The sequence below is a fragment of the Cupressus sempervirens genome, chromosome 3, assembly GCF_028749045.1.
Source record: "Cupressus sempervirens isolate cs-2001-9-10 chromosome 3, ASM2874904v1, whole genome shotgun sequence".
Taxonomy (NCBI): domain Eukaryota; kingdom Viridiplantae; phylum Streptophyta; class Pinopsida; order Cupressales; family Cupressaceae; genus Cupressus; species Cupressus sempervirens.
In genome coordinates, this window is record NC_143120.1 from 297,807,610 (window position 1) to 297,879,698 (window position 72,089).

A 72,089-nucleotide genomic window follows, 5' to 3' on the forward strand; every position below is an offset into this window, starting at 1 on the left:
TATCAAGAATTAAATCTAATTTCCATTGAGAATCTGTAAGGTTAGATGAGGTCAATTTTATCATGTAATATACCACATACACTTCAATTCTATCTTTCATAATCTAGATAGGTCTTTTTTCCAAAAAACATTGTAAATAAATTAGAGTCCTTCCCATGATTCATCTTGAAATAAAGCTCCTTCCCCATTCCCTAGACTCCATGATGGATAATTGATGATTAATGGCATGCATTTTGCAAAAAATTTCCAAATGGAAGATCCTTTAGTAGGCTAAACATGCCTAAAGATATTTTTTGGGTGTATTCCCTCCAAATATTTATTTCTTAAAATCCTACCCTATTTTAGATCAAGTTCTACAATTATCCTCTAGACAAGATTAGTGCCTAGAGCCTTGATTTTTTCCTCTAATATCTTTACACTAGCCCCTCCATCCTTTTTAGATCTTTGGATCTTATCACAAAATAGAAGGGGAAATTTTCTTTCATCACTATACCATTTACAAAAATGATCTAAATTTCTTTGTAAATGTATTGATGGAATCTCCTTGAAGGTCTAAACATGTCATCTAGCATATAGAAATGGGTGCTAGTACTAATTTAAGCATAGTAGCTCTGCTAGCTAATGAAATTCATTTACCATTCCAAGAAGGAATCCTAAGATCCACCTTCTTAACCATATCATTACAAAAACCATGCTTCCTAGATCTAGAATTAAGAGAGATGCCTAGATATTTATTTGGAAGGTGGCTTTTATTACATCCCAAGACATTAAGGATCTCCAATTCTAGGCTAGCGAGGGTATTGAAGAAATAAACCTCTAGTTTTTCCTTATTAATAAGTTGGCCCAATAATTATGCATGATTCGACATAATTCTATCAAACTATCTATCTTATTCAATTGATTCTTCCCCATACATCATGGTGTCATCTATAAATTATTCGTGAGTAGTGGGGTCCTCTTCAATAGTGATCCTAATGATTTTAATGTTGTCCTCAAGTCTGGCTTCATGGATAGATTTTCCTAATGTTTCTCCCATGATGATAAAAGGAAAGGGTGAAAGGGGATCACCAAAGAAGAGTCCTCTTGAAATATAAAACAATCTTTATGGCCTACCATTTACTAGAATCAAAATTCTAGGTGTTGATATGCATTCAAAAACTAGATAAATCCACTGCTTTGTGAAGCTAAAGGCATGAAGACACTTACTTATAAAGGACCATCTAATGTTGTCAAAATATTTTTTAACATTGAGTTTTATTAACATAGATTTTCTATTATTATGTTAGACCAATTAAATGGCTTCTTTAGCTATAATAACTCCACCTAAAATAGATATACCTAAAGAAAATCTTGTCTACTCTTTTGAGATCAGATTGGGTAGTAGGGATTTTAGCTTGTTCACTAAATTTTTTAAAAATAATTTATAATAGTATTAAAAAGATATATTGGTCTAAAATCATCTAAAACTAAGGTGTTCTTGTTTTTTTGAGATAATCATCAAAAAAGTGTAGTTTAATTATCTAAACAATTTCCTAGAGTTCTAAATATTATCTAGAACATCTACTATTTTATCTTGCAAGAGCTGCTGACATTTTTGGTAGAAGAGGAAAGGAAATGCATCCGAGCCTAGTATTTAATAAGGTTTAAATTGAATTAAAGCCTTAGTAACCTCTTCCTTTGATATTTTCTTCAATAAACCTTTTTTTTGATTAAAAAGAAAAGATAATTTTTTGCATGCTATTCAAAATGCTATTATTGATAGAACAGGGATCCCTATCATTGTTTAGTAGGTTTTAATAAAAGAGTATGAATTCTGAGGCTATATCCTCAGGATTATTAATTACTAATTTTTTGGCACTAGAGTTTGATCTAATCCTATATAATTATCTTCTTATTCTTGTATTGTTATGAAAAAAATCGTATTCCTATCTCCTTCATCCAACCAAAGTTCCCAAAAGATTTGCTTCCAGAAAATTTCATCATTTTAAAGTGCCACTAAATATTTTCTCAAAAGATATTTTTCTTTGAAAAAACTATCTTGGTTTAGACCATTAGCAATAGCTCCTTGCTTGAACTATCCAAATCTTACTCTGTTTCAATTTTTTCTTCAAAAATGTTCCCTCATAAATTAATATTGCACTCCTTAAGTCTCCTTTTAATAACTCTAAGTTTAATAATAAATATAAAACCATTGTATTCTTTGAAGAATACTTCTTCCCACCAATTTTTTATTAGATCAGCTAATGTTGGATTTGTGAACTACATTTTTTCAAAATGGAAGGGAGTTCTATTAGGAGTAAGATTTCTAACAAATTCCAAAATGATAAGGTAATGATCCAAACTAGGGAATGACATGATTTGGAATTTTAACAAACTTGAAATTTTAGAAATTACCTCCCTAGAAGCACCTACGTAATTTCTCCTTACTATTATTGAAAACTATCCTTTGATTAGTCAATATAAAAGTGTTGTTGGAAGTGGGAATTTCTAAAGGATTTCTTCTTTGAACCCATTCATTGAAAGAAATCATTATTTGGGAGGTTCTACCTATGCCTCCTCCCTTTTCCTCACATCAAACAATCTCTTTGAAATTCTCCCTTATTATAAAATTATAGGAGGCCAAGAAGCCATCAATTTTTGCCCAAACTTTAATCTTATAATGTAGAATGGAGGATCCATAGATGTTAAAAATACCCATGATTAGATCACTATTGAAGTTGAAAAGACTTCTTCCTAGCCAAAAATTATCGTTACCAAGAAATTACAAATGAACTTTATGAGGGTTCCATAAAAAGCCTACCCCTTATGAGGCTCCACTAGACATGTTTTCCCACAATATGCCAACACTATAATTTCTTCTACCAACCTTCCAAACTTTCCTAATCTAACTTAGTTTCTTGAATAATAAAAAATTTGTCCAGATTTTTCCTAAGAGTATTTTCTTGATATGATATACTTTGTGAGGGGCATTCATACCTCTAACATTTTAGGATAAGAACTTCATGTCTCCTTGGGAAGGCTCTACCCTTTTATAGCATATACAGATAAAATTTTGACCTATCATGAGGCTTAAACTTCATTTTTCCTTAATTCTAATAAGGGATTCCTCCCCCTTTCATTTGTTCTTTTAGTACAGTCCATCCATTTTCCCCTCGGTTATAAGATGTGATTCCTACTTCCAAGGGCTCAATCCTATCCTTACCTTTTTCCAAATCCCTTGTTCTTAGAAATGGGCCCATTTCAAATATTGAATCCAAGTTGGTAACATATTCCAAAATTGAACTTGAATACATGACACTAAATTTTGGAGAAACCAAATCTAAACCTATAAGCTCCTTAATTTCTTCCAATTCCAACCAATTTCTAGCTTCCATTTGAGTTTGATCTAGTATTGGTGCAACAGGAAGATCTCCCCATTTTGTAAGAGGGACATTGTTATCAATCAACAATAGTTCCTTTTCAACAACTTCCTTTACTAGCTCCATTTGACTATGAATAACTAGAAGTGAGTCTTTATATTCTTCTATATATAAATATTAATTACTAATAATAATATTATTCCTAAGTAGGAAATAATATCCACAACAAGTCAAATTGTGATATTGCTATCAAGATTTAATTGTGTGATTTTGAGTCAAACTCATTGACCCATGTTTCATGAGTAGTGATTCAACATGAATCCATCTCTCATGAGAATAAATGGACAATTTGTCTTGCTGTGGAAATTATCTCCTACTTATCAATTGATGAGCTTAAGGGGCTTTCTAATGAATGGTTCATAAAGCACAACACTTGGTGAAGGTTTTGCAAATGGGGTTGCAAGCTTTGGGTTTAACCATGGAGGAAACTCCGTACTTAAGCACGCTCAAGTTGGAGTAGTACTAGGATGGGTGACCTCTTGGGAAGTCCCGGTGCTTCACCCCTATGAGCATCACCTAGATCCAATGAGTGCTAAGTGTTCCATTTATTCTCATGAGAGATGGATTCATGTTGAATCACTACTCATGAAACATGGGTCAATTGATGAGCTTAAGGGGCTTTCTAATGAATGGTTCATAAAGCACAACACTTGGTGAAGGTTTTGCAAATGGGGTTGCAAGCTTTGGGTTTAACCATGGAGGAAACTTGGTAGTTAAGCGCACTCAGGCTGGAGTAGTACTAGGATGGGTGACCTCCCAGGAAGTCCTGGTGCTTCGCCCCTGTGAGCATCACCTAGATCCAATGAGTGCTAAGTGTTCCATTTATTCTCATGAGAGATGGATTCATGATGAATCACTACTCATGAAACATGGGTCAATGAGTTTGACTCAAAATCACACAGTTAAATCCTGATAGCAATATCATAATATTATTCCTATTGTTCTCATCATATATAGTTGAATCTTTAAGAGGTAAATATTGCAAAACACATTCCTTCTATTGAGTAGGGGTAGGAGTTATCCATAAACAATATTGTCCTCCATTTAACCCACACTATGGATTTTAGGTATAAAAATCCTTTGTCCTTCCTTACATGGTTCCTACAATCCTCTATCATCACTTTTTCTTTCTTCCAAACCGTCCAACATAGGATAAGGTATATCCCTTAGCTCAAAGCCACCCTTTCTTCCCTAAGATAGATTTCCACCTTAGGTGAATTATCTATCCTTTTCCTTCTCGAACTTAAATAATACTTCTCATCAATGATAGGTTTGTCAAAGAATTTTGGGAATTCCTTAAACTGATGCTTCCTACTTATAAAAATAATTGGATCTTGGGTTTTGATAGTAATCTCCATTTCTAGTAACATAATAAATTCCAATTTCATACATTCTTGATCTACCCTTCCTACAAAAAATCCCAATATTTTACCAATATAAATTTTGAGGTTGGAAGACACAATTTAAGTACTGTAGGCATTTATACATATATATTTTGGTCACTAATGTATGCTTTTCTCTTTGCTGGAACAATAGTTTTTTTTGGATTTCATATGCTTGTAACCCTACCATTTGTATATGTCTTTGCATAATTTTGTTTATTTCTTTAACCTAGAAATTGGTTGAGTTATAAACTTCCTAAAGATCAAAATTTCTAAGAATATGTCTTTGGGTTTAAAGTGGCATTATGCCATTACATTTGTCAATTCTTCCATTATAAAGCAAAATGATTTTGATAGTGGTTTAATAATTCATTTACTTGTTATTACTATCATGTGTTACTATAATGGTTTAGATCAAAAGCTTGCCACTTTGAAGACCTAGTCCATAATTGTATGGTATGCTTAATGCCTGAGCATAATTTTTGACATTCTTGTATTTTAAATGCTTGTAACACTGTTATTTGTCAATCATTCTATACTTGAAGGGATTTAGTAATACTATAAATTATATAATTTAGGGGAAATAAAATCTTTAGAAAGCCCCTTAATCTTGTCAATTGATAAGTAGGAGATAATTTCCCCTCAAGTCAAATTGTGATATTTCTATCAGGATTTATTTGTGTAGTTTTTGAGTCAAACTCATTGACCTATGTTTCATGAGTAGTGATTAAACATTAATACATCTCTCATGAGAATAAATGGAACACTTAGATATCAATGGATCTAGGTGATGATCACAGAGGTGAGGCCCTAAGACTTCCCAGGAGGTCACCCATCACAGTATTACTCTGGCTCTAGTGTTCTTAACTATGGAGTTTCCTCCATGGTTAAACCCACTCTTCTTCAAACCCCATTTGTCAAACCTTCACCAAGTATTGTGACTTATTAACCATTCAATAGAATGCCCCTTTAGCTCATCAATTTATATGTAAGGGATAATTTCCACAAGTCAAATTGTGATATTGCTATAAGGATTTAACTGTGTAGTTTTTGACTCAAACTCATTAAGCCATGTTTCATGAGTAGTGATTCTAAATGAATCCATCTCTCATGGAAATAAATGGAACACTTAGAACTCATTGGATCTAGGTGATTCTGGTAGAGGTGAAGCATTGAGACTTCCCATGAGGTCACCCATCCCAGTATTACTCCAACTTGAGTGCACTTAACTACATAGTTTCCTCCATGGTTAAACCCACTCTACTTGCAACCTTGTTTGCATAAACTTCAAAAAGTTTTGTGCCTTATGAACAATTCAATAGAAAGGCCCTTAAGCTCATCAATTGAGGAAACTTCATAGTTAAGTGCACTTGAGTTAGAATAGTGCTGGGATGGGTGACCTCCCATGAAGTCTCGGTGCTTCACCTTTGTGAGCATAACCAAGATCCATTGAGTGCTATGTGTTCTATTTATTCTCATGAGAGATGTATTCATGCTGAATCACTACTCATGAAACATGGGTCAATGAGTTTGACTCAAAAACTACATAGGTAAATCTTGATAGCAATATCACAATTTGACTTGTTGTGGAGATTATCTCCTACTTATAAATTGATGAGCTCAAAGGATTTCTAGTGAATAGTTCATAAGGAACAACACATGGTGAAGGTTTTAAAAATGGGATTGCAAGTAGACTAGGTTTAACCATGGGGTAAAATCCATAATTAAGTGCACTCGAGCTAGAGTAGTACTAGGATAGGTGATCTTCCAAGAAGTTTCAGTGCTTTACCTCTGTGAGCAATACCTAGATCTAGTGAATGTCAAGTGTTCCATTTCTTTTCATGAGAGATAGATTAATGTGGAATCACTACTCATGAAACATGGTTCAATGAGTTTGACTAAAAAACTACACAGTTAAATCCTTATAGAAATATCACAATTTGACTTGTGGAAATTATCTCCTACTTATCAATTGATAAGCTTAAGGGGTTTTCTAGTGAGAGGTCCATAAGACACAACACTTTCTAAATGTTTTGCAAATGGGTTTGCAAAGAGAGTGAGTTTAACCATGGAGGAAACTCCATAGTTAAGTGCACTCAAGCTAGAGTAGTACTAGGATGGGTGACCTCCCAGGAAGTGTCGATGCTTCACCTCTATGAGAATCACCTAGATCCAATGAGTGCTAAGTGTTCCATTTATTATCATGAGAGATAGATTCATGTTGAATCACTACTCATGAAACATGTGTCATTGAGTTTGTCTCAAAAACTACATAGCTAAATATTGTTAGAAAGATCATAATATGTAATATTATCTATTTAAAAGTGTATTATAAAAAATTAAAACAAAAATGATTTTGATAAATACTAAATTACTATAACTTTATATAAGTCATCTATATTTAAAACTGTGACTTTTTCTTATCTTCATTCTATTTTATAAATATAATATATATAAGAACTTTTATTTCTTTATTGGATTTCATTATGCTGAATAAGTTCAATTATATGCTATAACACCCATTTTCACCTTTTTAAAATGTATGAATCCACATCAAACTTAGTGTATGGCAATAATTACCCCCCACAAATCTTATGTGGTTGAGGATGACATTTTTCAATTATAATTGTAAATAGTAGCACTTAGTTAGATTCAATATAATATTTTATTATTTCAAATTTTAATTACTTATTATTAAAACTTTTAAACCTAAGTTATTATTACATGTAAAAATTATTTTTTATCCTTTATTAGTACTTTATATATTACATTATATCTTACCAAGTTAACATATAAAATCAAATTTAAAATATAAAAATATTATTTAATTTCAAATATTTTTAAATAAGTATAAAAATTTAAAAATAGCTCGCTTATAACTCCATACCCATTTTGTGGTGATGGGCATTACCTCCCAAGCTGCTAACTAGAATTTTTAAAACTTCTATGACCCCAATACCCATAATGGTAGGCTAGTGGTCTTGGATGAGGCAACAGGAGTGGTGGATTCGATGTTGCAGGAAAATATTTTTTTGTATTAGAGAATTTATCACTCTATACCTTTTAGAGAAAATGGGCAGCCTGGAGGACTTCTCTGAGAGTATGCATGACTTGGAGTGCTTGCTTTGGAGGAATGATTTGATAGATATCAAACCTCAAGGATTCACTTTCACATGGTAGAATGGGAAACAATTTGATACATGTTAGGCTTGATTGGGTCCTCATCTTAGCCCACTAGGACATTCTCCCACATACACTAGTAAATTTAGACCCAATTTGATCAAAATTTTGACCCAGGTTAGTCACTATTTTTCTTGTCAAAATTTTGACCAAATTGTAGGTTGGTAAAAATTTCAATGAATACATTCATCGAAATGCTGAAACAAAAACATTTTGATGAATATATCTATTGAAATTTTGACCAACCTACAATTTGGTCAAAAATTTGATGAGAAAAATAGCGATGAACTTGGGTCAAAATTTGTCCAAAATTAGTCAAAATTTGGTTCCAAATTTAGTAGTAATACCTCCTTAAAGGCGCACACATGGAACATCTCAAAAAACTCTATGCTTCTTTTCTCATGGACATAGAATCAAACTAATAGATGTAGGACCTTTAGGTATGAAATCCTATGGCACTTACACCCAAAGTTCAGGGATTGTATTGTGCGGTGTTGGAAAAATCTAGTTGAAGGAATGACTATGTTCTATATTAATAAGAATCTTGAAAGAATTTGAAAAGAGATTAGAGGATGGAGAAAATCTTCATTAGCAACATTTTCAAGGAAAATAAGACAACTGAGAAGAAGTTAGAATCTCATCAAACATGTTTGGCATAAGGTAATTCATCCCCTAAACATCACCATGACAAGAGGGATTGTCAAGATAGGTGGAAGATTCTTCTTAAATGGGAGGAAATCTTCTAGAAGATGAGATTTAAGGTTTAGTGGTTGGAGGAGGGTAATAGGAATATGACCTTTTTCCATATATCAACTTATCAAGAAGAGAAAAGATGAACACCATAAGCCTTCTAGTGGACAATAATGGTCAAGAAATAATGGAGGTGGAGGTTATTGAGGATTGGTTCAATAACAATTTCCACGGGATCTACAACCCCCCACATAATCAAGTTGGTAGTCACAGATAGGAAATTATATTAAGGTCAATAAACCTAGTGGTGAGTGACCAAATGAATGAGACAGTGACTGGTAAGGTCAAGGAGGAGGAGGTTAGAAAGACAATGTTAAGTGTGAACCAATACAAAGCCCTAGGACTTGATGGAAAATCATTTAGTATTACATCATTAATGTGTGTTAAGCAACTTTAGACCTCTTAAGACACAAATCATTTGATCGAATGGGTCATATGGTACCCTATGAACCCTTTTAAACATTTTGAGTGTATTATGTGTGCTAAGGGGTCCTTAGACTTCTTAGAAAACACATTATGTGAGTGAATGTGTCCAAAGAGGCTATAGAAAACACTATGATCCCTTTCGACCAATTTAATCATGTTGCATGTGCTAAGGGCTCTTGAAAACACTTAAGAGACACATTACATTATCTAATGGATAAAAATGGGTCATAAGGTACCTTATGACCTCTTTAAACCCATTCAAATGATTATTTGTGTATTAAGTGGTCTTGGACACCTTAAGACATACAATATGCTTTTAAATGGGTTAAAAGGGGTCATACGGTACGCTATGATTCCTTTTGACCAACTCAAACCATCATATGTGTGCTAATATGTTCTTATACACATTATACTATCAAGTGTGTTAAAATAGGTCATAGGGTACCCTATGGCTACTTTTGACCCATTAGATCCTTTGTATGTGTGCTAATTGATTTGAGAACACACATTATATTGTCAATGGACCGCTTAAGACACACATTATATTATCAAATAGGTCAAAAGGGATCATCGGATATCCTATAACCCCTTTATACTTGTTCAAACCATTATATGTGTGCTAAGGGGTCCTTAGACCCCTTATAACACACATTACTTGAAAATTTAGAAAAAAAATTTACATAGAAATATATTATGTTGGAAATTTAAAAAGCATACTCATGCTATTTTGAAAATTTTCTAAGCCTTTGGTTCGCATTATCCAAACCATAGTGCGATCATGCAATACCATGATCACACTGCTACGTGATTACACTTGCTTTAGATTGGAAAAAAGAGAAAGTGACATCTTTTTGGTCCACAACTCTATGCACTAACTGAAGGATTTATTGTAAGTTAAAAAAAATATATTAATATATCTTTGTACAAGAAATTTCCAAGTGCCTTTCTCCTGTTCTACAATTCAGCCGATGTTTACATGTGCTCCTAGGCCCATTAGAACACATTCCTTCTTTACAAAATCTGATATTTGTACATTTGATATTCACTCTTTAGAATATATACTTCTTTACATAGACTTTTATTAACTATTTTTATTACATTTATATTGTTATATCCTTAATTCCTTAAATGACTTACTTCATGTACCATTTCTTCACATAGTTGTCCTTATATCCTTAATTCCTCAAATGACTTACTTCCTGTACCATTTCTTCACATAGTTGTCCTTGCTTATATTGTCTGCTTCTTGCCTCAGTATAAGATTTCAAGATTCCTATTACAGGATTCTTTATAGACCCTAGTAACATCAAATAAAGCTTCAAACTCAAAGTTATAGGGTAGTATAAAACATACATTTAATAAAGATATCATTCTGATATATCTTATTTGTATTTTAGAACTGATACCAACTTATCACATTACATTAATGCGTATTTATTTGATAAATTTAACTTTGCTAAAGAGTATTTATTTAATGAAGTTAGTTTTGCTAAGGAGTTTTTGTTAGAACAATTTACTCTTTGAGTGTAGCTGATTAACTATTTTTGATCTTATTTTGGATCCATGGGAAGTTTTTTTAATAATTTCTTCTATTAATAACATTACCATATCTTTAGCTCAGGGCTGAATTAAAGTGAAGTCAATTGTAAATAGAATGAAAGGTGAATTGTTCAGTAGTACTACATACTCATAAAGTATATATATCTGATTTGATAGAATATCTTAATAGTTTCTATTTAGTATATATGTTTGATTTGATAGAATATCTTAATAGATTCTATTTAGTAATGGATATAAAAAATTTGATAGAATATTTAATGTATTCTAGTTAGTAATGGATAGAAAATATATGTTTGAATAGTCTTAATTTTCATTTAATTTAAACTATAACTATAGTTCTTTTTAGTTCTTAACTATCCACTTCAATTCTTTCATATTTATTAGATGTTCCTTAATATTCTTAGTTTTTATTGCACTTTTATTACATAGCTTTGATATCAATTGCTCATTCAAGATTAATCCTCAATTAGCATGATAGTCCTCTGCAACTTGTCTATTGTTAGATTGTGGTGATTGATCAAGAAAGTACTGTACATACTTCATAATTTTTTGGGCCATGGCCGACGATGTAGCCGACATATGGATGACATATGGCCGACATCTTGTAACCCTGAAATGACATAAAATAATTTTATAAAAGGGTTTAGGGTTAGGTATTTTCTTGATGTTGTGATGTGAAATTGGTTCTTGCGGCGATATTGAGCTGTAAGGGATTACAAATTGTAATTAGGTTGTAATCACTGGATTGTAATAAGATTGAACTTGCTGTTTGGTGGACGTAGCCTAGGGATTGGGTGAACCACATTAAATCTTGGTGCCTCGTGTCTGTTACTAGTTATATTTGCGTGTAATTGTTATTTATGTCCGTGGTTTAATCCTAACATCTATATGTCAACATTTTTACCTTTCTATAGGTATTTTACCCTGCCCATCTTGAAATATGATTATTCTTCCTTATAGCATATACCTTATAAGTATATTAGGGTCCATTTTATTTGTGGAAGATGATAGAAATTGCATTTTTCAAATCTAGATTTGAATTTTTTTGCATTTGTTCCAAAATTGGCAAAATGGAATTAGAATACAAGACTTAAAGGCGCACACATGGGCCATCTCAAAAAACTCTATGCTTCTTTTCTCATGGACATAGAATCAAATGAATAGATGTAGGTCCTTTAGGTATGAAATCCTATGGCACTTACACTCAAAGTTCAGGGATTGTATTCTGCAGTTTTAGAATAATCTAGTTGAAGGAATGACTATGTTCTATATTAATAAGAATGTTGAAAGAATTTGAAAAGAGATTAGAGGATGGAGAAAATCTTCATTGGCAAAATTTTCAAGGAAAATAAGACAATTGAGAAGAAGTTAGAATCTCTTCAAACATGTCTGGCATAAGGTAAATCATCCCCTAAACATCACCATGACAAGAGGGATTGTCAAGATAGGTGGAATATTCTTCTTAAATGGGAGGAAATCTTCTAGAAGATGAGATTTAAGGTTTAGTGGTTGGAGGAAGGTAATAGGAATATGAACTTTTTCCATATATCGACCTATCAAGAAGAGAAAAGATGAACACCATAAGCCTTCTAGTGGACAATAATGGTCAAGAAATAATGGAGGTGGAGGTTATTGAGGATTGGGTCAATAACTATTTCCATGGGATGTACAACCCCCCACATAATCAAGTTGGTAGTCACAGATAGGAAATTATATTAAGGTCAGTAAACCTGGTGGTGAGTGACCAAATGAATGAGACCGTGACTGGTAAGGTCAAGGAGGAGGAGGTTAGAAAGACAATGTTAAGTGTGAACCAGTACAAAGCCCTAGGACTTGATAGATAATCATTTAGTATTACATCATTAATGTGTGTTAAGGAACTTTAGACCTCTTAAGACACAAATCATTTGATCGAATGGGTCATATGGTACCCTATGAACCCTTTTAAACATTTTGAGTGTATTATGTGTGCTAAGGGGTCCTTAGACTTCTTAGAAAACACATTATGTGAGTGAATGTGTCCAAAGAGGCTATAGAAAACACTATGACCCCTTTCGACCAATTTAATCATGTTGCATGTGCTAAGGGCTCTTGAAAACATTTAAGAGACACATTACATTATCTAATGGATAAAAATGGGTCATAAGGTACCTTATGACCTCTTTAAACCCATTCAAATGATTATTTGTGTATTAAGTGGTCTTGGACACCTTAAGACATACAATATGCTTTTAAATGGGTTAAAAAGGGGTCATATGGTACGCTATGATTCCTTTTGACCAACTCAAACCATCATATGTGTGCTAATATGTTCTTATACACATTATACTATCAAGTGTGTTAAAATAGGTCATAGGGTACCCTATGGCTACTTTTGACCCATTAGATCCTTTGCATGTGTGTTAATGGATTTGAGAACACACATTATATTGTCAATGGACCACTTGAGACACACATTATATTATCAAACAGGTCAAGAGGGATCATAGGATAATCTATAACCCCTTTGTACCTGTTCAAACCATTATATGTGTGCTAAGGGGTCCTTAGACCCCTTATAACACACATTACTTGAAAATTTAGAAATTTTTTTTACATAGAAATATATTATGTTGGAAATTTACAAAGCATACTCATGCTATTTTGAAAATTTTCTAAGCCTTTGGTTCGCATTATCCAAACCATAGTGCGATCATGCAATACCATGATCACACTGCTACATGATTACACTTGCTTTAGATTAGAAAAAAGAGAAAGTGACATCTTTTTGGTCCACAACTCTATGCACTAACCGAAGGATTTATTGTAAGTTTTAAAAAATATATTAATATATCTTTGTACAAGAAATTTCCAAGTGCCTTTCTCCTATTCTACAATTCAGCCGATGTTTAAATGCACAATAAATTACTTAAGCTTATTTCTTTTCATACCTTATCTCAAATAGGTTGTAGGTTTTACTAGCATCTAGTATGAAAGTTAACTATGTATTAAATAAATTTTAAAATCACGGCATAAAAAGATGTGAAGTATTCTAAAGATTGATTGTACTCCTTTTATACCCGCAAAAAAAATTATACTCCTTGTTATACCATTCCACTTTTCATTGGTCTAAAAATATTTTATAGGAATGGGCTTTCTTATAATTAAATTGAATAGTAAAGCAACCAATCTTCAAATTCATGTCATCATTTTTAATACTTCTAAGCTAAATTATCATAAAAATACCATAGTTACAAGCTTCTAGAATGATCTCTTTTGTTCCATTCCTATTTATCAACATTATAGTTTTAAATAGCATAACAAAATCTCAAATGCACTTCAATAATGCTACAACTAGAACATATTAAAAATAAAATCCATAGTAAATCTTAATTCTTTGTGATAACAAGAATATCAAGTTGCAATATATAGATGTTTGAAAGGATAGTTTTATTTAGTTTGGCAAAGTTTCCTACGATCTAAAAGAAATGATTTAATTTTAAGAATTTCTTACGAATTATTCAAAGATTCAAAAATAATATCAACAAATATTCCCCGACCTTTTGAAAAATTCTTGAACTTACTATTGTATGTATTCCACTTTTGGCATAAAGGTCTATTCTATAGTAAAATCTTTTTTTTTCTCTAAAATATGAAGTACAAACATGAGAGAATGATATTGTTGTAATTAGTTCTTTATCTTTTTTCTATACACAGAAAGAATATGTGTCATATTCCTATATGAAGATTGACCTACATTTATTTATTAAAATTTACTACCCCATGTTGCTTATAGTAATTTCTACTTATTTAATTTGTTAAGCAATGAATTATATAATTTTAAATTATTTTTTGACAATTAGTCCCTTCTCTATTAAATAAAATATAAAAAAGTTACATATTCACAAAAAATGGCTAGGGGATACAAAAACACACACACTACACAACTATTCATTAAAAAAAGCATAGCACCGGCTAAGGGATGAGGATCTTTTCGATCATGCAAACCCTAATAATCTATTGGGTTGGAGGGTGGCCCAAAAGGAGCCCACCCTTTGTCAGTAGAAGGAGCTTGTTCTTTATCATTTCCCACCCTAGGAGGTGAAGTGGATAGGTCAAGGCGGGGGAAGGACCACTTGGGATTAGAAGCAAGAGGAACTAGTTAGGAAGCAGTGACACTGTACAATCCAGCCACTAGGAGAGCAACCTGGTTCTTGGGAGTGAGGCGTCAGTGAGCCAAAGAGTTATTCTAGTAGCAATGCCATTGATGGGGAATCTGGTCGACTGAAGTAGAATCCAAAAACACTCAGGCAATCGTACACAGAGCATTGCCCAATGATTGAGTAGCTCCTTTATTAATTCTTTGATCACAACCATACTATAAAAATATGGTATCTTTGGTCACAACAATATTAAGACCTTTCTTATGATCACAACTATCTCTACAAACTTGTTATTTTTACAAATTTACATATCTTCTTTTAATGATTCTTAATCTTCTCTCCTTACAATATCCTCTTTCAAAACTTCTAATACTTTTTATTATGTTTTCCTTTACTCTTCTCTCATTACACAAGATACAAACTCAAGCTCCACACAAGCTCCAGAGAGCTCTTGTTATCATTATAAGTTATAAATATATTAATGTTGAATTGAACATAAATAATGTAAAGTGTTGATTAAATGCCCTACCAACCATATTCAATCATGCTCATTATTAAAAAGAAGCGTCTTAAGAATATTGCAGAATGCTACTAGAATTACCTAGTCAAGAATAGATGGGCTATTTGGCATATGTGATCAACAGACGATGTTGACTTGTAGAACACCGTCCTCATCTGTTGTGATGTGTACTCCTAAAGATTTTCAAATATTTAGAAACTTTGAACATTAATGAGAGAAAACTCTAGATACTGTTATTGTCAAACAGAATTCAATAATGTCTATGAACACCAAAATTGCATGTATATAATACGGCTACTACCCAACAAAAATACGTCACAAATCAGCATGGTCACTTTCCTTGCTGTATTCTTATATGTATTTTATAAATAAGAGTTGGAATCCATACCTAAATAGATGAAGAAAATTTCTACTGGTATTGTTTGACAATTTGTAAGTCAACACCTGATGTGCGGATCCATAGCCACCTCGCTTGATGATTTGTCACTACATTTTTCAGTGCAACAAATTTCAAGAAACCCGTTAGACAATTTGCATCTTTACAAAATTGTATGCAACATATTTTTGTGTTCAAATCGGACATCTCATTATAAATGCTATTTGTTTTCTGAGTATCTCATTCTCACGAATAGAAGAATTAGTTGGAGCATATTGCATGGAAAGAGAAATGGAATGTAGCATGTGTGGAGATTTGGGTTTCCAAGTCTATTTATTCCAATGCACTAAATGCCTGTGGCATTTGCAACAATAGTAAGTAACCCTGCAACAATTCCTTACCCTCTTTCCCTTATCTATTTCATGTATTGTTTTCAAAGTTAGAAAAAAATGCTGGTTGGGATTGTCACTTTTTCACCAGTTCCCATTTCATTAAAGCTCTGAAAGGATCATATAAATCTTGAATGTTTTTGGTGTCATCAGGTATTGTAGTAGAGCATATTATGATAATGTTTCAGAGTGTAAGGTTTGTGACTGGTGTTACACTATTCAAAAGGAGGAGAAAAGATCTAAGATTAACTTATGAAGGATTATATTAGACTTGGAGAATCCATGGTGAAAGTGAAGAGAAAACAGAAAAACTTCTGTGCTGACATTAATTTCAAGATACCCAAAATGCAGACGAAACAGAAGCCTGAGATCAAACGGCTTAAACATCACACACTAAGGCTTGATTCCTAGTACAAAAGTGTTAAATAGTCAAAGTTTGACTTACTTTTCCAAGCTTAATTTCTTCCTTAGTGTGTGATGTTTAAGGCTGGCAGCCTAAGATAGGTGATAGAAGAGTTAGGAAGAGATATAAACTTCTTGATGACATTCTCTGTTGAAGAAAATTGAAATGATTTTCAATGGATGAAATCCGTTTTGTTTTCCATAGTGTGTAATGTTTATAGGTTCTATGGGGCTGGTTGTTTTGCTCACCTTCCCAAGTACATCTCAAAGCTACAGATCTGCTTCACCTCAATTGGTTTATGGTAGTGTTAGAAAGTTGGCCACACCCATTAGACTATTTTATAGTACTGCTCATATTATTATCCTATTTGTGTTTCTATGTGGTGCTCCATATGGTAGGATTTTCTATTTTCTTACTTTCCCTTATACATTATTCATGATTTGTAAGGTTAATGTTATTTTGTTTTTTTCACCATAAAAAGTAAATGTTCTATTTATATTATATTTTAAAAATAATGTGGAAGAAAACCCATATTATTACCCATGATCGAGGTACAATGTACATGTGCTCCTAGGCCTATTAGAACATATTCCTTCTTCTACAATGTACATGTGCTCCTAGGCCCATTAGAACACATTCCTTCTTTACAAAATTTGATATTCGTACATTTGATATTCACTCTTTAGAATATATACTTCTTTACATAGACTTTTATTAACTATTTTTATTACATTTATATTGTTATATCCTTAATTCCTTAAATTACTTACTTCATGTACCATTTCTTCACACAGTTGTCCTTATATCCTTAATTCCTCAAATGACTTACTTTCTGTATCATTTCTTCACATAGTTGTCCTTGCTTATATTGTCTCCTTCTTGCCTCAGTATAAGATTTCAAGATTCCTATTACAAGATTCTTTATAGACCCTAGTAACATCAAATAAAGCTTCAAACTCAAAGTTATAGGGTAGTATAAAACATACATTTAATAAAGATATCATTCTGATATATCTCATTTGTATTTTAGAACTCATACCAACTTATCACATTACATTAATGCGTATTTATTTGATAAATTTAACTTTGCTAAAGAGTATTTATTTAATGAAGTTAGTTTTGCTAAGGAGTTTTTGTTAGAACAATTTACTCTTTGAGTGTAGCTGATTAACTATTTTTGATCTTGTTTTGGATCCATGGGAAGTTTTTTTATAATTTCTTCTATTAATAACATTACCATATCTTTAGCTCATGGCTGAATTAAAGTGAAGTCAATTGTAAATAGAATGAAAGGTGAATTGTTCAGTAGTACTACATACTCATAAAGTATATATATCTGATTTGATAGAATATCTTAATAGTTTCTATTTAGTATATATGTTGGACTTGATAGAATATCTTAATAGATTCTATTTAGTAATGGATAGAAAAGATTTGATAGAATATTTAATGTATTCTAGTTAGTAATGGATAGGAAATATATGTTTGAATAGTCTTAATTTTCATTTAATTTAAACTATAACTATAGTTCTTTTTAGTTCTTAACTATCCACTTCAATTCTTTCATATTTATTAGATGTTCCTTAATATTCTTCATTTTTTATTGCACTTTTATTATATAGCTTTGATATCAATTGCTCATTAAAGATTAATCCTCAATTAGCATGATAGTCCTTTGCAACTTGTCTATTGTTAGATTGTGGTGACTGATCAAGAAAGTACTGTACATACTTCATAAATTTTTGGGCCGTGGCCGACATTGTAGCCGACATATGGCTAACATATGGCCGACATGTTGTAACCCTAAAACGACATAAAATAATTTCATAAAAGGGTTTAGGGTTAGGTATTTTCATGATGTTGTTATGCAAAATTGGTTCTTGCGGCAGTATTGAGCTGTAAGGGATTACAAATTGTAATCAGGTTGTAATCACTGGATTGTAATAAGATCCGACTTGCTGTTTGGTGGATGTAGCCTAGGGATTGGGTGAACCACATTAAATCTTGGTGCCTCGTGTCTATTACTAGTTATATTTGCGTGTAATTGTTATTTCTATCCGTGGTTTAATCCTAACATCTATATGCCAACATTTTTACCTTTCTATAGGTATTTTACCCTGCCCATCTTGAAATATGATTATTCTTCCTTATAGAATATACCTTATAAGTATATTAGGGTCCATTTTGTTCGTGGAAGATGATAGAAATTGCATTTTTCAAATCTAGATTTGAATTTTTTTGCATTTGTTCCAAAATTGGTAAAGTGGAATTAGAATACAAGACTTCTAATTTTATCTCAAAATTAGGTTTTCAGACTTCTTACTAGCAAATAGGAATTGAAAATCAAAATCTGGTTATGCTTTTTGAGAAGTATAAAACAATAGATTGGACTACTTTTTGGAGTCTACCTGCAACTCTAGGCTTATGCATAAAAATGTGTCTTCCTACTCATTTGCGTAGTGAAACAAATAGTTGAAGTAAAATCCCAAAAATAAGAATGAAGATTAAGACAAATAAACTATGGTAATAGAGGAATTAGTTAACTTAACTTACACTAAATGTTGTATTAATCTTTCTTTCTATTGATTCAATGCTGCTTTAAGTGTCTCAAATGATTGATAATTAAGCTAGCCAAGAGATCTTATATATGATAAAATTTCTTAGAACACTTAGAAATAAATCAGAAGGAGACTCTATGCATTCATTGCCTTAGCCATGCCATAAAAAAATAATTATTGAATATTTGAGAGAATTTTCCTTATCAAAGACAATCATCACAATCATCAGAAGAGTAAGGAGAGAGTCAGGACCATCTTGCTACCCTCTTCCTCTATAGCATCTTTGCTTTCATTACATGGTAGTTCTAATAGATTCACATCCAAAATCAAAGACAGTGAAAATCAAGACACTAATCTAAGAAAGAGAAAATCAAGACCCTTGTTGTCATCGAGGCTATGAGTCATACCAATATATTTTGATTAAATCCTAGCTTTCTCTAGGTTTGACAATGATTATGTCCTCATGTAAATCCCATTGACAAAATTCCTATACATCCTGTGTATTAGCCTCTCTTGTTTCTTGTTACTATGGAAAGGAATGAGGTGCATATTTCAATCTGGTCATTTTGCCCACAATCTACTTCTATATCCACCTTTACGCTTGATTCTTTAAAGAAGACCTCAAGCTATTTGCTGAAATCCTCTACCACATTGTGCCATCGAAGAAGAAAATGAAGATATTTTTCCATATTAGGCTACTTTATCAAAGCCCTATTTAATCTTAATATATAAAATAGTTCTTTACGTGCAGTGGTGTCCCCTTTCTCAGGATTCTATCCAATCGTTCAGGTTTGATCGGGCCTGTAAATGATGTAGTTCCCTCTTCCTGAGTGTGATATAAGGAAATCATGGTTTCTATAGCTCAAAATGGGTACTATAGGGGGGAGGTTGATGGAAAATATACAAGATTAGGGGTTAGGTGAGGTAAAGAAAGAGATGAGCCTTAGTAAAATGTTGCAGCGAATTCTATGAATTTGCTTGAAAGAACCAGAAGTTTCTAGAGTCTTCTAACCAAGACTAATACAAGAAAATACATGCGGCCTCTTAATTCATATACAAGAAATAACCATATCATCTAGAGCATAGGTTCATGCCATCTAATGATTGAGAGAAAAATTAAGATAAAAATTAAATGGTCCAAGATCAGAGAGAAGATCACTATAATGATGTCATTCTAACTTATATCGAACTAATCATAAAATAAAACTTAGCCACCCAAAAGAGTACAGTGAACCCCTATAATTAACAAGGGCTCTACAGAGCTAGAGTCCCTCCCTAGTAGAGGGAAGAATAAGCAAAGAGGGAGGGATAGAATTGAAAGAGGATGAAAGAAAAATTGATTTTTTAAGAGAGTGGGGGTTGGTACAAACATTTTGTAACCAACCAAGAATTGTACAATTTAATGATAAGTGAATGGACTACTAAGATGCAATATGGAATAATGAACTGTAATATATACATGCACGTTAGTTTTCATGTAGGACTATGTCTCATCTACTTTATTTGTAGAGGAGTAAAACATTTGCACTTTGTACTTATATTTTAAAAACATTTATATGCTATTGATAAATATATAGACCTATATGCAAAATGTGGAAGAACAAACAAGGTAGTTGACAAGACTGTATGAGAAATGTGGTTTTGAGGACTACAATGGTTGAGGGCTAAATAGATTTTCTCTTAGTTCTCAAGAAATCTTTGGCAACATCCTACCTATATGTTAGATAAGAAAATAACTAGTAATGTAACTGAACATGAACTTCTTAGCTTAGAATACTACTAAGAATACTGATTGAAATGGAAAATGCTATTTTATTTCTATCCTTTAAATCCTAATGGTTGTCTCAACTTAAGGTTTTGGACCAACAAATTAGACAAATACAAATATAATTCAACATGATATTGATTCATAAGCCACTACTAAAGACACTAGACCAAAAAAATCTATGAAGCTGGAGAACTTGAGATTTCTACTCCTTAAGTGTGCAAGCAGCTGATATGTTCTTTTTCCTTTGCACATCATCTATCTTGAGTGGTCAATTGATATGAGGAAGAATTTTTTGAATTATAGTTTAATGCTACATGCTCTTGGTAACTTGTAGCACACTAGATCAGGGAAAAAATTAAATTTATGAGCAATTTTAGTGCCTTTCCTTTACTATTATCACTTTCCTTTTGGTTAACTTGTGTTCACATATGATGGTATGAGTTGCAATGATTTGGAATAGAACCTGTGAGTTGCAAGGATTTAGAATAAACTCTGTGTTCGGTCATTTTCTTATAGCCCTCTCTTGTGTTCTCCAAAAGTGTATGATTCAATCATAATCATAGTGAAATCTTGTAAAATTATGGTTGCAGAATGGTGGTTGTTTATTGTGAGATTTCTTATCACTATGAGCATAATTTGCAAACATTGAAAAATAATTAAAAGAGTTTAAGGAAACCAGTTCTTCAAATGCATAATGTCTAATAGAAGTAGTAATTATTAATAATAGATTTGAATAGGAAATTGAAGCTAATCTGTTAGATGCATGAACAAGTGTACTAGATCCAAAAGCCCTTATTTTACAATGTATGGTATAAAGAGTGGGAACACTTCTACATGTTATCTTTGCATAGATTCTTTTTTGAGCTAATTTCTATATAATGAGATTGAAAAATAAATTATTTGCACAAAAAACTTAGTCTGTAGGATGAAAGGCTGTGAAAGTCTACAAGTGCTAAGAAAAAAAATAAAAAAATAAAAAATTGCAAATATTTCCAGAAAGAATATTAAGCTTCAAAATAAGAAAATTACAAGTAAGTCAAACACCTACACTAGAAAAATATGAAATTCTAAAAGTGTTGCAAAATTGAAGTGGAATATAAAAACTACAATCCTCTTCTAAACTTGTGATGAGAAGAAATATTCTAGAAATGTCAAGTGTCCATGAATAAAAATGGAGAGCATCATGAGTATTTTTGGAAGTCCAAAGATTTCTATTGCATTATTTTTTCCACATATTGATAAATAGTAAACACGAAGCTATATGCCATGTCAATATACACACTTCAAAAATAGGGTTTCAATTTTGTGGCTCTAGAAAATGGAAGCCCTATAATTATGCACAAAGATAGTGCCAAGAATGAAAATACAAAATAAATCCTCATCAATGGTACATATAAGAGAAAATATTTATGAAGTTGTGATGGAATGTCTGAAGAATTATAAATAATGTTTTTTCATTCATGTATTTTAAGTAATAAGAAAGAATCTGTGGCATTGATGAGTTTGCCTATTGAAATATGTATGTTTTGACCAAAAAACTCCACAAAACAAGTCTTCAAAAGCATATAAATTTGCATAATCAAACATGGTAAGCTACAAAATGAAGGTAAAAGGGAAAAAATTTGAGTAAAATCAAAAGTTTCTTGCCATAAAGCTATCACCTACATAAGAATATTAAAAACCACAAAATTTAGCCTACTAGATGGAGGAAACCCTCTCTTTCTCTAATCAAAGCCATCAAATTACAGTATAGCTAGAGGCTCCATATTTTTAGTAAATTGACATAGAATCATTAATGGAAGAATTTTAGTTTTAATTAACATTAATAATGAGAGACAAGCTTTGAATGTATGAAAACATAGGGCCATATTATAAGGGTGGAGAGTGCACATAAAACATAATCAAAACCAAAATAATGGAACAAAAATACATATCTACCAAATTGTTGTGACAATAGAGAGGGTAAACATTCAGAAGCTAGAAAATAATCATTCCTCTAAAACCTTCCTTATCTTAATAGCTTTGATTTAATTAGAAAATAACCAATTCAACAATAAAGATAGAGAAAATTGAGACCTTACCAAATTGCACTCTACATAAATTTGCAATAGATACAACTCTAGGAGTTGAAAATCAATATGTGAAAAGTAGAAAAGACTTTGCAAAGGGAAATTGATGCCAAGAGAAATGAGCGCCACCCATGTAGATAATAATGCCACTTAGTAAGTAGTGAAAAAGTAGTACAGAGATCTATCCTCAATGCAAACATTCTTCCTCTTTTGGTATTTCTTGTACACATCTGTCCTTTTTTTGGTATTTCGTCTATATGCAGTAGACACATCAAGTCTTATGTCCAAAAATTATGATAATTTCTCCTAGTCAAAATAGAAAAGATCATCAACAAAAAAACTCTTAGCCAATGAAAAAACTAATAATTAAAATAAGAAAATTTTATTTTAATAAATATATTGTGACCCAAACTATAGGATATAATACATTATGCACAGTTTTCAAAAATAGAACTAATAGAAATAAGCACTTAAAAACTTTAGTATCCTGCCTTAATGGTAGGGACTAATAACTAAAACAATGAGAAGTTATATAGGTGAGCAAGGATAAGACTAATGAGTAGAAAAATATAGGAAAATAATAAGTATATAAATCTAAATATGGGACGGTCAAGCTAAATGAGGGAGCTATATGAATGCATTGTTACAATGGGAGATGATTAAGTTTAAGGTATTTATTTAAAATATCTTTCAATGTTATTCATAAATTGATATAACTACATGTCCAAGGATTAACTAATAAAATTAGAGCTTTATTATCTTGACTTTGAGTTCTATCTCATTTGCATGATCTTGTGATCTACTCTAAGTAACTCTATTTCTTTCAATATTTGTTGTCTATCTTTGTGATCAATATATATATATATATTGTGTCTGATTATTAGAGCCTAGTTCATTCTATTCTTAGAATACATCTTAATTTATCCAAAGCCAAATTATATGAATACCAGTTTATCCTGTATTCTCTATAGGTCTAGGTCTAATGCAAAAATTATTGTATTAGATGCTTTGTATTTGGCTTGTATCTTTGAGATAAAATACTAGTCTAGCCATCTTTTTTGGTCAACCTACCTAATGTGAAGTGATTAAAGAAGAAATAATATGTTGGTTTTGTATTATTTTGAATTTCAAGATAATTATGTTTCATTTACTTACTTTTATGGTTAATTTTCCCTTGTTTTCTAGTTATCAGCTTCTTTAGTCCCTTCATGGTAAATATGGTTAATGTTTATTTCTTTGAATTTATCTATTCTCTTTAATGCATATTCAAGTTTTGAGTGTAATTTCAAGGTAGGTATGTCACCTTCCTTAAGGAATTCAAGATGATTTGTGAATATCCTTCAATAATTATTTTTCAATTCACATCTCCCAACTAAGGCTTAGCTCCCTAAATTAGAACCTCTACTTCTACAAGGTTGTTCGACAATTGAAGTAAGTGTTTTTTTCTTTTGGGTAAAAATATGTACCTTAGACCTTCTCATTTAGGGTTGTGTCTCTATGCCTCATCAAAATCTAACTTAGCCCATCCTATTAGAGGAGGGATCCATTTGCATTTATCTCTAGCTAGTTTATTATCTTTAAAAACCATACTGTATTACCCTAAAATTGGTCTCATACACCAATTTTCCCACAATCTCCAATACCAATCGAGAAAGTCCTAATTTACTAGAAACTTCTTCTCCTACTTGTCTATGCTCGATCCTAGTATTAATAGCATAAAATCACTAATGTTCAATAGTCTTTAAGATTGATAAATCCCTACGTATCAAATTGATTTCTGTAGTGAACCTATTTAATTAATTAATTAAATATAAATCTCTAATGGTTTTATCAAATTGATACCTATTTTTCCAATTTCACATCAATAATATTTATTAATTTATGTTGATTAAACATCATAAATTAATAAATATCTAAATTTAATTGTCCAATAATTAAGGAAATAATTTAAAATAAAATAATATTCAAATATTCCCTAGAATTATCTCTCTCTCTCTCTCTCTCTCTCTCTATATATATATATATATATATATATATATATATATATATATATATATATATATATATATATATATATATATATATATACATAAAATAAAAGAAAATCAATCAACTTGAATTTAAAAGGGAAACAAACCAATTAACTAATTCTCAAATGAGTGGTTGAATGAAGGAATCGGTCAATTGTTTACTTTGTAAGAACACTACTGATTTAGAAAGGAATTGCTCAAATATTATGGAGAGAATCTATTAGTTCTATAGTCTGCACTCTTAACCAATTTTAACTGAAGAAAGAAATAAACAAGACACCTTATGAACTTTGGTACGGTCATATTCCTAATGTGAGTTAAGATATTTGGAAGTACATGATACATTCATAAAGATGAAAGGAATGGAAAATTTGATTCAAAAGGTTTTGAAGGTATTTTATATAGATATTCTTCTAAGAGAAAGGCATACAAGTGTTCGAAAATGGCTACTAATATAATGATTAAAAGTAAAAATGTAAGAATTAATGAGTTTGCAAGCAAGAATGATGAGGAAAGAAAAAAGAAACTAGATGATTAAAATAAAAATTTATATGTCTATGAATATGCTTATGGACTAATGCATGAGAAATAATAGAGAGCCACCAAGCATCAACCTCTAGTATCCAAGCTATAGGTAGCATGATTCAAGAAAGACAAAGAGCCCCAACTAAGTTAAGATAATGTTGAAAATTAGAATACTAAACCTATACTTGCAAAATATATGGGAAGGAACTGCTCACCTACACAAATCATTGGAGATAAGTGTTGGATTCATGAAAATAAGTACTTCTTGAAAGTAATATCAATTTTACTGCTGAATTTGAACCAAGAATGGTTAAAGGTGGACTTGATAATGAAGATTGGATTAATTCCATGAATGAAGAGATTGATAAGATTAAGAAAAAACACATAGAAACTAGTATGTAGACCATTTTCTAAGAATGTAATTGAAAAAAATAGATAAATTCAAACTTTTTTTTGAAAATGGTGAATTTGTGAGCAACAAGGCAAGATTAGTTTGTAAGAAGAAGTTATTGACTATGGCGAGACTTTTATCCCTATTGCAAGCTTGCAAGGAGTTAGAACTTTGTTAGCTTATGCTACTTACAACAGATTCAAGGTATATTAGATAGATGTTAAGTCATAATTTTTGAATGAAATACTTGAAGAAGAAGTGTATATAGACCAACCAAAAGGATTTGTTTAACCTAATTAGAACCCTATGGTTTGCAAATTGATCAAATCTTTCTATGGATTGAAGTTTGAATTCATACTTGATTAATATTGGATTTTTGAGATCAAGTGAGAACAATAATTTGTATTTGAAATGATAACATGGTGGTGATTGGTGAGTATGTGAATGATTTGTTGTACAAGTCATTTTTTAATCAAATGAACAAAGAGTTTGAAATTTCTATGTTTGGTGAGATCAAAATTTTATTGGCATTCAAGTTGATTAAAGGAAATCCTAAAAATATTTGGAATGGATGAGTCAAGACTAGTTAGTATGCCTATAGTGACTAGATTTGAAAATTATCAAAAGATCATACCACATTAGAGGTAAATGAAAGATAATATAGATCAAGGATTGGTAAGTTTTTGTATATAGTGCATAGTATACCTAATATTTCTCATGTAGTTAGAATTGTTGAAAAGTTTTCCTCTAATCCAAAGGAAAAAAAAAACATGTTTGTTGTTTAAAGGATATTTAGATATCTAAAAGGAACTAAATTTTGTGGGATTTTGGTACAAAAAAGATGGTGACTTTACACTTAAAGTCCACATTGATGTAGATTGGGCTAGTAATGTGGAAAAAAGAAAAATTATAAGTGGTGGAGCTTTCTTCTTAGGAGAAAGAATAATTACATGGTTAAGCAAGAAATAGAGTTGCATTTCACAATCTACTACTAAAGCTTAGTATGTTGTTGATTCATGTAATTATTCTACTATTGTGTGGATTAAGAAACTATTCAAAGGAATGCAAGAGGATGTAACCAACCCTATTACTATTTATTGTGATAATACTAGTGCAAAAAATATATCAAATAATACGATGATGTAGGTGTAAGGAAACTTAGGTGTAGAAACAACTTCCTACACTAATCCCTTAAGGAAAGTATTGTACAAATTCCTATTAAATCCTTACAATTTTAGATTTGATATTATGTAAACAATAATATTGCAGTAAAGCACGAATACAAAAAATAGATAGAGAAAGAAAAAAACATAAACAAAAGGATATGCCAGTGGCGAAATATATTTCGGTAAAAAAACCCCACCCCTCCAAAACTTGCATGATGTATTATCTTCAACATAAAAGGTTACAACATGCTTTCAATGCAAGTTCTTTTAGGATATGGAAGTCTAATCTAGTAGCAACCAATAATACACTTTTCACTCTCTCTTATCTACAACCCTAAAAATGCTTATATTATGCACTTTCCATTTTAGGGCAACTTCTAAAGAACAATAGTATTGCATGTTAGATGGAGACTGAAGTGTACAGTACTCAATGATCAGTTGCCACATTTCCTCACATCTTCACCCATCATCAAATCTTCTAGAGATAACTCTTACATGTCATAAGAATCTTTCATAACCCTTTTAGCCATGATTTCCTTACACACAACTCAAGATGTCGACACATACAAGTGGAGGGACAAATCAACATGCCAACTATACATGTACACTCACACTTAATTAGATTATTTAAAAAAAGAATATTTACAAAAAAAAAATGAATATAAATTATCCAAGGTTGAGACACATTATTCCTAATAGTATGCAAAAACCAAGCATATATCTATCAAGTATCACTACTTGAGAGAGAGAGAGTACAAGATAAGAAAGTGAGGATTAAATAGGTGAACTCTAAAGAACAAATTGTAGCTATATTTACCAAGATATTGTCTAGGAATTGTTTTGAGTATCTAATAGGTAAACTAGAGGTCTTTCCCCTATCAAATACCCATTAACAAAAGATTCATGTTGTCAAAGGGGAAGAGAATGATTAAAGGGAGTGATATACTATGAAGAAGAAAGAATATTGTTGTCAAAGAGGGAGACACACATTATTGGAATTGTTATTGAACATATAAGTACACCCTAAGGGAGAGATATTGACAAATTATAGGGATGAAGTTATTGAAGCTACCAATTGAGTGAATTATGATGTTGAGATCTGTTGAACAGAATCTAAATAAAGTCACAAAGTTGGACAATTCTATTTTTGTAAATGCATACATTTCATAGTCATATGCATAATTTTTTTAAATGTAAAATCTTATGTTTATGTGTTTCTATCAGTTCCATAGAGGGAGATTGTTAGCTCCAACTGATGATGTAACATATAATGTTGGTAGTATATTTAAAAGAGTCATAATAGTTGTTATGTTTTCATTGATGTCAAGCCTTAGTTGATTAGATACTATTCTATTTCAAAAGAATAACATAATATTTGATTGATGAAGATTATTTAATTGATGGAAATGATTTGAAGAAAGTATGATGATAGAGTTGATAAGTATTCATATTCAATGGTTTCTCAAATCAATTAGACTATGAAAATACAATGTTAGCTTTCTTGCTTTGCAACCATGTAATGTTGTGATGAAGCTCATGTATTCATCAAACCACATAAGCTACACCAAGTGATTATAGTTATCACAGAGCACTTGACAAAGGAAAGATGAAGTTTACTGTAAACAAAGTAACTCTAGTGTTAACCAAATGATTTTTTTAACTAAGTGTGTTTGAATATTCATCGAGTATGAACAAGAAGAAAAGTTTAAGAAGGATTGAATATAAGGCCATATTTTGGTAAAAATAAAAAATGTTCAAGAAATCCAAATGATAATGACAAAGTTTGTTACAAGATCTACGGCTAGAGAAATGTCTTGAAGATTTGATGAAGGGGATTTATGCAAGATAAGGATAAGCATAAATATCAATGGAGTTCTATTTTTTGATTGACTAAAAATAATTAGTCTAAGATCTATGATCATGATCAAGTGGCAAAATATGGAGATATTTAAAAGGCATCAGTCTACAATTTAAACAGATGATTGAGACTATTTTTGATTGTTAATTGTTGCTAATAGATGCTAAAAAATTTAAGAATGTAGAAGGTGATGAAGAAAGAAAAACAAGATGATCCAAGAATAGAAGAAGAAGAAAGATCAAGTAGCGCAAGTGAAAATTAAAAGAAGACTAGTGTTAATCAACAAGACAAAAATTAGAAGGAAGAAGATAGAATGAAGCAGAGATCTAAACAGGAAATGTAGTCCTAAAACTAGCAAATAATTCATGTATTACATTCTTACCATTGTAGAAGATAAATTTTACTAACTAAGTGGACCTAGAAAGTCTTCAAAATCCAATATGATAACATAGATTAGTTATGTTTCTAATTCCTTTTGAGAAGGACACTCTCTAGTAATTAGAAGGAGTGATAAGGTCTAGATGATCTTTGGTGAAAATCCTCTAACTAGGTCACACTATAAAGGTGCATGTAACCTTTAACATGGTTCACTCCTAATAGAGCTCACTTCAAAAGAGTGAAATATTTCGATTGTCTATTTCCAAGTGTTTTTCCCTTTACAAGGTTTCCATGTTAAAATATCTATGTCAAAATATGCAATTTCTTATGTAATGCAAGTTGATTTTCATGTTAGTTACATATTTCTACAACTCGATATAAGCTAAGTTATATCTCTAATACTTGGTAAAGTAATGGAAAATGAGATAACAATTTGATGCTAAAAGTTTTTTAGTTTAATTTGAGAAGTTGAATGTAATCACTGAGTTATTGTTATGTCAATTTATCGAGTGTAAATTAGTAGCAAATTGTTTTAAATCCCTATAAGATAATTGGATATAACTGATTAATCCCTGTCATCCACCCCCCTCTCAATTATCTACCACTTTCCCTCCAAATTTCCCAAATGAGGAGGTAGCATAAAGAAGTCTGAAGACTAACATAAGAGTCTTTGAGGTGGAGTATGGTCAAACTTAGGAAAGGATCTACTATATTATAGGGAAGGGAAAATTTCTAGCCTAACTTATTCACTAGCTAGATTCAATATTGATTGGAAAATTCACAATTTAATAGAATATGATCAAGGGTCTCAGAATCAATTTTGCAAATAATGCATCTTAAGGGACATTGGTAGCCCAACCTTGAAATTTTTTTTTCTTTAGGGATTTTGTGATGAAAAACCAACCAAGAAAACACCATATCTTTAGATGTTAACTTTTACCCCCACATAAATTTAAGGAAATGTTAGACTAGAGAAATAAGTTGAGTTTATAAAAAAATTCATAGTCCAATTTCGTGGAGTATTTCCCTAAGGGGGAGATGCTCCAAATAATTTTATCAAGCTTGTTATTAAATCTAATTTCCATTAAGAGTCCATAAGGTTAGATGAGGTCAATTTTATCACATAATCTACCACATACACTCCAATTCTATCATTCATAATCTAGATAGGTCTTTTGTCCAAAAAATAGTTTGAAATAATTTTGAGTCCTTCCCATGATTCATCTCAAAATAAATCTCTTTCCCCATTTCCTAGACTCCATGATAGATGATGATTAATGGCATGCATTTTGCGACAAAGTTCCAAAGGGAAGATTCTTTAGGAGGGTTAACTTACCTAAATATATTATTTGGGTGTATTCCCTCTAGGTATTTATTTCTTAAAATTCTACCATATTTTAGATCAAGTTCTACAATTATCCTCTAGACAAGCTTAGTAACTAGAGCCTTGATTTTTTCCTCTAATCTCTTTACATTGTCCCCTCCATCCCTTTTAGATCTCTAGATCTTATCCCAAGATAAAAGGGGAAATTTTCTTTCATCACTATACCCTTTCCAAAAGAATGATCTAAATTTCTTTGTAAATTTAATAATGGAATCTCCTTGAAGGTATAAACATGTCATCTAGTATATAGAAATAGGTGCTAGTAGTTATTTGAGCATTGCAGCTCTGTTAGCTAAGGAAATCCATTTAACTTTCCAAGAAGGAATCCTAAGATCCGCATTCTTAACCATATCATTGCAAAAACCACAATTCTAAGATCTAGAATTAAGAGAGATGCCTAGATATTTATTTGGAAGGTGGCCTTTAGTACATCCCAAGACATCAAGGATCTCCTATTCTAGGCTAGCAAGGGCATTGAAGAAATAAACCTCCATTTTCCCCTTATTAATAAGTTGGCCCAATACTTATGCATAATTAGACATAATTCTATCAAAATTTCTATCTTCCTCAAATTAATTCTTCCCTATACATCATGGTGTCATCTATAAATTATTGTTGAGTAATGTAGTCCTCTTCAATAGTGATCCTAATGACCTTTATTTTTTCGTCAAGTTTGGCTTCATGGATAAATCTTCCTAATATTTCTCCCATGATGATAATAGTAAAGGGTGAAAGGAGATCGCCAAAACAAAGTCCTCTTGAAATATGAATCAATCTTTGTGGCATATGATTTACTAGGAAAAAAATTATAGTTGTCGATATGCATTCAAAAACTACATAAATCTACTCCTTTGTGAAGCTAAAGGCATGAAGACACTTACATATGAAGGACCATCTAATATTGTCATAAGATTTTTTAATATCAAGTTTTATTAACATAGATTTTCTATTTTTATGTTAGACCAATTAAATGGCTTCTTTAGCTATAATAACTCCACCTAAAATAGACGTACCTAGAAAATATCTTGCCTACTCTTCTGAGATTAGATTGGGTAGTAGGGATTTTAGCTTGTTCACTAAAACTTTGTTAAATAATTTGTAAATAGTATTACAAAGAGATATTGGTCTAAAATCATCTAAACCTAAGACTTTTTTTTTTTGAGATAATCACCAAAAAAGTGTAGTTTAATTATCTTAACAATTTCCTAGAGTTCTAAATATTATGTAGAACGTCTACTATTTTATCTTCTAAGAACTACTAACATTTTTGGTAGAAGAGGAAAGGAAATGCATTAAAGCTTGGTATTTAATCAAGCTTAAATTGAATTAAATCCTTAGTAACCTCTTCCTTTGATATTTTCTTTAGTAAACCTTTGGTTTGATAAAAAAGGAGATAAGTTTTGGCATGCTATTCAAAATGCTATTATTCAGAAGATAGGGATCCCTATCATTGTTTAGTAAAATCTGATAAAAGAGTATAGATTATGAGGCTATATCCTGAGGATTATTAATTACTAATTTTTTGGCACTAGATTCTGATGCAGTCTTATTGAATTATCTTCTTAATTTTTTATTATCATGAAAAACGTTATATTCCTATCTCCTTCATCCAACCAAAGATCCCAAAAGATTTGCCTCCAAAAAATTTCATCATTTTCAAGAGCGAATAAATATTTTCTCAAAAGATATTTTTGTTTCAAAAAATTATCTTGGATTAGACCATTAGCAATAACTCCTTGTTTGAACTATCCAAATCTTACTCTATTTCAATTTTTTCTTCAAAAATGTTCCCTTGTAAATCAACATTCCACTCTTTAAGTCTCCTTTTTATAACTCTAGGTTTAATAATAAATATAAAACCATTGGATTCTTTGAAGGATACTTCTTCCCACAAATTTTTTTATTAGATCAACAAAGAGATTTTGATAGTGGTTAAATAATGCATTTTCCTATTGTTACTATCATGTGTTACTCTAATTTTTTAGATCAAAAGCTTCCCACTTTGAATACCTAGTCCATAATTGTATGGTATGCTTAATGCCTAAGCACAATTTATGCCATGCTTCTTTTCTCATGGACATAGAATCAAACTAATATATGTAGGCCCTTCAGGTATGATATCTTGTGGCACTCACACAAAAAGCTCATTGATTGTATTGTGCGGTGGTGGAATAATCTAGCTGAATGAATGACTATGTTATGTATTAATAGGAAGCTTGAAAGAATTTGAAAAGAGGTTAGAGGATGGAGAAAATCTTCATTTGGAAACATTTTCAAGGAAAATAACACTACTAAGAAGAAGTTAGAATCTCTTCAAACATGTCTGGAAAAAGGTATTTCATCCTTTGAAAATCAACATGAGGAGAGGGATTGTCAAGATATGAATATGTCCTTTTTCCATATATCAACCTGTCAAGAAGAGAAAGATGAATAGCATAAACCTTCTATGGACAATAATGGTGAAGAAATAATAGAGGTGGAGTCTATTGAGGATTGGGTCAATATGTAATGCCTCGCCAAGGGATCCAAAGAATTTCACTAATTTTGCCAAACAATTTTTTTTTAAACAAGAAAGTAAAACCATTCATAACATTCGCGGAAGCAATAGTAACATCCAACTGAAAGTAAACATAACATATATACATAGCAGGCTACATTCTTTAAAGATCCCTTAACGTTGAATTACATCTAAATCAACCATTCATATAACATCACATTCTTATGAAATAACAATGATACATCCAACATTCATAAATTACATTTTCAATTGCTCAATCATCCACTACACATGACACATGGTATGAAAGGCTTAAAAGAATAAACATCCATGTAAATAAAGTACATCGACATCCAATATTAATCCATGATGCAATTAAAGTAAATGAAACCACATATCATACATGATACATCATCACAAAAGATAACCATATATCACAAACATAAATAACTGAGTGCACGGTTCCTCCCAACCGTAAATAGCATCATTAGACCATCATGGATCCTAGCCATCCCTCTGTGCGTAACATTTCTAAGCATCGAAGAGATCATCGGCTATTAACATAGTAGGAATGTCACTCCTAAAACATCCTACATCATGTTCAGAAAGTAATCTAACATGCAAAGTAAAGCATAAAATACCATCATCTAACATATGCAAATCATCAATATAAGAAACATACCAATACATACATCCATCATAAGGTATATCATCTATCATAATGATCCAAGAATAGAATGAAGATAAATACCAACCAAAAATACTCCAGCCACGGTGTCTCGAACGGATCTCAAATGATAAGAGTGGAAATACACTACCACCCGACCGCATGGAACCTAAGTGGTCCACTCCCAACATGCTGAGGAGATAATCTCAAGTCCCAAACAGGATATCAAAACCACAAAGTATAAATCTCTATAAGTCCAGGAATCCTAAAAGTATACTAACTCAAAGGTTCCAAACACAAAATTGACATCTAATTTCCAGAGGCACACAATGACATGTAGGAAACCTACTCTGCAAGTGGGAAAGTGTCATCACATTTATCATGTACAAGTTACCCTGGTAGTTAGCTAAACTCCACAGGTCCATACTGATCTCATGCGGCCACTAGTATCCTCTCATACTGATGAGGCATACTACGGAATGCAAGGTCACAACCATGCGTTCTCACTACTCCCATCCTGGCCTGTACAAGCACTTAAGGCATGGGCGAGAACCAAAAAAATTATCTTTTTAGGTTTATTTAATCCCCATTTAGTGTGTAAATGTTATCACTTATTAACCAAACTTACAATGAGTTACCCTGGCAGCCACTTAGGGCCTCGACCCCCATTGCAAGCCACTTCCCGACACTACAAGTAGATTACCTACCCTAAGCTCATGAAATCATAAATCTCAAAATCACAAAAGATAATCCATAATAAAATCATGAAATATGCATAAAAGCATCAAATATCCATAATAAGAATCATCAAATCTCCAAGATAAGAATCATCAAATCTCCGTGAGCATCTAGAAAAGCATCCATAGAAAATCATGACCACAACAGTCCTCTATTAGCAACTGAAGGCATCACTGATAATCATAAGTATCCATTGGTTCTCAATAACCAAAATATATCTCAATCATACTGATCAAAGACTCCAAAAATGGTTGAGTCAAACATGTCACAACGTGACATCATCAAGAAATAAATCAACATTTTAGTCCCATCATGGTGACTAGAAAATAATCCAAGGACAACTGATCGATGACTCAAAAATGATTAGCTCAAGCGTCTCATACACAAACATCTCAGCTTCACACATGAAGACTGATGAACAATAACAATCAGTAAATACAAACATTTCATAGAGCATACGATCACATTACCATGGTTGGGCTTATAAAGATCGAGACCAAATAAGATCAACATGCCATGACATCTCATAACCTCTGAGCCTCTGGTAACAACCTAGGACTGGTCAACACTAGTCAACCCAAAACCCAAAACAAGAAGCATAGAGAATACACGATGCAAACACATGTTTTGGTTTTGCTAAAATCTCATAGTTGAATCAAGTGTAGGGGTTTCCAGTTTTCTGTTTGCAAGTATACTTTCAAGTGTCTTAAGTTTCATCATTTGACCTACAAGTCAACCCAATTGTTCCCCGATAGCATTATCCTTCCATTATTAAGAATTACATTCTAAGAATAACTTAAGGATAAATATTTACTCATTAAACTGATCATCATTGACATTTAATTAAATTGTTTTCTTTATTTAACTATGATCCACATTCTAATTGATTAACCTTTCAACTTTTTTAGGATCATTATTCGTTATATTATAAGAGGACCAATAATCATTCTTCGAATAAGAAGAATATAACTTAATTAAAATGATCAATTTAATCTACCAATTAACATGGGTACACAATCCATGACTCTTTAACATTCTAATGGTTCTCAAGTAAAACTTATTTAAATACTACTAAATTTTGAGCCTTTTAATTTAATCATTATAACAATTAAATCATCACTAATAACCATTAAAATATCTAAGCCATTATTCAAGTCATTAGAATAAGACTTATCAACTTTCATATATTTACTTTGCAACTTTGCTAAAAGAATCATATCAATTAAAAAATTTATTATATAACTTAATTATTAATTAAATCTAATTAAATCTAATTAATTGATTTAATTAATAATTACATAACCATATCAACGACCCAATGAATATTAGTTGATTGTTAACTAACAATAGTTTGTACGTAGAAAGTCAACTTCAATCCAATACACAAGTATTAATATTTCAATAATAATAATAATAACAAGTTACTTTGGAAATCTTATCCATAATGACCTCATTCATCATACTAATATTTTATTAACAAATTCATATTGATCGATCTAGAAAAACTTCCATAACTATTTTTTGATGCATTCCAAATGATATAAAGTTAACTATCTCTTAATATCATTAACTAACACCTACTTTAACCGTACGTCTTATACCTCCTGAGATTTTGTCTAAACCGATTATTGATCTATAACTTATTGCTATACTTCAATTATTAACTAATCTCAATTTGAATTTAATTGAATTAATTAATAGTTATACCATCTATACTTATCATTCATGAATAATTGCTAACCTTAACAATTATTAATAAATAATAAACCCATTAATAATTTCATTATTATAATGATCAATATTTAAATCAGATTCATCGCTCATTCAATCATTCAATGAATATCAAGTAAATGTTAATATCTCTAAGAAGAATTGTTCTTTTAAAATCATATATAATTTTCTCAACTAAACATCTCTTATGTTGGTTGATAAATAGATTAATTATACTTCTTCTACTATTAACTAATCTTAATTAAATTAGATTAGTATATAAGATTCTACTAAGGGAAGATTGCAATAATATCTTTAATTCATTCCATGCTTTGATATATTATTTTTGTGAAGTTTAAGCATAAAGAACTCTTGGTTATGGGAAATGGAGAAATATCTGTCCTTGAATAAAACAGTCTCAGTACGACGGCCATATCTCCCTAATGAACAGTTGGATCGGGCTAAAATTGAAATATGTTGGAGAGGGCCAAGTTGCGCCAATTTTGACTAGAGCGATCGAATAAATTCGATCACGATAAAAAGTTATGAATGACTGAGTTTGAGTCTATCCAAGGGGCAGCGACAGGACAATTTGTGATGAATTAAGAATTTTTTGTTAAAATAATTATTCTCTAAATTTAACCATAAAAGGGTTTGTTCATATGCATCTAAAAATATAATTGATAGAAAGATTACATCTAATCATTCAAATTTTCACCATAAAATTTCTATTTTAATTCCAAATCTTGTCTTTCTAATTTAATATAAATTCGAACCCATACCCGATTAAAATCTAATTTATTTCTCATTTGGAACTAGAGTTTTTCTATTGTTTTCTTCTCATCCAAATAAAATATCTAGATTCCAATTTCAAATAGTAGATTCAATCACAGAGAGTATTCAGACACAGATATGATGAAGACAGGAAGAGAAAGAGTGCAAAGGGAATATGAGAATATCACGAGTGCACCTGGACACTGATGCTAATTTGCCATGCCTCAGAAGTCCATAGAAAATCCCTTCCTTCTCCATCATTCACAATTCTTCCAAGAATCCAAGCTGATCAAATCCTCCAAGTGATTAGAAGTGCTAGAAGGAGCATAGAAGCAAGTAGAAAATATATGAGCATATGAATCTTCTCCCCTGCATGTAAGCTTTGAAGCTTCTATTTTAGCTTGTAGCTCGTGGCTTCCATTAAGCTTGTAGCTTCCATTAAGCTTTTCATTTAAGCTTCTATGAATGCCTGAATATAAAGAGCTCTCAAGAAACCTTTGGAATGTTTCTTGAAACAACTAGAAGGTGTCACCAACTAAGCATGGGTCTTTTCCAACCTTTTTGATGAGTCATAGGGTTGTAGATACCTTGTGCTTAATTGATGCACTAACCCCCGTGTTGTTGACACATGTTAATTCCCATGCAAGCTTATAACTCCAATTTACTTTTTAAATAATTTATATTTAAATTTCATAACTTTCATTTTAATTTTTATAACTTTTATTATTATTATTTTATTTATTACTTTATTATTATTAATTTTAATTTCTAGCTTTCTTTTATTTAATTCCTTTTCCCCAATAATTCACATTTAATTAATTACAATCAAAATATCAAACATCATGATATTTTATTAAGTTTCTCAAATAAATAATTTATTAATTAAATCTATTTATTAAGACTTAATTAATGGAAAATTCACCATAGACCTCTAAGATAAAATATGAAAACCCATCATAGAACAAATCATACAAAATAAATCTAAAGGGTTAAAAATCACGAAATATGTCATTTGACACATTCAGTGGGTATTCAACTTTGATACTTGTCCTAACTCACTAGGACAAATGGTTTTTAGGTTTGGGACTTGGACTTGAGAATTTATCTCCCTTCTCTTATCATTGAGATAGTATAATAGGGTACGCTTATCCTGGCAATTCAGGGAAGTCGATACCTGGTACCTACAACCTGTAGAAAAACCATGCATGTACATACAATATATAATGTTAAGCTAAACAGACAATGGCAAAAAGTGGTGCATCGTGTAGATCCTGACTAAGCAGGTGACTATGACTCCCTTCCTTAACCACATCAGAAACACCATACAATACGAAAACACGCACACCATACACATGCAAGTATGGGGTAAGTAACCATAATAAAACACATGAGATAATAAACCATCTAACTAATCATCATTAATAACTGAAAATAATGTAATGATCATCATACATACATGAAATGTAAAGTCTAAATGATCTCATCATATATCAACTGAATCCCTATCATAATATCTGATAGTGTCAAAACAACACCACTAAACCATCAACATAAAACTAGTCTACATTGTCTGATAATAATAGCAACAATAAGTCTGGAAAAGATGTGAACGAGGGTAGGCACTACACAATAACTATTTCTAGGGGATCTACAACCCCCCATATAATTAGGTTAGTAGCCACACACAGGAAATTATTTTAAGGTCAGTGAACTTGGTGGTGAGTGACCAAATGAATGAGACCATGATTGATAAGATTAAGGAGGAGGAGGTGAGAATGGAAATGTTTAGTATGAACTAGTACAAAGCCCTAAGACCTAATGAGAAATCATTTTAATGTTACATTATTAATATGTGTGTTAAGGGAACCTTGGACTTTTTAAGACACAAATCATTTGATCGAATGGGTCATATGGTACCTTATGACCCCTTTTAAATATTTTGAGTTTATTATGTGTGCTTTAGACCCCTTAAGACACACATTATGTGATTGAATGTGTCCAAATAGGCTATAGAAAACACTATGACCCCTTTTGACTAATTTAATCATATTGCATGTGCTAAGAGCTTTTCAAATCACTAAAGAGACACATTATATTATCTAATGGGTCAAAATGGGCCATAAGGTAACTTTGACCTCTTTTAATCCATTTAAATGATTATATGGGTGTTAAGGGGTCTTGGACACCATAAAACATACATTATGATTTTAAATGGGTTAAAAGGGGTCATAGGGTGCACTATGATTCCTTTTGACCAATTCAAACCATTATATGTGTGCTAATATGTTCTTATATACTTTAAGACACACATCATACTATCAATTGTGTTAAAATAGGTCATAGGGTACCCTATGGCCTCTTTTGACAAATTAGATTCTTTATATGTGTGTTAATGGGTCTGAGAACCCCTTAAGCCACACATTATATGATCAAATGGGTCAAAAATTGGGTTAGGGTAACCTAAGATACCTTTTGACTCATTCAATCATATTATGTGTGGTAAGGGATCCTCAAACCCATTGCGACACACATTGTGTGATCCAATGGGTCAAAAGGGGTCATAGGGTTCTCTATTCTATTTTTTTTTTGTCATTTTCAAACCATTATATGTGTGCTAAAGGGTCCTCTAACCATTTAGGAGATATTATGTAATTAAATTCGTTAAAATGGGCCATATGGTACTCTATGACCTAGTCAAACCATTATGTGTGCTAAGAGGTCCCTAGAACCCTCCAGAAAATATTATGCAATAAAGCAGGTCAAAGGGGGTCATAGGGTTTCTTATGACCTCTTTTGACCCACTAGAACTATTATATGTGTTTGAAGGGACTTGAGGACGACTTAAGACATGCATTCTATGGTCAGATGTGTTAAAAATGGTCATAGGGTACCCTATGGCCCCTTTTAACCTATTTAAGCCATTATATGTGTGCTAAATGGTTCATGAACACCTTAAGACACATATTATGTGATCAAATGTGTTAAAAGGGGTCATAGGGTACCCTATGACCCATTTTAAGCCATTTTATCATACTATGTGTGCTAAGGGGTCCTCTAAGGCACACATTTTTTATCAAACAAGTAAGAAGGGGTCATGTACAATACTGTATAACCCATTTTGTCCCATTCAAACCATTAAACATATGTGATAAGGGCTCCTTACACCCCTTAAAACATACATTATGAGATCAAATGGGTCAAAAGGGGTTATAAGGTACTCTATTTCACTTTTTATCCATTGGATTCATTATATGTGTGCTAAGGGGACTATGGATCCCTTAAGACACATATTATGTCATCAATCAAGTCAAGAGTGATCATAGGATAATCTATAACCCCTTTGTACCCATTCAAACCAGTATATGTGTGCTAAGGGTTCCTTAGATGTCATGAAATAACTTGTAGAATAGAAGAAATAATATGAAATATTATATAAATACTTCATAATAGATGGGAGTAATAGGCCACTTCAAGGGAGCAACCTCAAAATATCTTCAATGAGAATACACTTCACAATATGATCTTGAAATATGACTCACAACCTCCTATATATACCTAATTATGCTTATGTTGAATAGACACAACCCTACATAACACCTAGGCTGACCTACCTACCTAAATAATAATATCATAATGATAACATGACTTGATTAAGAATTAACATAGCCATAAGTTGATTATTCATAACCCTATATACACCAATATTAAAGGCGTAGAATGCCCCCTCTCTTGAAAGAAGAATTATCCTCAATGCTAGCCAAGTGTGGATTCTTTTGAATGAACTCCTCATCCTCCCATGTGGACTCTTCAACTAGTAAGTTCTTCCATTGGTTGAGATATTGAGTGAGGGTTCTATTCCTTATCTTCTTCATGCATTTTTGAAGAATGCACTCTAGTTCCAAAATTATTCTTCCTTCTTTGTCAAACTCTAGTAGTATGATTTGAGTAGGAATATTCTATCGAATTACCTTCTTCAAATAAGAAATGAAAAACTAGATGTATCTTTGTTGGTGGCAACTCAAGCTTGTAGGCAACACTACCAATCTTTTGCATGATTTGTTATGGTGCATAATATCTTGGAGACAACTTATTGTTATTTTTTTGTTGCTTCATTGAGATTTGTTTATAATGCTGCAATATCAAGAAGACCTAATCCCCAACTTCAAAATTTCTTTCACTACAATGTTGGTCTGCTTGTTGTTTCATTTGATTTTGTGCCGTAGCTAAATTCTCCTTGAGTCTCAAAAGTACCTATTGTTGATAAAGAAAGTGGTCATTTACTACCTAAACTCTTGGTGACAACCTTAATGATGATGTGATAGAAGGAGGATGATATCCATAAAGTGCCAAAAATGGAAACATTTTTGATAAGCTATGAAAATATGTATTGTACCACCATTTTGCAAGAGGTAGCCAATCTACCCATTTTGATTGCTTTTTTGAAGCAAAACAATGTAGATATCCTTCCAAACATTTATTAACAACCTTAGTTTTCCCATTTGATTGAGGATGATAGGAATAACTATGAGCCAATTGAGTACCCAAACATGACAATAAATCTTTCCAAAAGTGACTAGTAAAGATAGGATCACAATCACTAACAATAATCTTAGGTGTACCATGTAGCTTTTGGATATTCTCCAAGAAAACCTTTTCCACTATACTTTTTGTAAAACGATGTGATAATGCAATATAATGTGCATATTTACTGAGGTGATCAACTACTACCATGATGACATTATGACCTTTAGATTTGGGAAGTCCTATGATGAAGTCCATGGATACCTCTTCACAACACTGGCTAGGAATAGATAAAGGATACAAGAGACTTGGTGTCTTAATTGTTTCCCCCTTATTTCTTTGACAAACCAGATAATTAGCCACAAATTTTTGAACATCACCTTTTAGCCCTTCCCAAAATGATCTTGCTTGACTTGACGATATGTCTTCAAAAATCTTGAATGACTACCAATAGGGGACTCTTGTAGTTCTTTGAGAATCTTGTGTTTAAGAGGGGAATTCTTGTAGAGATACAAGCACCCTTTATGCCATAGAATATCCCCTTTTAAACAAAACTTATCCAAACTACTAGGGTCACTTTTTATATGTTGGATGAGATTACTTGTTGTAACATCATTTTTACACTCTTCTTTGGCTTCTACCACCCAATTTTCTTGTAATATTAAAGGGCACACAAAAAGGGTTCATCTTTTTCATCCTTCCTGGAAAGTGCACTGGACATAATATTTTCCTTCCCTTTCTTGTATACAATTTCAAAGTCATATCCCAACATCTTAGTCACCCATTTTTGTTGCTCTTCTAAAGATAGTCTTTGTTCCAAAAAATAAATTAGGCTATCATGACCTACCTTAACCTTGAAGTGTCGACCCATTAAATAAGGCCTTCATTTTTTAACTCTATGAAGGATTGCTAGCATTTCCTTCTCATAAATAGGTTTGAGATGATTTTTACCTTTCAATTGACAACTCTCAAAAGTAATTGGTTGACCTTGTTGCATGAGAACTACTCCTATACCATTTCCAAAAGCATCACATTCCACATTGAATTCCTTGTTGAAGTCTGGAGTGGCAAACACTAGAGTTGTACACATAGCCTTCTTCAATTTCTCAACTGCTACATTACTAGATTCATTCCAATGGAAGGAATCTTTCTTCAATATAATGGTAAGGGGTGCTTCTATATAACCATAATTCTTCACAAATCTTCTATAGGACACTGCTAATCCATAGAAACCCTCAAATTTTTAATGGATTTTTGAATAGACCATTCCATGATAGCCTTAATTTTGGTAGGGTCCACCTTTACTCCTTTGTGTGAAACTATGTGTTCCAAATACTTCACCTCCTTAAGACCAAAAGCACACTTGGATGGCTTAGCATAGATTTGATGATCTTCGAGTAATTGTAATACTTGATCTACATGCTACAAATGTTCTTCCCATGTCTTTCTATAAATTAATAAATCATCAATAAACACTAACACAAACTTTCTCAAGAACTTATTAACAATGGAATTCATCAAAATTTGGAATGTAGATGGTGTATTGGTAAGAACGAATGACATTACCAAAAATTCATAATGACCCTCATGAGTTTGAAATGTTTTCTTGAAAATATCTTCCTCCTTAATCCAAATTTGGTGATAACTCGATCTAAGATCTAACTTGGTAAAATACATAGCTCCATTTAATTCATCTAGAAGATCATTGATGACTAGAATAGGAAACTTGTCTTTAATGGTGTACTTGTTGATCACTCTATAATATGGACACATGCACCAAGTCTCATCTTCTTATGCACCATCACAATAGGTGAGGAGTAAGCAGTTGGCTATGCTTGATAATTCTTGCCTTGAGCATTTCCCCAACAATTTTTTCTATCTCACCTTTTTGTATATGTGGGTACCTATAAGGCCTAATTCTTGGTGGTTGGTTCCCTAGAACTAGTTGTATGGCATGGTCATGATCCCTCTTAGGATGAAGTCCTTTAGGCATATCTCCAAGAATCACTTAGTGACAATCAATTATTGCTTGTAAATCTAGATGACAAAGAAGATTAGATTGAGAGACATCTAATGAACATAGCTGGACCAAATATCCATTTTCTTCTTTCTTAAGAAACTTTTGTATTTGATGAGGGCTTACCATCTGTGGGGATTTTCCCTTCAATCCCCTTAGCTCCACTACCTTTCCTTTTGATTGAAATTGCATGAATAGTTCTTGGAAGTTTATCTTAGTTGTTCCCAATGTAGTAATCCATAATACTCCCAAAACAATATCTGCCACACCCATGGATATCACATACATTGGGGTATCAAGTTGATAATCTCCCATGGATAATTTGATGCTATGACACTTCCTTGAACAACTAACTGTGCCCCCATCTGCAATCAAAACCTAAAACTCTAGGGCTGGATATATAAAACAATTTAGAAGAGTTGCCAACTTTTTTTTGATAAAATTATGAGTACTACCCGAGTCTATCAGCATTGTTACTTTCTACTTCTTTAAGAAACCCACTAGGTTGAGAGTTTGTGGTGTATTGAAACTTGAAAGTGCATGAAAAGAAATGATTGGTTGAGAATCATGTGATTCCTCACTTGACTCCCTATCCTCCTCTAATATAGGCTCATTCTCTTCTTCCTCACTTGGACCTTCAATATAGAACAATTTCTTTTCACTATATTAATGTCCCAGTGTTGAGAAAAAATCTTGCCTCTATGGTGCCAAGATCATGCTCTGGTACCACTTGTAATAAAATACCTCACACAATAGAAGAAATAATAATAAATATTATATAAATACTTGATAATAGATGAGAATAATAGGCCACTTTGAGGGGGTAACCTCCAAATATCTCTAATGCGAACACACTTCACAATATCATCTTGAAATAAGACTCGCAACCTCCTATATAAACCTAATTATGCTTAGGTTGAATAGACACAACCCTACATAACACCTAGGCTAACATAACTACCTAAATAATAATATAATAATGATAGCATGACTTAATTAAGGATTAAGATAGTCACAAGTTAACAATTCATAACCTTATACATACTAATATTCCTATGACCTGTTTTTCCCCACTAGATCTATTATATGTGTTTGAAGGGGCTTGAGGACCACTTAAGACATACATTGTTTGTTTAGATGTGTAAAAAATGGTCATAGGGTACCCTGTGACCCCTTTTAAGCCATTCTAGGCATTATATGTGTGCTAGTGGGTTCATGAACACCCTAAGACACATATTATGTGATAAAAGTTCCCTATGACGCATTTTAAGTCAGTTTATCATACTATTTGTGCTAAGGGGTCTACAGACCTCTTGAAACACATATTACTCCATCAAATGGGTCAAGAGGGGTTATAGGTTAATCTATAAGACCTTTGTACCCATTCAAACCATTATATATGTGCTAAGGGGTTGTTAGACCCCTTAAACACACATTATTTGAAAATTTAGAATATTTCTTTTACATAGAAATATATTATGGTAGAAATTTACAAAGTGTACTTGAACAATTTTGAAATTTCTTTTTAACCTATGGTTCACATTATCAAAACCATAGTGCAATCATGCAATACCACAATCACATTACTACATAATCGCACATTGTCTAGGTTGGGGAAAAGAGAAAGTGACATGTTTTTGGTCCACAACTTTGTACACTAACCCAAGGATTACTTCTAACTTTTAATATATACATAAATATATCTCTGTACAAGCAATTTCCAAGTATCTTTCTCCTTTGCTACAATTCAACCGATGTTTAAATACACAATAAGTTACTTAAGCTTCTTTCTTTTCAGAACTTATCTCAACTAGGTTGTTGGTTTTACTAGCATCTAGTATGAAATTTAACTATGTATTAAGTAAATTCTAAAATCACAGCATAAAAAAATGTGAAGTATTGTAATGATTGATTCTACTCCTTGTTATGTCTATCATAAATAATTCTACTTCTTGTTATACCATTCCACTTTTCATTGGTCTAAAAATATTTTATAGGAATGAGCTTTCTTATAATTAAAATTGATTAGTAAATCAACCAATCTTCAATTTCATATCATCATTTTTAATACTTCTAAGCTAAGTTATCATAAACATACCATAGTTACAAGCTAGGGGAACAATCTCTTCTGTTAAATTCCTATTTATTAACATTATAGTTTTAAATAGCATAACAAATTCTCAAATGCACTTCAATAATGCTATAACTAGAACACATTAAAAAGAAAATCCATATAGTAAATCTTAATTCTTAGTGATAACAAGAATATCAAGTTGCAATATATAGATGTTTGAAAGGATAGTTTTATTTAGTTTGGCAAAGTTTCCTACGATGTAAAAGAAATGATTTAATTTTGAGAATTTCTTAAATTCTTCAAGGATTCCAAAACAATATCAACAAAAATTTCTTGAACTTTTGAAAACTACTTGCACTTATTGTCAAATGTACTATTTTTTTTTTCTGCTTTTGGCATAAAGGTCTATATTTTGTACCAAAACCTAGTTTTTCTTCTAAAATACGAAATACAAACATGAGAGAGCAATATTGTTGTGATTAGTTATTTATCATTTTTTTATACACATAAACAATATGTGTCATATTCCAATATGAAGATTGACTTACATTTATTTATTATACTTTACCACCCCATGTTGCTTATAGTCAATTTCTGCTTAAAATTTCTACTTATTTCATTTGTTGAGCAATGAATTATATAATTATTAATTCTTTTTTGGTGAATAGTCCCTTCCCTATTAAATAAAATATAAAAGTTACATATTCACAAAAAATGGCGAGGGGATACAAAATCACACACACACACACACACTACACAAGGCGAAAAACAACTAACAACTATTCATTAAAAAAAGCATATCTGTCCTCAGGCGGCTAGAGTAGCACTAGCTAAGCGATTAGGATCTTGCTAATCATGAAAACCTCAATAATCTATGGGGTTGGAGGGTGACATGGGAGGAGCCCAGCCATTGTTAGTAGAAGTAGCTTCATCTTTATCATTTCCCACCTTGGTAGGTGAAGTGGTTAGGTCGACATGGGGGAAGGACCACTTGGGATCAGAGGCAGGAGGAACCAATCAGCTAGTAGAGGTACAAGGAGGAGGAGCAACTGGGGACCACCCAAAGCAATGCCATGAAGAAGTAGAGTGGCATCGTTAGAGCAGTTTGGGTCTTGGGAGCGAGGTGTCAGCAAGCCAAAGAGCTATACTCGTGGTAGTGCCAATAGGGGGGTGTTTGGTTGACTTAAGTAGAATCTAGTGGCACTTGGGCAATCGTACTTGGAGCGTTGCCCCAATGATTGAGTACCTCCTTTACTAATTCTTTCATTACACCAATACTATAAAAATATGATATCTTTGGTCACACCAATATTAAGACCTTTCTTATGATTACAACTATCTACAAACTTGTTATTTTTACAAATTTTTATATTTTCTTCCAATGATTCTTAATCCTCTCTCCTTATAATATCCTCTACCAAAACTTCTAAAACTTTTTATTTGTCTCCCTTTAGTCCTCTCTCATTACACAAGCTTACGCAAGCTCTAGAGAGCTCTTCGTTAAAGTTGAATATATGTAAAATTGTGTTTAAAATTCCCTACCAACCATATTCAATCATGCTTATCATTAAAAAGAAGTGTATTAAGAATATTGCAGCATGCTACTAGAATTAACCAGTCAAGAATAGATGGGCTGCTTGGCATATGTAATCAGCAGATGACGTCGACTTGTAGAACAACATCATCATTTGTTGTGATGTGTACCCCCAAAGTTTTTTCAAATATTCAAATGTTAGAAACTTTGAACATTAATGATAGAAAGCTCTAGACACTATTATTGTCAAACTGAACTTAATAATGTCTACGAACGCCAAAATTCCATGTATATAACACGGTTACTACCCAACAAAAATACATCACAAATCAGCATGGCCACTTTCCTTGCTATATTCTTATATGTATTTTATAAATAAGAGTTGGAATCCATGCCTCAATATACGGAGAAAATTTCTACTAGTATTGTTTGACAATTTGTAAGTCAACACGGGATGTGCGAATTCATAGCCACCTCGCTTGACGATTTTTCACTACATTTTCCTATGCAACATATGTCAACAAATCTCGTAGACATTTTTCTCTTTTATAGTGATCAAAGTTATTCAAACACTAAAGCCAAGGACATTGTTCTTGCTCTTTTACCGAATTGTATGCAGCATATTTTTGTGTTCAAATTGGACATCTCAGTATAAATTCTATTTTTTTTTTGAGTATCTCATTCTCACGAATAGAAGAATTAGTGGGCATATTGCATGGAAAGAAAAATGGAATGCAGCATGTGTGGAGATTTGGGTTTCCAAGTCTATTTATTCCAATGCACTAAATGCCTTTGGCGTTTGCAACACCAGTAAGTAACTCAACAATTCCTTACACTTTTTCCCCTTATATAGTTCATGTATTGTTCCCAAGTTTAGAAATAAATGCTGGTTAGGATTGTTACTTTCTCACTAACCCATTTCATTAAAAGCTCTGAAATGATTCTATAAATCTTGAATGTTTTTGGGCTCAGGTGTTGCAGTAGAGCATATTTTGATAATGTATCAGAGTGTAAGGTTTGTGACTGGTGTTACTCTAATCAGAAGGAGAAGGAAAGCTCTAAGATTAACATTATTAAGGATTCAATTGGGCTTGTAGAATCCATAGTCAAGGTGAAGAGAAAAATGAGAAACTCTTGTGCTGACATTAATTTCCAGATACGCAAAACACAGATGAAACAGAAGCCTGAGATAGGCGATAGAAGAGTTAGGAAGAGATATAAACTTCTTGATGACATTCTGTGTTGAAGAAAATTGAAATGACTTTTAATGGATGAAATCCGTTTTGTTTTCCATACTATGGAATGTTTATGTGTTCTGTGGGGCGGGCTGTTTTGCTCACAAGTATACTGAACAGTGAATGTAAATAAACCTTCCCAAGCAGATCGCAAAGCTACAAGTCTGCTTCACCTCAATTGGTTAATGGTAGAGTTAGAAAGTTGGTCCACGCACAATTGGCTATCTCCGTCTAATGGTAGGATTAGTCAAGATTGTATAAAGGTTTGCTTTCAGAGCGAATAAAATGAGAATTAACACAAATCTTATTTTGATGGCTACTGTAATGCCGTTTATCATTTATATAATGATTTTTTTACAATTATATTAACGGGAATACAAGCGGAATAGGCATATATAAATTTTTAAAATTTTAAATTCTCCATTTGGATGCACCAAATTGGAATTGGAATACAAAGTAAAATAGGAATATGTATTCCAATTTTGGCCCAAAAATAGGTTTTGCAATTCCACCCAAATAGGTGTTATTGGAATATGTATTCCTATTCTAGTTTTATTTATTTTAAAAAACATAAATTTTGGGGTCCACGAATTGCCCATCAAATGTTGGCTGAACCAAACAGAGAATAGGAATCCATAGCCCCATTTTCTATTCTAGAATAGCTATTCCTATTATCCTATTCCTATTCCCGCAGCCAAATAGGGCCTTAAGATATAAGTGTGCAAAGAAAAGTGGAAGATATGTTGGAAACTATGTTTAAACACACTATTTTATTTACCTTAAAATTGTATTATTTCTTTCTTTCAATAAATTTTATTATATTTGTATATCTGTAGTGTATCATTTATGAGACTCTTTATTTTTTAATTTTTTTGGTTTTAATTTTTTTGGGAGACCTTTTTTGTTTTGTTTTTATTGTACTGTTCATTATAAAAAAATATTATTTTAAACTAATATTAATAATTTGACATGGTAAATGGTTTGTAAGTGGGAGATATTTTTCACTTCTATATTTTTTGATTTAAATATGTAGTTTTTGAGTCAATGAGTTTAACTCATGTGTTTGTGAGGTGTACACAAAGATATCTCTAATGATAATGAATATAATACTTAGCATTTATTAGATCTAGATTATGTTAATAGAGGTGAAGCACCACCAAACACAAAACACAAAACACAAATCAATGAATTTGACTAAAAAAGTATATAGTTGAATCCCAATAGCAATATTGCTATATAAATCTTTCTCAAAATTAAATTAAATTGTAAAATATTATCACAATTGAATAAAATTCAAATTTTACAATATTGTTATATAAATATTTGTCAAAATTAAATTAAATTGTAAAATATAATTATAATTGAATAAAATTCAAATTCTAGTTAAATTGTAGGATAATATAATTACAATTGAATAAAATTTGAATTATATAATATAGTTACAATTGAATAAAGTCTAAATAATATGACTCAGTCCAACTTTTGTTCCCTCACAAACAAATTTTGAACTATGAAACATTGTGATAGCTCAACTCTATTTACATGTGGAAATGTAAAGGATAAATGCATGTTTTAGACAAGAAAAGGCTACTGTGGAAGGTAGTCACATTAGAAAAGAAGATTTGGAAAAACAAGAATTTTGCCAATATTCTTAGAGATGCAAATCCAACAATTGTAGATTAGAATTTATTGATGTCAAGAACAAGGAGTAATATTATTCCAAAAATAAATGATGATTTTGATAAAAATCTACATTCATTTTCAACTAATGATAATGTTCACATTCATAATAGAAGTATGTTACATTCTCCTAGACAACCTATGGCACACATTATTGCAACTAAAATTTCAAATGTTACTGGAGGAGATAACAATTATACAGATGAACTAGATATGGAATTGTTGATCACAAAGCAAGCAAGAGTAATTTTTACTTCCAATTTATGGATAGAAGGACTTGTAAATGGTGCTCTAAGTTTTTGTTCATGAAATTGTACAACCACATACAAGCCAAGAACCATGACACTAGAATTACCCTTGTATGTAATTGTGAAATTTGACAGCTGCTCCAGATCCCCATTCAATGAAAAAAAATCCAAGAATAGTTCCAATTTATTATGCACAAAGAGGTTGTACAAGTCAAATACTATTGCAATTGGCTTGGGCATTGACAATACACAATTCTCAGGGTTTACCACTTGAAAAAGAAACAATTGATATAGGGCGAACAGAGAAAAACATGAATGAAATTCGTTGGAAAATCTTGAGTAAATTCATTACAGGGATTGTGGATAGTGCCACCATTTTCCTATGATCATGAGAAAATAAAAAGTGGGAAATGACTTGAAAATGAACAATAGAAGAAAAAAGTCTTAGAGAAATAGAAAATGTGACGTAAAACATTTCTCATTCAATATTACCATAACTTTGACTACAACAAGTAGTTTTTTAAAATTTTATTCTAATACAATTGCAAAATCATTTGTAAATAGGTATTTTATGGAAATGTAATATTCATCATTTACCAGGAAGGTTACATATTTTTCTTCTCTTGGAAGGATAGGAAAAAAATAAACTTGTCATTCTTTGATATTAACAATTGAATTGCAAATAATAATTTTTTTCTAAAATAATCATTTTAAAATTATGTTAAATTACTCCACTTCAAACATACTATTTTAATTTTTCAATAAATGTTTTACTTAGATTTTATTCTCTTTTATGCAATCATTTTTCTTATCTTTTCTTTTAGATATTTGAAAAAAAAAAAATGAAGACAAAGGACAATTAGAACTCTTGATTTCTATGAGCATACTAATCTAAGAAGAATTCATAATGTAGAAGGGAAAAATCTTTATTTTCAAAAGGAAATCTTCTTGAAGCAAGTTTACATAGGTTTCATCCTCCAATTCTTTGAAATTTCAATAATTTCTATAGAGATACTATTTTTGATGTATTAGTTTATTGAGAGGAATGTGATCCTACATAATTGTACTTTGTTCCTGTAGAGATCTATTTAAAACAAGCTCCTTATCACACAAATTTAGATGAAAATGGTTCTTCGTGGTTGAAAACAATGATTCAAGCTCCACAAGTTAGTACTCAAGGTCTAGAGAATTTTCACTATCATGGCCAAATATTTTGTATACAATTTGTTGGAATACTAGATATGCCTTGAAATTAGCATGAAGTTGAAAGAAGGGGGCCTAGAGGTTTCTTTTTAATATTTCATTTCGAGAAAGAATGAGAAAAATTGTAATAGAACATATATACCTACATAGATGCAATCAACATGTGAAATTTCTATATTTAGATATCTAGATATTGGTACTTCATATATGAGGCAAAGAACCTTTGAGCAACTATATTGGTTTGACTTGAGCCTCAACTTGGAGTGTGGGCTTGATGGTGACACAGTTTCACAATTCCAAAATCCTGGCAAGAAAGGATATAGTTTGGTACTCCCCCCAAGTCCTGGACCAAGCTAAATTTTGATGGGTTAGGCATGATAGGTAGCATTGCTATAGGGGTATCCTTCAAAACAACATGGTAATTTTGGTGGCCTCTTACTTAGGTAACTGTGGTAGAGGCTCTAATAATAAAGCCGAGGCACTTGCACTTATCTAGGGTCTAAGAATTGCAAGAGCTTGAGGAGTCACTAAGTTGGTCACTAGGGGAGAGGGAAAATGCAATTGGTCAATTAAGACCCTAATCAATGAAATATAAAGGATGATGGAATATTATCATGATATCCATGTGGCACATATATATTAGGAAAGAAATAGCATGGCAGATGACCTTGCCAAAGTTGGTCACGGTGTCACATGGTTAGTGGAATGGGATGACGTCAGTTTATTGCCATCATCAACTCAATTTATGATGGAAAGGTAGTGTACCTTCAATAATGACACATGAACTATCCAACTAGGTGGCAAGTCTCCTTTTTCACATGTGGTAACACGAATGTGGGGCTTCATAAAGGATTTTCTTGGCATGCTTGGATGTTGATTAACATTTATGTCCTGACAACTGTGAATATTGATCGCTTCCATAAAAGGACACAGAGGGGGCATTTAGTAAGACTGAAAAAATGATCTTGTAATGATCATAAAGAAAGGTTGGTTAATTCCCACAAAGAGTATAGCCGATGATGACTGTTTACAGATGGAAAGGGACTGCCCACATGTATTGAGATAGGAGATTTTTTTTTGGGAAACATTGTGGATTTATGATTACTATGCAATGACTTTTCACTTTCTCCTTTGTGACTTTGCATATTATATTTTACAACATCAAAACCTAGTGCAAGGATATATCATCAAAAGAGTTGGTTGTGGACTTGGGCGATGACATAGGCACTAGTGACCATATTGAATTAGTAGTAGAAAAGTAGTGATGGTCTAATTGTAGGAGGGAAACCTTTTACCTTATATGGAGGACATGGTTCAAAACAATGAGGTCATATTAATGTAGATCTTTCAAATCTAGGAGGGAAAAGTTACTATTAATGGAATGAGTTTTGAAATTTTTGAAGAAAGCATTTCCAAGGTGTGAGATTTTCTGTTCGAGGGAAAGAAATGGCGGAGGAAAGCTATGGTCAATAAGGAGGTGAGCTTGTAAAAATTATTCAAATTCAAGGAGGAACCAAAGAGATTGCATGGTGGGTTAGTGCAATTTTCCCTTCCTAAGCCATGGGATGTCATCTGCTACATGATTATCAGATACATTACCTTGGAGGATTGCTACCAAGTATTGTATTATTATCACTTTCCTATCGTGAATCATTTCATAAATCGTGACCATGTTTTCTTTCCATTTATGTTATTGCATTTGTTGGAGGATAGCATTTGTAAGGCTAGAAGGAAATAAGAGGAGGGGAAACCCTTCTACCTTTTATCCACCAGGGCCTCATGAATAACTTTTTTATCTAGCACCTATCTCAAAATCCCCCTATCCTAATTAATCCCTTGGCCTATATCACCCCTTAGACCTCTCTAGATCCCAATCCTAGCTCTACTCTTAAGAGACCCAAGAAAGCCCATCCCACTAAGGTCAAAATTAACCCTGAGGTTAAAGTTAACATTATTGAGTCAAATTCAGACACCAAGAAGTGCAAGTAGTGTGCTAGGAGAATGAAAAAGCATCTTCAACTAGAGAAATTTAAGACCTAGCCCCCCCACCTCCTGAAGTATGACTCTATCTCTGACTCCTTCGATTGTGAGGAGAAACATTCTAAAAAGAAAAGAATCCATTAGGATATTAAACCTACCCCCATCTCTATTAGCCCATGCCATGTCTCTAATACTCTAAAAGCTACCCAAGCTCATAGTGTGGGTGGGGGGAAGACATCACCTCTCTTAGGAAGGAAACCCCCAAGGGTACTAGGAAGAAAGGTAAACATAACCACACTAAGATGCAGGTGGAGAGGCTTGAGAAGGCCATGAGGGACATGGTAGATAACCATACCACTATCTACCATAGATTTGAAACCCTGGTTGAGTTCTCTACCAAGGTTATGCACTCTGTGGCCACAAACCTCTACTTCCTATAGGCTAACAAAGAGGAAAAGAACCTAGCAAAGACAACTGATACAACCCATTCCATCTATGGGTTCTTGGTGGAGGACTAGCTAAAAAACCATCATTGACAAACCAATGAAAGTGAAGGAGGAGGATGCAGCAAGGGAAGCACCTAAGGAGAAGAAGAATGGTAACCATGAGAAGGAAGAGGGCATCTAGCATGGGATCTATTATGTTTTATAGTTTTTTTTATGATTATGTTTCTGAACATTATGCCCCATGACCTTTTCTGGACCATGTTGACTAACTGGACCAATAGCAAAAATGTTTTTAAATGTTGTTGGTTTATTATCCAATTTCTTATGCATGGTAGTTTAAGGACTATGGCTAATGACAATTCAGCTTTGAATATATTATGGTTTTTGTTGTTTAAAGCTGGTATAGGTTAGATAACTAGGAGGTAACCTCTAGCTAAATTCTCAGCTTTCTTGTACTCCAAGTCAACCCCCTATCTTTTTGGTTGATATCAACTACTTCAAAAACTATATTGGTTTGACATATTGGGTCCCGATGCTAATGACCTTCTTCAATGAAACTTGATTCAATGCAATGAATGTAGTGATTCAGACTCAAATGAGTAATTTGTGGTACTATTGTAATCAATTTATTTAATTATAGTATTTAAAAAAAATTGACGATGATTTCAATGTTTAATCAAACAATTCTAAATGAAAAAATAAATTTGTTATTCATATTTGTATTTACTTACGTTGTAACTCATACTAGAATATACAAAAGATGTTTATTTTTCTCTAATTATTTAATATATTACATATTTGATTAACATATTTCACTAATTTATAATTTAAACGAAAAGGTCTGAGATTTTTATTTGAAACATATTTATGCTTTTAGGTTACCATAGACACTCTACAATGTTAGTGTTCACAATATTGATATATTAAAGTTCTGTAATGTTTTTCTTTAACAAATTTTTTTTTAAAAAATGAATATAATATTTTCCATGCATGATTTTTGAAAATAGGTATATGTGTTTCACAATATAGTTTTGACATTTTATTTTATTGTAAATCATATTTTCTACTATATACATGCTCTGTATTTTTTTGACCCACCAAATATAGTAAGTTAAATGTATTAATGTTTAATTTTCAAAATTTTATGTCTTTTTTGTAAGAGACAATATTAATATAATGGATCATTTTGATAATGAGTCTTAAATCATTACATGCCATGTCCAATTACTTCAGTGAACTCCAATGGATCACCTCAAATAGTTATTGATATATGTAAAATTTTTGCATTAGAGTGTTGTTATAAATTGGTTGTAATTTTTGAAAATGCAATGGTGTGAATTGATTTTGTCAAGGATAATGAAATTTTTAGAATGCGAAATGTTGTAGAAAAGGTAAGGGAGACATTTAATAGAATAGTTATTTTTGTCAGATGTTTTGGAAGAGGTCAAAGCTAATCATCAAGAAAATAAAGATTGTAATACTAATTTTCATCAATGATTATTTTATAAGGTCTTTACATTAACCAAATTAGCTATTATTGATAAAAATATATGACATTATTCATACATGAAATTTTCTTGGAGATTATATAACTATTATAGACTTTTATATCATAATGCATAATATATTTCTTCATTACATATGTCTTCCCTTATTCTTTCAATAACAAATGTGTTTTATTAGTTATAATTCATGTTTTCAACTTAAAATACTTTTTTCATAATAGAATCATATCTACAACTAATAATTATTTATATATTTATGTATTGTTTAATTTCAATATGCTTAAATTTTTTTTTTTAGTTTGTAACATTAAAATAATAATAAATATTGAATCATATCTATGATTAAATTATTATTTTTATATAAAAATTGCCGAAATTATGTTTTTATATATAAATCATTGAAATAATTTATTAGTAAATATAAGTAGATATAAAAAAATTTAAAAAGAATATTCAAAAAATAAGTCCTATATTATTTAGTCATTGAGCATAATTATTTTTTATAAAATTCTATAATTTTTTATTATTATTGTAATTATATGTAATATTAAAAAGAATTATTCAAATATATTTTATAAATTATATTTGTTTATTAATTTACAAATTTAACTAATACAATGTACTAAATTTAGCCTCATGTTAAACTAAAGCTACACTAAGAAAGTTTACCATTTATCTAAAACTAAATAAAATATTATTCCTAATAATATTTAAAATGAAGCTCCAATACTAAATTTAATTGAATAATACATATCGTTATACCATAGATAGATCTATATATATATATATATATATATATATATATATATATATATATATATATATATATATATATATATATAGATAGATAGATATGTATATGTATATGTATTAATGTCTGTATGTATGTAGGGAGGGAGGGAGGGAGAGAGAGACTTCTAATGTAACCCGAACCCTTGAAACAATAAAATAAAAAATGAGACAACACAAAAGTTTTAGAACGCCATAATTCTCCATTAATATTTCCCAACACTACTCTACTTGTACAATGAAAGAAAACATCTACTTATTAAAAATTTAAAAATTACCATATTTGATGGATTTTTGGGAAAAACAAAGTTTTACATTTTTCGTAATTTTCAAAACTCATCCTATGAATCTCGATTTTTCTCAAGAAAAACCCCCAACTAAGGCAAGATGAATTGCCAACTAATCAACAAAATCAAAAATATGATTTCACATTTATTACTAAAAGAATTTTCTAAAAAAGGTTTAAAAAACATAAAAAAGCCAATTTTAGAGGCCAAGATGATATTTCAGACTCCTGAAAAAATGTAAAATTTCAGCGAAAACCCATATTCAAGTCAAAAGTTATGACCCCCAAAAGTAAATCTTGACCAAAGCCCACATCTAAGTCAACAATATTAACCCTTGGATATCCTTGCATCACCTTCTCTTGTAGCCTCATAATAAAGGGTAAAGTGGGAGGTTAAAGATGAGGTAGAGAAAAATGGTGTGTGTGTGTGTCTGAGAGAGAGAGAGAGAGAGAGAGAGAGAGAGAGAGAGAGAGAGAGAGAGAGAGAGAGAGAGAGAGAGAGAGAGAGAGAGAGAGAGATGTTTAAAAATGTACATACATATGTGCAGTATCCTAATATTGAATTAAATCAAATTTAATTTTACACTAAAATAACTCCCTCTTTATCACATACCCAATAATGCATTTTTAATTTTCTTTCTAAAAATAACTATACTCCTAACATTGAATAAAACCAAAATGAACTCTTATGCTAAGATTAAATTTAAACTAAACTAACTTACCCTTTATGACATAAAAAATATAATATTTATTCCAAATAGTAAACATTAATAAAAAAATACAAATTTAATTAAACACTAGATACCAAGTCAAACACAAACAAAGTAAATGAAATGTGAGAGTGTGTGAGAGACACATGAGTTAGGGATAAGGTAAAATTGGAACAAGAGATGGTGAGAGTAGGTAGGGGAAAAGAGGGAGAGAGTGAGACACATGAGGTGGATTCTGAAGGTAATTAAAGGAAAATATATGTTGAGATAGTATGATAGCTACTATGGTTGGCTTATTTAGTCCATGCATTCAATTCAAACATAATGATAACCTTGAAATGGAGAATATATAGGATGACCAAAGCTTAATCTTGACCATGGCATTGAATCAAATTGAACTCAATTCACTCCTATGAACAAATCCAATTCCTCTTAAGTACTAAAACGGAAGGTTTCTCTAGACCTATCTAAAATTTAAATGTAACCCAAAACTAAAGTCCGTTGAATACAAATCATAATATAATCAAAAAAAATTTGAGCCCAATTTAGTCTTATGCACAAATCCAATTCCTCTTACTTACTAGAATGCACCATTTCTCTAAAGCTAAATTAAACTCAATCAAAAATTAAAATCCATTCATTACAAATCTTAATAAAACTCCAAAAACTTAAGTTACAATAGAAAAAAAAGTTTAATTATTTACATAAACATATAAAGGCTAACTATAAAAATTATCTATTAGCCTTAAAATTAGTTCTAGACTAAACTATTAAGAGTCCCTAATTTTAAATAAATATGAAATCTAGCCCTAAAACCAATCATACCTTAATTGTGAACTCAATTCAAAATGGTCCTACATAAAAGAATATGAATCTAGTTCCTTTTCAACTTACTTTGTTTCACATATCTTGCTCTCTCATCTTGTTGATGGATCACGTAGTGTGATTTGAAATGTTGATTATAAAAATCTGAACATAATCTAGTCCAAAAGCTAAGCACCATAAACCTAACCATCAATCCAAATATAGTATTAAAAAAATACCATAGTGTATCCTAATAGTAAACCAAATCTTATGAAAAAATGAGCTTGAAAATCTAAATGAAATCTACCCCTTTTCATAATTGAATATTAAGACATTTTAATCTAAACCTAACCATCAAACTAAATATAATACTCAAAAAATATACTTTTGCACTCTAACCATAAAAGAAATTTTATCATAACATGAAAATAAATTTTATTTGATAGAGATTTATACAATATAATAAAATTTAGTTATACTATATAATGAATTATAATTTTATTTTTTCATATGTTACATTATATATATATAGATAGATAGATAGAGAGAGAGAGAGAGAGAGAGAGAGAGAGAGAGAGAGAGAGAGAGTAAATATATGATCATCATTTATCTCATCAATTTTATGGATCTTGATATTGATTTTTAGACTCTTTATTTTACTTATTATAAAGGTATCTTATTCACTGGCTCAAAACTTGAAAACGAATTTGTGAACTAGGAGTTTAGTTTTTCAAGAAGGCTTGGTTATTTAGATTGCCTATATATTAGCTTAGCTAAAAACTAATAAGGGTTTGGAAAAAGTGGGTGCTAGCAAAAAAAAATGGTTTTGATTTTATGTTTTTGAATGAAATGATTCCTGTATATATCTAAATATCTCTGAATTAGAATGTCTTGTCTGCAAACATTGATTAATACAATTAATATATAGAAGTGGTTTAAACTTATATATTTGGATTCATCAAATGTAAGTTTCTATGAGAACATTTCATTTTATGTCATGTGTTGTTCCAATTTAGAGTGATGAGGCATGCCATTGTAAGGTATAGTCCAATACTTTAAAATAATTTTATTTTTTGGAATTATAGATAATGGAGAACTTTGGTTTTCTAGATTTGTGATCAATCTCCTTGATTTCTGATATTACTCTTCATCTAGAAATGATCTAAGCGGCCTTAAGTGATTTTGGGTTAAAGTAAATTTCTCTATTAGTTTAATAATAATTTATCAAAAATTTTGTGAAGGGAGTTGGACCTTTTAGTAAAATTCAAAGGGGGGTGATTATCACACAGTTATCCAATCATTGAATAATTATTTGTAATGAAAATAGGGTGATAGAGTCCATTTAATATTTGTAAACAAAGGCACATCTACTAACCAAAAAAACCCAAATTTGAAAACTAATTAAATACTAAACTACTAAACTATATTTATCAACTTAAATAAACCTAAACCATACCCAACATCAATGTTTATGCCTATGACCATACCCAAAGTAATTTTTGAATATCACAACATAAAGGATTTCATTTATTGCCGTCATTGGCATCATAGTGAAGAGTACAATAATGTTTATATTAGAGTTGCATAGCAAAATTTGGATGACTATGTGTTACAAAAGAGATTTGATGTCAATTTGCATGCTCTACTTGTGCTTTTGATTTGGGATTGACAAATTGATGGTATGGATTGGATAGAAAATTGCTTAAGGACAAGAAATTTTTGGGTGGTGAGGATTTGTAATGTCCCTAATTTTTAATAAAATATTTAATTAGGTCAATTAAATAAATGGTCCTAAAAAATAAAATCAAAAGGACTTATTTAATTAATTGATTTAATTAATAAAGGGACCTACTCTTTATTTTATTTTGTCGTAACTTATCAACCTGTCACCATTTTTGTAATCCTTTTAGGAAGCTTCCTCAAAGCCCTTTATAAGGTCATCTTGTAGGTTATTTTGGACATGTGATTTGGATTATTTTATTGTCTGGGAATTCCTGTGTGGAATTCTGTGTTGTTTTCAACTTCAGAAGTGAGAGATCTTCCCTATTTGGCTTCTACAGTTTTAGTGAGATTCAACCCCACCCTATTTCATCCTCTATACTACTTGTTTGGATTTGGCTAGTTTTGGTGTCATCTTTGTCTATAGTATGATTTTGAGAATTTTCTATAATTTATTACATCTCTATATGTGGCTTACTTTTGGTATTTTGTGAATATTAGGCATTAAGTGATTCATACTTGTCTTTAATTGGTTGAATCTCACATTAATAACTTCTATCCCTGTAGCCTTTGCCTCCCTTTTTGTAGCTTTTGGATTCATGTTGAATGACATCAGGGTCCCTCGGACATGGTCTTGTCTCCCTACAATGCAACTTGGCTCCTTATGACATGGCCTCAGGATACCTCCCATGTGTTTCCCTTGCATTGTTTTCCCTTGAGTGATTTCCCTCAAGCACTTTCCATCAGCTGGTCTCCCTCAGGTACATTCCCTTCAATATTTTCCCTCAGGTGGTTTTCCTTGGGCACTTTTCCCTCAAGTGGTTTCTACTAGGTACTTAATTTCAAGTGTATCATCGAGAACATTACAAAAATTATAATACTTGGGCAAAGAAGATGATAACCATTATGGTTGCAAATGATTTGTGGGAGTTTTTGGTCAATGGATTCAATGATGTGAAAGAACCATCTCATTATGATGCCCTCATAAATAATCAAAAGACTCAGTGGAAGGGGTCAAGGAGGAAAGATGCAAAAGCAATAAGATTGATTAAGGCAGCCATGGAAGAGATTATTTTTCAAAAAATTGCAGCAGCTAACTATTCAAAAGAAGCATGGTATATCCTTGAGATTAATTTTAAAGGGACTAATAAAATCTATGTGGTGAAGCTATAGATGATTAGAAGAGAGTTTGAGAATCTTCAAATGAAAGAAAATGAGTATATTACAAAATTTAGCTCAAGAATCTTTGGTTTGATAAACCAGTTGAAGTCAAATGGAGATGAATATGAGGAGAAAATAATAGTGGAGAAATTTTTATGAAGTCTACCCCAAAAGTATGATAATCTTGTGATGACCATTGAAGAGGAAAAATTATTAACCACTTTGACTATGGATGAGTTGATGGGTATTCTCCAAACACATGAGCACCAAATTAATAGATCAAGAACATCTTCCCAACATCAAGATTTTAAAGCTCAAGCCAATGCAAGAGGTAGTGAGAGAGGAAGAAATGGCTTTGGTAGAGGCTCTAGAGGTAGAGATCATGGTAACTCCAAAAAAAGAAATATTGGAGGAGAAGCCTTAGGACAAGAAGGTAGCCAAGAGGAAGCGAGAAACTCTCAAAATTTCTCTAGAGGAAGCAAGAAAAACTACATATCTAACAAGAGAAATGTGGAGTGTTATTATTGCCACAAATTTAGGCATTATGGAAGTGAGTGCAAGAAAAAGAAAACTAAATGGTTAAGGAAAAGTACAAATGTGGCTAATGTGAATGTGGGTGAACCAAATAATTCCATGGCCTTCATCATGTGAAACATTGGAAAAGAAGGTAGTTTTGAGGTATGGTATTTGGATAGTGGTTGCAACAACCACATGAGTGGTCATGAAAAATTATTTTCTTTTATTGATAAAAATTTGTAATTTGAAATAAGAATGGAGAACAATGAAACCATTCCTATTGTGGGCAAGGGATCTATCATGATCCACACCAAGCAAGGTGAGAAGAAGAAGATTCAAAATGTTTATTTTTCACTGGGTATGAAGCACAATTTGATGAGTATTGGACAACTCATTCAAAAAGGTTATAAAGTGCTGATGGAAAATGAGAATTGTGTCATCCATTAGAAAGATGGGATTAAGAAAATAGTTGCAATGATTCAAATAACAGAGAACTGCATGTTTCCTTTGATAATCGAGACATGTTTCTCTTCTAAAATCATTGTTGCACCTCCCAAGAATGTATGGACTATAGTAAATAAGGAATAAGATGTAAAGAATGTGATTGAAGACTCATTCAAGCTATGGCATCTTAGGTATGGATATCTTGGTTATGTTAGTTTAAATTTATTATCGAAGAAAAAAATGGTAGATGGTTTGCCAAAAATTGTGGAGTGTTTATAGGCTGAAAAGAGATATTTATGGGTTGAAATGAGCTCCATTGGCATGGTACAACATGATTGACTTATATTTGATGAGAAATAGATTTAGAAAAAGAAATGGTGGGCCCACTCTTTACATCAAGGCAACTAATGGAAAAGTTTTAATTATTTTCTTATGTGTAGATGATTTAAATGTTACTGGGAATGATGATTTACTCATCGCTGATTTCAAAAAGGCCATGAAAAGTGAGTTTGAAATGATAGATTTGGGTCTCTTGAAGTATTTTCTAGGCATAGAAGTAAAATAAGTGGATGATGGCATTTTTATTTCTCAAGAAAAATATGCAAATCAGATCTTGGGGAGATTTAAAATGAAAAAAGTAAGGCAACACAAACACCAATAGCCATAGGTCTAAATTTGAGCAAGGAAGATTGCAACAGTAATGATAATCCAACATTGTATAAAAGTGTGGTTGGAATCTTGATGTATTTGAATGAAAATTGGCCCTATATAATGCATACGGTAAGTCTAATTTCTAGATTTATGGAAACTCCAAAAGACTCCCATTAACAAGAGGGAAAGAGGATCCAAAGGTATGTGAATGACACCAAAAGATTTAGTATTTTGTATAATATTGAAAATGAAATTGGGTTGGTTGGTTATATAGACAGTGATTGGGTTGGAAGTTTGGATGATAGGAAGAGCACTTCTATTTATGTATTTCATATGGGCCTAGGTGTAATTTCATGGGTATATAAGAAGCAACCAATAGTTGCTCAATCTAAAATTGAGGATGAATACATAGTAGAAAATGCAATAGCATGTCAAGCTATTTGATTGAGAATAATCATTGAGAATTTGAAAGAAGAACAAGAGGATGGAACCATAATTTATTCTAACAACATTTCCTCAATAGCTCTAACAAAGAATTTAGTGTTTCATGGAAGGAGTAAGAACATTGAAATTGAGTATCATTTTATTATAGATGTGGTTGAGAATGGTGTAATTAAAATAGAATATTGTAAGTCTAAGCAGTAGCTAGCGAATATACTCACCAAGACATTGGGCATAGAAAGTTTTGTGTGCCTAAGAAGAAGTCTAGGCGTAGTTAATTTGGATCAAGAGTTATCTTATTTGTTGGCTTGAGATAAAGGGGAAGTTTTTGAATTTTAAATTAATCAGTTGTCTCTTGAGCCTATCATTCACCTACTTGTCATAAGATTGAGATTCTCATATTTAGTCTAATGCTCCAACCTCAATAGTCAATGCATTCATTGTGGCTATGTAAGTTTGAGATTTGAAAATGAGTGGGAATTTTTTGCGTATGGAAAAAAAGTAGACAAAATAGGGGAATTTTTATTTATTCATAAAAATATATTCAATTGAGTTAGGAAGGAAACAGTAGTAGCAAAAAGAATATTAGAGTGTGTAGCAACATACTGAAATCTTTTGTGCTTTTGAAAGGGAAAGTTTTTCTTGTGTGAGTAGTGATTGCTCTAGTTTTATTGTATGCAATCACATATTGCTACAAGTTTATTTTTTCGAAAATGATAGTAGATATTATAGTTTTACGGGTTTGTAGTTTACTCCATCATAGATTTGTAATAGTTCATGTCAGTTTAATAGAGAGAAAGAAAGCAAGAAAACTTGCATATATGTAGCTCTTTTGTTTGTGTTCTCTCCATTTTGTTTATTATGTTGTGTGCTTGGTTGTAACGAAAAATAGAGCAACAACCTTTGTTCTATCCCTGTATATTTTCTAGAGTTTTATTGTTAATTTATCATGGTGGGTTAACACATTAGTTTTCCAAGGTTTAACATTTGATCAGCCTTGTCTTGGTGTTCATTTTGGCCGAGCGGTTCCTATTTTGACTGAATTGATCATTATTTTGCTGAGTAGCTCGAGTATGCTAATTTAGTTAACCTCATGTTCTCTAGTATCTTAATAGATATCCCATTGGGTTGGAAAAAAACTTGAGTAGTATATTGTGCAACACATATTGGATAAACTAAGAATCAACATAAATTATTCAAATTACAATAATCAAAACTAAGCTATATAGATCAAAAAAAGACTTGCTTGCCTTCATCGCTGAATATAAAATGAAACAAATTATAAAGTTGGTTATGAATTCTTATCAAATAGTAGGTAAACCTAATAAGGAATAAAAACACACTTTACAATTTTCATTGATCCTCACCCTTGGACATAGATACTTATAGACCTAGTGAAAATTAATGCAAGGGTAGAAATTTTTTCCATGAGTAACAATTTTCCCTGAGAAAAACCTATAGAATTATCATCAATCCCATTTTATCCCAAAATAATCTTGACAAGGTTCACTGACAAAGCTCTCTAGCGTAAAACATCATTTCAATAATTTTGGTTAGAGTCTTAAACAAAAACAAACATTACTATAACCAATATTAGCTATAAGTGAGCTCAAAGGTAACCATACCATAACTACCCATGTCCATATCTTCAATCATATAGTAGTGGTTGACAGCTTCAACTTCATCAATATTTCTAGAAGTATATTCCCTCGAAGAAGATATTAAGATAAATTGTAAGTAAACTATTAGTATCTAAAAATTACAAATTTTGAAACGTTATGTGAAAATATGAAATTTTTAGGGATATAGAGCATGGGGAATGCATTCCTCAAAATTGTATTGAATCCTAAAGTCTAATAAAATTTTCATGAAGATCTAAAAATTCATAGCACTTCAATATTTTTAGTCAAATATTGTCATGTCCCCTTTTCAAATAATTAAAAACAATAAACCTCGCTAAGGCAGGCAGTCCCCAAAAAGGTGAAGTTTCAACAAAAGGGGCTAATATTTGGAAACCAATGGAATAATAAATAAAAATTATTATTAAATTATATTTTATTAAACCCTCTTGGACGTGAGTTAGGGTTATGCCCTCTTTTAAGGGGTTTGGAGGCATTTTGGGCTCATTCCAAAACTTGATTTTTGCTCATTTCTTTGTTGTTCTTCAGGGGCTGCCAAACCTGTGGAGAAGGAGACCCAAGAATGGGAGTTTTCAGGTTTCCAAGAAGGCTAAGGATGGGAGTTTGAAGCCATTCCATGTGCATGCTCATGCAAAGTTTGCCTTTGTGTTGAACAATGCAGATTTGTGGGTTTTCGGGTGTGTTTTTTGTAAGAGTTGGTGTTTCTGGTTGAGTATTTCATATCAGTTTGGGTTGCTGCTGTATATCAGACTTTAAAATGTTAAAATAGATTTTAATATATGTATTTGGATATGATTATACTTTTGTGATAGATTATTAAGTTTTTGTGGTGATTCTAGGCTATTTTGTGCTATTTTCGAGAGCCCGATGAGCATTGTTTTTGTCCTCTGTTTGGGAGTTATTGTGTGCATGTTATAAAAATATGGAAATATAATTTTATAGGCTGTTATGCTGCTCAAATTTATGTAAAAATTTCCACTTTCAGATTTATTAATAATAGGTGAAGCTGTGAAGCTTTTGGCACTATTTCTGGCATACCCGATTTGGGGTTTATTGAGAAATTGGTGGATCTTTGAAATATTGGTTTCTTGATTTTAAAGATATGATTTGAGGCTTGAAATATCTTATAAAATTAGAGAAAGAGACATTAAAGTGGTATCAGAGATCTTATCTTGCCAGCCTGAGGGTTTGTAGAAGTTTGCATGTCAGTTTTGACAACTACCCAGATCTTGCATGTCGTAATTTATGGTTGCATGTTGCTTCTAATCAGTTGCATATCAAAATTTATGGTCATATGCAACTAAGTGAAAGAGAAAAAATATATTTTTAGTGAGAAAAGAATAAATTTTTTTTGATCAAACCTCCAGTTGAAAATAAAAGTACAAAATCCAAGGAAAGGAAAAGTATGGCTGATCCAGATGAGATGGCAAAGAAATTCTTCCAAGACATCCAAAATACTCAGAAGAAAATAGTGGATAGTTTGGAAGAAACTAGAGAGGCTTTACGAATATTGACAGAAAAAATACAAGGAGTTGCATCTATTAATGAGAAAGGGAGCATTTCAAAGGAACCAAGAAATCTGAAATCCACACCATCTAAATCAACCAAAACTATTTTCTTGCCTGTAGATGAGCCACCAGTACCAAATCCAGCCATTAATCCCATGGAAGAGGTTACAGCTAACTTGATTGCATTAAGAGCTACTTACAATGGCTTAGATGATGACTTTCATAGTTCGGTTCCTTTTAGAGAATATGTGGATATGATGAACACTTTGATTGCCAAGAAAGAGAATAGGAGGGAGCATGACATAAGTGGAAGAGAGCTCAAAAATAAAATAAGCAAGTTTGCAGCACCTACTTTTCATGGAACAAATAAAATTTCAGCTAGAGCATGGCTGCAAAAATTATAGACTTTCTTCACACTTAACCCCATGAAGGAGAGTGATGCTGTTCAATTTGCAAGTCTACACTTGGAAGATGCAGCCTATTGGTGGTATCATGGAATGACTAGTCAAGGTCATGATCAGGTAACTACATTTGATGATTTCAGTCAAAGAGTGATAGATAGATTTGACCTCAAGGATGATGAAGAGTACTTTAAAGAATTGTCAAAGTTGAAGCAAACCAAATCAGTTAATGAGTATATAGAAGAGTTTCAAAAAGTGGCTATTATGGTACCTGATATGAGTGAAAAGAGGATTTTTTATCTTTTTCTTGATGGTTTAGAAGATTTTGTTAAGGGTTTGGTTAAGGCTTTCTCACCCTCAACCTTACATGAAGCTATCAAAAGAAGCTTGCAACTTGAAACTTTCGTGCCTATGAAATCAGTCACTAATAAAAAACCCCCAAATCTTTGGCAACATAAGGGAAATTTTCAGAAAAAGACTTTCCCAACACTACCACCAAAAGATGTGATAAATGTGGCAAAAAAGAAGGTAGATGAAGAGACTAGGAGTGAATTATGAAGGAAAAAGATTTGTTTTATGTGTAGAGAACCATAGGTTCCAGGAAACAGATGTTTGGGGAAAGGTCAAGTGCACTCTATTGAACTTGCTTCAAAATCTGATTCAGATGAGCATGAAGAATTTCATGACACTAAGGAGGAGGTAGAAGAAGAGAAAGAAAAAGAAATCAGCAAGGATGACACTTTAGTAGCATTATCAAGAGTCCCAAGATACCATCCTTTTTGAATTCGAGGGGTACTAGCAGGGCAAAGGTTAACAATTCTTCTCGATAGTGGGGCAACTCACAATTTTATTGATGAGGGATTTGTCATGAAAAGAGGGCTTAAAGCAGAAGATTTTGAGGGATTCAATGTTATTGTAGCTGATGGATTCACTATGCCTTGCACACGGGTGGTGAAACAACTCAAGATGACCTTAGGAGATTATGAGTTATGTGATGACTTCTATGTGGTTGGTATCGGGGAGACAGATCTTGTATTGGGTGTTCAATGGTTGCACTCTATTGGAGGCTATTACATGAACCATCAAACTATGGAGTTTAAATTTCATTCCAATGGGAAAGAAGTCATATTGAGAGGCTTATCGAATGGAGCACCTAAGGCGGTCTCTACAAAGAGGATGGAGAGGACTTTTCGAAGAGGACAAGTAGCATGGGCAGCAGGAGTCATAATCCATCCAACAAGCTCTCCAAAGAATCAAGGTAATTTCCATTTTGAAATTCAAAATATTCTTGATAAGAATAGTATAGTTTTCAATGACTTGCTTCCAGGATTACCACCAGATAGAGGTTTTGAGCATGTTATAGAGTTAGAACAGGGTGCCAAACCAGTTATAACAACCCCATACCACCATCCAAGAGGTTATAAGGAAGAAATTGAAAAAACTATTAAAGAACTCCTAGACATGGGATTCATAAGGCCTAGCTCTAGTCCATTTGCATCATCTGTGGTACTTGTCAAGAAAAAGGATGGTACAATGAGAATGTGCATTGACTACAGGGCTCTAAACAAGAAGACCATAAAAAATAGGTATCCCATACCACACATAGATGAACTCATTGATGAGTTACATGGTGTTGTATACTTCTCAAAAATTGACTTAAGATCAAGGTACCATCAAATCCAAATGAGGAGTGAAGATGTGGAAAAGATAGCTTTCAGATGTCACTATGGGCACTTTGAATTTCTTGTTATGCCATTTGGCCTCACTAATGCACCTGCAACATTCCAATCTTGTATGAATAAGGTATTCAGCCAGCATCTTTGAAAATTTGTTTTGGTATTTTTTGATGATATCTTGATTTATAGTAAAACATGGGAAGAGCATCTAAAGCACATAGACACTGTTTTGGGAATCCTGGAGCAGCAATCCTTTTATGCTAAGCTATCTAAATGTGAGTTTGGTTTGATAGAGATCCTATATTTGGGACATATTATAAGTTCTAAAGGAGTACAGGTTGATCAACAAAAAATCTAGGCAATTTTGGATTGGCCTCCACCCACTAATCTTACATAGTTGAAAGGTTTCTTCAGGTTGTGTAGCTACTATAGGAGATTTGCCAAGGGATTTTCTCAGCTTGATGCCCCCTTGACTGATTTGACAAAGAAAGGAGCTTTTGTTTGGATAGAAGAGGCACAAAAAACATTTGATAAGCTTAAGGAGGTAATGAGTTCATGCCCTGTGCTTGCAATTCCAAATTTCTCTTTACCTTTTGTTGTTGAATGTGATGCTTCTGGAGAAGGTATAGGGGCTGTCCTAACTCAAAGGGGACATCCAATAGCATTTGAGAGTAGAAAATTAAATCAATAAGAGAAAGGTTACTCCATATATGATAAGGAAATGTTGGCAATCATGCATGCACTTCATAAGTTTAGACAATATTTGGTATGTGGGAGATTCATTGTAAAGACAGACCATAATAGCCTTAGGTTCTTCTTGAACCAAAGGGATTTGAATGATCATCAAAAAAAATGGGTAAGAAAATTGCAAGATTATGATTTTGATATTGAATACATGAAAGGAAAGAATAATGTGGTTGCTGATGCTCTCTCAAGAAAGCCCACTTTGTGTTCCTTAACATCTATCTCTGCTGATTGGAAAGTCTCCATAATTTAAAAGTATGCTAAAGATTCTTTTGCCACCATGATTTTGGATAAGTTAGTGGATGATAATAGGTACAAGGTTGTTGATGAATTGATTTATTACAAGAACAGGATCTTCTTAGTGCCAGGATCAAAAACTAAGGAGAGGTTATTGAGGGCCTTTCATGACACACCTTTGGCTAGTCATCGGGGATACTTCAAGACATACATGCAAATTTGGGAGCGGTTTTCATGGAAGGGTTTGAAGGAGGATGCCCTTAAACACATTAAGGAATGTATGGTATGCCAACAAAGCAAGAGTGAGCAAAATTTTCTCGCAGGGTTGTTGCAGCCACTTCCTATTCCTGAACAAAAATGGGAAAGTATTTCCGTGGACTTCATCACTGGGTTGCCCAAGGTTCAAGGTAAGGATTGCATATATGTGGTGGTAGATAGACTAACTAAGTATTCACATTTCTTTCCTATCACATCTGATTTCAAGGCATCACAAGTGGCCGAATTGTTTTTCAAGGAAATTTTTAGATTACATGGCTTGCCTAGAAACATTGTTAGTGACTAGGACAGTAGATTCCTCAGCTCTTTTTGGAAGGAGCTCTTTCATTTGGTAGGAACTAAACTCACTCTTAGTACTAGCTATCACCCTCAAACAGATGGACAAATAGAGATAGTTAATAAATGGATAGAGAGATATTTGAGGAACTATGTTTCAAATCAACAACATGCTTGGGTGAAATGGTTACACCTAGGGGAGTATTGTTACAATACATCTCATCACATGACTATTGGTATGCCTCCTTTTCATGCTCTTTATGGTTATGATTCCCTTTCCTTTGTTGATCTAATACTTTCTGATAGTAGAGTACCTGCAGCAAGTGATTTCGTCAAGCAAAGCCAAGACATAATAAGGTCCCTCAAGGATAATCTACAACATGCACAGAACAAACAAAAGTTATATGCTGATAGGAAAAGGATTGAAAGATCTTTTGAGGTGGGAGATTTGGTATTTTTTAGGTTGCAGCCATATAAGCAAAGAACCTTGAAGAGGAGTGGGGCAGAGAAACTCAAGCCAAGGTTCTATGGGCCTTATAAGATCATCAAGAAGGTAGGAGAGGTAGCTTATGAATTGGAGCTCCCACCAAATGGAAAAATACATAATATTTTACATGTATCTTGCCTTAAGAAGGTTCTAGGCTAGTAAACCATAGTATCTATAGAATTAACACCTCTTTATGATGAAGGGAAATTAGTTTTGATACCAGAAGATATTTTGGATACAAGAGAGAAAAGATTGAGAAACAGGAGCGTCATAGAGCATTTGGTCAAATGGAAAGGATTACCTCTAGAGGATGAAACTTGGGAAGGAGCACACATTCTTGAGAATTCCAACCTTCATTTCTTGAGGACAAGCAATATTTGGGAGGGGAGGACTTTTCATGTCCCCTTTTCAAATAAATAAAAATAATAAACCTCGCTAAAGCAGGCAGGCCCCAAAAAGGTGAAGTTTTAGCAAAAGGGGCTAATATTTGGAAACCAATGGACTAATAAATAAAAATTATTATTAAATTATATCTTATTAACCCCTCTTGGATGTGAGTTAGGGTTATGCCCTCTTTTAAGGGGTTTGGAGACATTTTGGGCTCATTCCAGAACTTGATTTTTGCTCATTTCTTTGTTGTTCTTCAGAGGCTGCCAAACCTATGGAGAAGGAGACCCAAGAACAGGAGTTTTAAGGTTTAAAAGAAGGCTAAGGATGGGAGTTTTAAGCCATTCCATTTTCATGCTCATGCAGAGTTTGCCTTTGTGCTGAACAGTGCAGATTTGTGGGTTTTCAGGTGTGTTTTTTGTAAGAGTTTGGTGTTTCTGGTTGAGTATTTCACATCCGTTTGGGTTGCTGATGTATGTAATACTTTAAAATATTAAAATAGAGTTGAATATATGTATTTGGATATGATTATACTTCTGTGATATATTATTAAGTTTTTGTGGTGATTCCGGGCTATTTTGTGCTATTTTCGAGAGCCCGATGAGCATTGTTTTTGTCCTCCATTTGGGAGCTATTGTGTGCATGTTATATAGATTTGGAAATATAATTTTCTAGGCTGTTTTTATGCTCAAATTTATGTAAAAATTTCCACTTTCAGATTTATTAATAATAGGTGAAGCTGTGAAGCTTTTGGCACTATTTTTGGCATACCCGATTTGGAGTTTATTGAGAAATTGGTGGATCTTTGAAATATTGGTTGCTTGATTTTAAAGATCTGATTTGAGGCTTGAAATATCATATAAAATAAGAGATAGGGACATTAAAAATATTCATTTGGATCTTCAAATAGACTATAGAATCTAGAGTTCAATTGATTTTATTTCAAGTTATATCAGCTATCAATGAATTTCAAGTAATAAGAGAATTAAAGGTGAATACATGATAAATGTGATTCCAAAGAAATCCTACTATAAATAAAAACTCTCAATATTGAATCAAAGGTTGACACATTACAAGAGAAGATAAGATTTAAGAAAATTTGTTTATTCAATTTCTTGGATCAAAAAATTCCATGAGATTAAGTATGAAGAAAAAGGTTCATGACAAAATTTTAGATTCTACTGGAGGTGTCATACACTAATAGATATAAATGTTTCAATTCGATGGAAGACAAAGGACTCACTTTTCTCTTGCCAACTAACTTAGAAGCTCAAAAAATCACAATGAAAATTGAAGGCAATGGAATTTTTCTTAAATACAACAATTAGATTGATATATCTACATCATTAAATGGTAAAATTTAATTAGTAATTGTTATATATAACTAGTATTCCTCTGGGTAACCACTTAAGGGAATATAACTCTCCATAATT